Source organism: Polistes fuscatus, unplaced genomic scaffold (assembly GCF_010416935.1).
Source record: "Polistes fuscatus isolate 324 unplaced genomic scaffold, CU_Pfus_HIC Scaffold4, whole genome shotgun sequence".
Taxonomy (NCBI): domain Eukaryota; kingdom Metazoa; phylum Arthropoda; class Insecta; order Hymenoptera; family Vespidae; genus Polistes; species Polistes fuscatus.
In genome coordinates, this window is record NW_025113118.1 from 3,410,232 (window position 1) to 3,465,824 (window position 55,593).

Genomic DNA, 55,593 nt, shown 5'->3' on the forward strand with positions numbered 1-55,593 from the left:
AGATCTAATTTCTAAACGTTCGAAGGTTGCATTTACAACGAGAATTCATTGCCAATGGCAACGAAGCAACGAGGACATTCTTATCTAGCAAAAATTATTCAGACGACTAATCTAATTGCTTTAGAAATTTCTTCTTATTTTCTTTTCTTTTTTCTTTTTCTTTTTTTTTTTCCTTTAATGTTTTCCCATCATGTAATGAACGTTTCGTTCTTTCGTATCATCTTCTTCTTCTTTGATCGCGGTTGTGTTCGTTTATTTTTTAATTTTTTAATCGATCGTTCAATCATTTAATGAATCGTTTATTGAAAATATTGAAAGATCAAATCTGCGACAGATATTTTTATTTAATAAATTGATTATCACGAGTGATAATAATTATCGAAAAAACAGTGAGAATGTATATTATAAAATAATTTAAAAAAATTATAATTTTTATTTGCTTACGATCATATTCTTTCTTTATATTAAATATGATTAATAATTTTTACTTGAAAAATTTACTTTTAATGTTAATATAAATTGTACGTCGTAGAACAGTCGTCGTTAATGTTTCTTTTTTTATCAAAATTCTATTTCACGTTTCATTTTTGTTATATTAGAAACAAAGAAATTGGATATAAAAGGGTGACAGAGTGTTAGGTCTTCAAAATCAACAACTAAAAACCTATTGTTAAATTCTATATATGCCGTATCTACATACATGCCCGTATTTGTCGCATGTCCCGCAATCGAATGACGGTATATAAAAATAATTATTTTTACGTGTCCTGAAAACAATATCTTTAATTATGTACTCAACACCATCGTGGTATCAATTGACTATACAACAACGTACAAGTAACAATTAATCATTATTTTGATCCATTAAGTGGGTAGGTTGAAAAAACAATTTTTTAAGCTTCAACAAGAAATAACTTATTTTTTTTTCTTTTTTTTCTTTTTTGTAAATAAAATTAATTACTTCTAAGTTGGACGCTAAAAACTTTTCGATCGACACTCATGTATTTGAGAAAAAAAAATTCATTAACAGTATATTTATTAAATTTTTCCTTCGAACATTTATCATTATTCCGATAATATTTGATTTCCGTCGAGAATATACTTAAGTTGAAAAACAAAAAATTGAGCTAAATTTAAATATATATATGAGTTTATAAATCCCCATGCTTTATAACTTTCCCCGGATATATTCATGAGATCATAGTGTTTGTAAAGTCGATTACTTTCGCTGAACGCATATACATGCACCTGCAATTATGATAATGGTGTAACTTAACAAAAAAAAAATATTACAAAATTTATATTATTAATATTATTATGTTATATTATTGATATTATTGATATTATATAAACAACAATAAAAATGAATAAATTTTTCTTAAATTTTTCCATTTTCGTTAATCAGTTGTCGTAATTTTTGGAAAGAAAAAAGAAATTCATGGGGCGTCTATAGTACTCGAAAATAGGATTAAATATTTCTCGATATAACGTCAAACCCAAAGAGCTATGACGTCAATAACACTAAATTATGTATAAAATTCTTATAATTAATATTTTCTCTAAGATAACGTTTTCTGTTTCTTTTTCTTTTTTTTTTATTTCTTGTTATATTCTCAACAAAATATATTTTTCATTTTCCTTCAACAACGTCTCGATGGGATTTCGGAATTTTTGAAATCTCGAATATGAGAATTAAAATGAATTCGATTAAATCGTGCCTCGTTTGGTAAACACGAAAATGACATCATCTCATTCGCGTTTCATCGATTAAATTCCAGTTTTAATATTTAATCTGAAATCTATTATTACGAATAATTTGTGCAAAATAATTTACCATCGTGATTCGTCATTAGAAATATTATTATTATTTTTATTATTATGATTATAATTATTATAATTATTATAATTATTATAATTATTATTATTATTATTATTATCGTTAATGTTGATCGATCCTGACATGCACGCAAAAGGGAAACATTCGATCCAACGTGCGTAACGATCGAACGTGATCTTTTTCAATAAGGAAATGTAAAACGCGTTTCGTGACGTGTCACAAACAACAGTTCGTACTAGTAATATTAAGAGAAAAGTTCCATGAAATAGTACCTCATTTCCTTTCCTTTCCTTTTCCTTTTCTTTTCTTTTTTTTCCTTATTTTTTTTCTTTTTTTCCTTACACCTACATCTTGTTTTGTACGATTAATCGATTCCCAGAAAATGTCGTGCATAAATTGAAATTGTGAAATTCGAATTTGTTGAAAAAGAAAAAAAATAAAAATGATAGGTTTGAGGTTTGAAAAGTTCTGAGCCAGTAACAAACAAATCAACACTTTTTTGATTATTAAAAAATATACAATTTGTTTCTACGTTAGGTGTTGTGCAAAATAAACAAAAATACTTTTCACATACGCATTCTGTTTGCTAGTATGTGATAAATTTGGATTAAAACTATATGAAACTACGGTGTTAATTATTTTCTTTTTTTTTTTTTTTGTAATAATAATTAATTTTATATTCGATTGTGAACAATTGATTTTAAAAAGTATCGTATTTGTTAATGGCGTTTTATTTTCTCGTCTTGGCAAATTTGAAAATACGCCGGGGGGTACTACGTATGATCCTCTTTTTCAACTTTCTTCTCGACCGTATATAATAATGCACATTCATTAACAAGAAAAAAAAAAGTTAAAAGAAAAAGAGAAGGAGAAGAAGAAGGAAAGATAATCTCGAATATTACGTAAGATAATGTTCAACGGAATAATTCACGTGATTTAGGTATGTACATAACTTCACTATTTCGTAATAGTGTTATCCACAACGATGACTATCAGAATGGTCGTTGTCTATTTATTAGCACAATTACAATTTTTCACCTTTCAATTGTAATATTTGGAAATCTATTATTTTCTAATGATATATTATTAGATAATTTTTTTGTAAATTTTATTAACACTTTTAATATCCTTTTCTTTTTTTCTTTACAATCCACACAAAATTTATATATTTTAATTATTCTTATTATTAAACAGAAGAACAAGAAGAAGAAGAAAAAAAGAAGAAACAAATGCTATCGATCGTGCGTTAAAATGGTCGTGTTCGTTGCTTGACACGAGGTCGTTAACGTTCAACACACAAAGCGAAAAATTTATCCTCAACGAGAAAATATTTCTTGCTTTTTGATCTTTAGACTTTGCCTACTTTTGACACGTGGAACCTGTCTTTTTAATCATCGTAAAATAGCATACAGTATACATAAATCGTATAATCAAAACAATCCAATCATCTAATGAGTGACCTGGTTAAAATTATTCCTGGTTTTTCTCTTTTTTTTTCTTTACTTTTTTTTGTTATTGTAAATATATTCTTCCTTACATCACCTTCTTCTTTTTTTATTTTTGTTTTTCTCTTCTTTTTTCTTTTTAATTGCTATTCCCATTGCATTATATATATTCCTTTTAATTTGATTTATTTTAAATACGAATTGAGATCATTCTATCGGTGGAAATTCGTTTTACTAATGATTGACCAGGTTAAAATTATTTCTTTTTTTTTGTTATAAATATAATTTACCTTGCATCTTTTTTTTTTAAATTGTTATTCGTATTACATTTTATATATTCCTTTTAATTTGAATTATTTTAAATATGAATTGAGATCATTCTATCGGTGGAAATTCGTTCTACGAATGATTGACCTGTTAAAATTATTTCTCTTTTTTTTTCTTTCTTTTTATTATTATTATAAATATAATTTTTCTTATCAACAACTTGTTTTTATTTTCTTTTTTTAAATTGCTATTCTCCTTGTATTTTTATTACCCTCTCTCTATCCTTCTCTTTATTTTCCTCGTTTCATTTTTATTACATTGATTTATTTTTAATTCAAATTGTGAGATCAATCTCTATAGGGTGTACGTTCTTAATTAGATCGAACGAGATGTAATGGTTGGGATATTCGTTCGGAGAGAGAAGCCGCGAAACTCTCGACGGTCCACAAATTCAAGGATTCGTGCCAGGGTCTGCTTCGAGTAGTATAATATGATGGTTTAAAAGCACGCAAACGGCTTTATCGACGTGATTTATCGTTTCCATCACGGGGGGAAAAAAAGATTGAAAATCTTCGCAACAAGATTTCGAGAGTGGATCGAACTCCATAAATTTTTCTCTTTCTTTCTCTCTCTCTCTCTCTCTCGTATAGCAATCATTTTCTTTTTGTTTATTAATCTCTTTATTTAATCGCAAATATTTTAGAGATTTTTAAAGATCGTTTTCGTAATATAGTAAAGAATGAAATATGTTAATAGCTTGTATTTTTATTCTTATAAAAACGATTTAATATATTTATAATATATATATATATATATATATATATATATATCGGTGGTGATATATTTAATATCATGCTATCGTAGATTATCGTCTAATGAAATCGAAAGATTATGTTAGTTGGATGATAAATCATTCATCGAGATAGATTGGGATCGATCTAGCGTAATTTCCAAAGTCATTTTTCAATTATCCGCGAGTGATCTCATCGTTTATTAATAAAATACCTTAATCGCAAAATGATCTTTTCAAATTTTAAGGGGCGAACGAAAATAGTAATATCTTACGCAACGATAATAATATATTAACGTTATTGATGATTTTACGATTCGAACGCCGTTTATTTTATTTTTTTACTTTATTTAATTTCTTTGATGTGTCGCGGGGAGGGGAAAGAGGGGATTTTCTTTCGAAAATTCAAGTAGAAAAATACTATTTTTCGATAATTTCCCTCTCAAAGATATCGTTCGATATCTTGTAGGAATCCTCGAAAGTTAGATTTTATCTACTTGTAGAAACGTATTTTCGACATAATATTACACGCATATCTACTTTGTTCTTTTTTTTTTTTTTTTTTTTTTTAAAGAGATCACACTTATCGTCCACTCGAACCTTTTTTTTTTCTCTATTGGAATTAGAAGCAAACACTTAAGAAGATAATTGTGCACGATCGGAATTCTTTAAAAAGTAGCCCACGATAAATACCGCGATGTATTTTTTACGTGACGATGATTATTACGTGACGATCTTTTTTTTTCTTTTTAATTCTTCTTTCTTCGTTACGTTTTAATTTAACTAAAACGATCACGTCGATGAAAATATCTTTCTCGAGGTTAAAAAAACAAAAAAGTGAATTTTGTTTCGTGATACAGTTTGACCAATGGACGCCATTTTGACGTACGGATTTGAAATGGAGAAAATGGCGGACGCGAGTCGTCGTTTTTGTTGTTGTTTTTTTTTTCTGGTCATTTTTTTAAAATTGTGATATTATATAAAATTTAAATAATAATATATAATGATAATAATAATAATTTATATTTTATAATAAAATATTATAAAATAAAATATATCAAAATATAAATATATATTCAAAATGTAGTAAGGTCACGGTGTTTTAACATTTACCATATCTTTCTCATTTTATTTCTCAAGGTCTTTCAAAGGCAGGAAGTGAAATCAACAGCCAACGAATTGGCGACGACGACGACGACGACGACAACTTTGAAGTTACGAACGAGGAATCAACAGGAAGATGTCTCGTGTTCATCACTGTTTACTCTGGATCGTTAATGCTTATCATAAAGCCTAATTCTTTCGCACACACGGTGAGTAATGTAACAACGACAAATTCTTTTATCAATTTTATTTAATCCAACAATGGTTTCCAAAAGGTATTCCAAACGAGCGTGATATATAATAATCCAAAATCTTCGCGTTATTTCGATATAATAATTTTTTATCAAACATTTTTTTCACATTTTTTCTCGTTTCATTCTTTTTCTGTTTTTTTTTTTTCGTCTTTATTCGACAAATGAATCATAATTTGAAATAAAACGTCCACGAAAACGCTTCGTTCATCGATTTCTCTCTTTTTATCGTAATCAAATATTTTACGGGAATAATAATTTCTTTCATTATTATTATTTTTTTTTTCTTATAATCTTTTCTTGTGTTTCTGTAATTAATTTGGGGGATAGAACGAACAATATGATTTTTTTTTATTCTGTAATAAAACATCGATCGTAATAATTGTTAGATTCATGTATTCTTCGAAAGACATCAACGCGATTCTTTAAATTAATATAAAAATTCAATAGATAGATAGATAGATAGATAGATAGATAGATAGATAAATAAATAGATCATCGTGTATACCGGAAGAGATAAAAGCAAAGTAAAGAAAAGAAAAAAGAAAAAAGGGTATTTGTAATTTCGTGCGCGCACGGAAGCCCGCATGAAAAGAAGCCGATACGATTTGAAAGTTTTCTGTTCACGTGTTGTTATACTAGATAAAGAAATGAGGAAGGAAAGTAAAGTAAAATACTTATTGATTCTTCCTAGGTAAGGAAAGAAAAACAAAAAAACAAAAAATTAATACCAATAAAAATTCTTCCTTGCGTAAAACAAATCAATCTATATCGATTTTCAATAATTATTATATCGAATGATTGAAAAAAAGAAAAAAAAAACTCGTTGCTAATCATTGTCTCGCAAAATTAGAAAGGAAAAAAACAACGTTTGGTATTTATTTCCATATTTTATTTATCGAAATTTTATTCATTTATTTTGCCGAAAAATTGTGGGAGGGGGGAGTGGTGTTAGAAAGGAAGAAAAATAAAACAATAAACCGTACGTATATTTATCCTTTATATCTCTTGACGAAATAATTTTTTTTACAAATATTGATTCTTTTTTCTTTTTCCAAAAATTCTTGAAATGCCATAAATTTTCGGTTCATCTCTCTCTCGACCATCCTCCTCTTGGCAACCGGTTAATAAACTATGCAAATTTGATTATCCTTTTTCCGTTTACTAAGAATAACGATTCTAAGGATTTAACCATTCAGCAGAACTATCATCCCCCTCCGATAAGTTTAAACAATTCGAATAAAATGAAATACTATCGGAAACGAATGGGGCGGGGGGAGGATGGGGGTATGGGGAAATATATCTCTCGAAAATCAAAACCCTTGTCTCCGGTTATGGTTAGTGCATTGGCCTTGACACGTGCGTCATCTTTTTTACAAAGAGACTTCAACGCCCAACATTTCATACACATCTGCTTTAAATTTGTCCGTTTGACGTTATTCTTACGTCTTACTTACTATACACACGCGTGTGTAGTTGTAAAAGAACAACAATATAGATACGTATATGTGTATAAGTAAGTCGATATGTAAAGATAGAATATTCTTATATATATATGTGTGTGTGTATATATGTGTGTATATATGTATGTATGTATTTACATTACGCATATACGTATGGTTTGCTTGAGCACACTTGATTAGCGAGCTTGGTTCGATATTTTTAGAATAGCCGTTTTGTTCGTAACGCTATGCGAATCGTGCCTAACTCTTTCGCTAACATTTATCGATATGCTCTTAATAGAAAATCGTTTATTACGTTTACTATTAATAATTATTGATATAACCATTTGTTAACGACCTACGGGCATATATATGCCGAATCATTTGCTTCGTTGATTAATTAATTTATAATATTGATTTGATTAATTAATTTATAATATTGATTTGAGAAGAAGAAGAAGAAGATTTAATTGTGATTTATTTTACTATTAAATTATTTTTATATTTTATTTTACTATTAAATTATTATTTAAGAATAAATAATAGTGGTGGTGGTTTTATTGTTGGATTATGAAAATTAAATTGGAATTCATAATGACATTACATATTTGCTGGGCAAATAAATGAAATATGAATGAAATTATAATAAAAGTAATAATATTTTGTATATTATCTAATTAATTTAAAATGATAATGTGTGAAATAGTCTCTTTAAAATATGCCGACAATTTGGTTCTTCTATTATTTTTCGAGAGACATGTTAAATAAAGTAAATTTATTTATAGATTAACACGCGTGTTAGAAATAAAAGGATGAACAAAAAAAAAATAGTCGAAGACGTTGAGGTATTTACGACACCACCATTTATGGTTTAACAAATCGCTTATAAAAAGGTATGTTTTGTTCGTTAGTAGACATCGCGAAAAAAAAAATATTTATTGTTAAAAACATACCACCAGATGTTTATGCGTTTGATTTTCTCTTTCACGCAATTTCCGCGCACCGATTTTAATTCGAGCGCAGCTTGACACTCCTTATTTTCTTAATACTATTTGTTCTTGAAATAAGACGATTAGTTATGTTCCCCAAGGTGGAAACGGATTACGCGTTTACCATTAAAATTGATAAGACGAATAAAATTAATAATAAAATAAATCATAACGCGCGCGCGGGAGACGATAAGGCGTGTACAAACAATGACGATAAAAATAATATTACACGGTGTATCATAATAATTGATCGTAATATGAATATAAAATATTTGCTCGTTCTCTAAAAGTTTTTTTTTACCTTTTTTGTTTTTGTTTTTTTCTTTCTTTTTATCAGTTTTACGTACACGATATTATTATTTTTTTATTTTACTTCATTTTTATTGTTATTTATACTGCTCAAGAAAGATACTTTTGGAACAACTTGATTTAATGATATTTAAACAAAAAAAAAATAAAGAAAAATAAAATAAAATGAAGTTTACCTAGTAAAATGTAAAGTTTCAAAAATAAGGAAAAAATGTAAATGAGTTCTTATAAATGTCAATGTTGATAATAATTAATAACTATTATTACTTTAGGTTTTTAAATGTGACTCATCAGGATGATAATTTTACGTATTTTTGTATATACTTTGTTTCTTCGGAAAATTGATAATTGACCATAATTATTTGTTATCTTTTTCTCGATAATTGGTTCTATTTCATTCTTTATGTACAGGCCATGAACACATTCTCCTCGTGTCACTATTCTTTCAATTTGAAAATTTGATGCGCTGCCAAATGGAGTGAAGCAACCATGTGGGGGAACGGGGGGGGAAGGTCGACATTGTGCATGCGGCATAATAGAGAAGAGAGAAGAACATGATATACTTAAAATAAAAAATTAAAATTAAATTAAATTAAATTTTAAATTAAAAAAAAAGAAAAGAAAAAGAAATTAATAAAAGGATTAATAATTTTTCTTCGCAATAAAATAATTTTGTTCTCTACGATTCGAATTTTGTCAATAATTGTTATAATGGTTTAATATTAAAAAAAGGAGAAACATTTTTTCTTTTTTTTTTTTGTAAAATTCATTTTATCGTTTAATATTTAATACGAATAATTTTTAACTATCGAATAATGTCAACTAAATTGTTTCATTTAGGTTATTTGCTTCGTTAACTTGATCTCATTGTCAGTCGTTGTAATTTAAACAGATAATTTTGTTATTTTTTGTTTTTTTTTAGATTATTTTTTATTTTTCGTTGATTTCGACAAATTTCTGTTTGAATTTTCATTCGTTTATTATTATTTTTTGTTTGTTTGTTTTTGGTCCTGATTTTAATATCGTTTTTCTTCTTCTTTATTTTTATACTTTTTGTTTGTTCAATTAAAGAGAAGAAGAAGAGATGAAAAGAGAGTTGACAGGTCGAAACGAACACGTTCGTCTTCATAAAAACACACACACACATATATTACATATACTTAAATATATATATTTATATTCAGGTCTCGGAATAAGTTAGTTATATTTTGGGAATGACTTTTTAGCATATCCAAACAATAATAAAAAGAAGAAAAAAAAAGAAATGTTCGTACGAACATGTGTCTCCTATTTGACCTTTGTTTTCGAAATTATTATTGTGAATTTTGTATTGCAATTATTTAGTTTAGTTATAAATTTATGAAATTCAATGAAACATTTGGATATGAAAAAAGATGTACGGAATTTTGAAAATTATTTGTAATATTTTTTTATCTTTTTTGTTTTCATAAAAATTGGATATCATATCCGCCATAATTAGGAATATTTAGTCAAATGAAATACGCGTTAATAATAATTTCTTTTTTTTTTTGTTTCTTTCCTTATTGTTTCCACCTTGTGCCAAAGTTCCGTCGTAAAATATTTTCCGTTTGTTTTGGGGCACCCTGTACACGTTACGTTACCCGCATCTTCGTTTTGTGAATTAAATCTTCCTCACGGGAAAGATCACACATAAACGCGGACGTAATTTGTACAACAGGGGTGACAGAAATTGGACGTAAGTGTAAAACTTTTCTCATGCAATTTCAAACTTCGTTTATTATTTAATAAATTACAAATTTTTAATTATTTCATTTATTTTAGTTAGATTTTTATATGTAATTAATTAATTAGACAAATTAATTATTATATGTTTTGATTTTAACTCTGTTTTTTTTTTTCAACGAGTGTAGAAAACAAATAATTCATATTGGATATTATGAAAAATGTGTTTCTTTTTCTTTTTTACAAACAAATAAACAAAACACAACGTTTGGTAAAATTTTCCATCGTTAAAGTAATAACCAAAGACGATCGTGTGTGTGAGTAATATATAGAGTTACAAAACAAATAAACATTAAAAGCTTTTATTTGACTTTATCAATTCGAAGCTACTTCGAAAAGAAAAAAGAAAGAAGAAGAAAAAGGAAGAAAAAAAACTAAAGATAAATATTTTTACCCCAAGCGAAGTCACGAGACTCGAGAAAAACATTTCAAATTATCTTAACACATATGTATATGTGTATGTGTATATGCGTGTCTTTCGATATTAATAATACATATTATTGCAATCAACGATTGGTCAATCCAGATAAGAATAAGAATAAGATCAATGCTAAAACTCTGACATATATTATTATTATTATTATTATTATTATTTATTCGTAACAGATAGAAAGTGATGAATAAAAAACATAGAAAGAGAGAGAAAGAGAGAGAAAAAAATTCGTTCGAATGAATGAACGAACGAACGAATGAATGAACGAACGAACGAACGAACGAATGAATCAACGGTGGTTGCGCAACGAAAAAAAGTATTAGGTTCGTTTTCGAATCGATTTAAAAAATAAAAAAATAATTAACAAAATATGTGTGTTAAAGGTGTTAAAAATCATTGACGAATCATACTTAAGATAATACAACTCATATTCTTGTTCGACTTGTGTTTCTTGCATAGCAAGAGGTAGGTATTTTTATGATAGGTGCGCGTTCACGGGGGAAACCCGTTGGAAGCCTAAATATAAAGCCCGTCGAGGGATTTCAACTTTGGTGCCACGTTACGTATCGAGGTCGTGTCATTTTTTTCTTCTTCTTTTCTTTTTTTTTTGCTTTTTCTTTTTCATCTTTACTCCCTTCCCCCTCCACGACCACCTTCTTCTCCCACTCCTTCTACTCTCTTCAGACATCTTGAAATTAACCTATTTTCCAAGCGTTATCGAAACCCTGCATGACGATATTTTTGCGAGATGATATTTCAAATACTTCAAACGTTAAACGATAATGCGAATCTTATGGCAGTCCTTTGATACATCGAATCTTTGCGAAATATTCATAAACAAAATAATAATAATAATTTTATATACGATGAATATATAATAATTATGATTAATAAATTACGGATATACGATTAATAAATGATTTTGTAATTAGATGGTATTTTATTTGGGATTAAAAATATTATGAATTGAGAGTGAAAATAAATAAAAAATATTATATTTATATTTTAATAAATAATTTGAAATTATCTATTTAATATATATGGAATATTGTTGTAATACTTATACTAGAAAATGTTTAATCAACACTTGATAATAATTTTCTTATTTAATTATTTTTTCCGACACAATTACGACTACAGTCAAAAAAAAGAAAAAAGTAGTTATCGTTTAAAAATGTAACATTAAATTTATCATTTTATTATAGCTCTCGTCATAGATTGAGTAAATAATTTAACTATAGAATATTTGTTTAAATGTTTCTTTATTTTTCTTTTTTGTATACATTGTTAAAAATATTTAACCTTCCATCGTTAAATATCAAAAAAAAAAGAAATTGTTTATTCGATTTTAATTCTACAATGAGGGGAAGGGAAGAGAAAGGAAAAAAGATTTACCATCACTGACCTAGAACGATGCAATAAATTTACTTTTTATGTTTTATTATACCTGACTCGCGATAAAGATTTCTCGAAGGTTACTATCGACTTTGAAATGTCTTTGCGTAACAGTTGAAACTAATGCGAAGTTTGAACTTTAACCTGGAGAGTGAAAGCGTCAGCTAGAAAATATGCATGCTGAAACGTGACTTGGGATAAATGTGCTTTGTTGTAAATTGTGCACACTTAGAATGAAAGAGCAAATTTCCTTAATCGCGTTATTACATTTGTCGAATATCAACGTTAAGTATTTATTTTAATAATTAATTAATAATTTTTGTGAGAAAAAATGTATTTAAAAATTTTCTTCGAGTAAATTTTGAGAATAGATAGTCCCAGCCCCCTTCCCCCCGACTAAACACGAGATTTCTACGAGATTTATTTAAATAAATAAATAAAATTAAAAAAAAATTAATTCGTAATATATTAAATGGAATAAATATCTTTTATAATTTTTTCTTTTTCTTCTTTGTTTTCTTTCGAGTATGAAGTAAAAAATCATTCAATTTAATTTCAAATTTACCCCGAGAGGGAGAGAGAGAGAGAGTGTGAGTTACAAAAGTTTTGAATTCTAATCTCAAAAGCATATCTTTTTATATTAGAAAAATGTTTTCTTTTAGTTTATGATTGAAAACCTTCTGTTTTTTTATTTTAACTCTCGTATACCATTGTTCATAATAATTAAATTATATTATTTCGATATTATTATTATAGAAATCTTCAAATGTTGGGGTTATAAATTAATTTTGATAGTTATACAAATATTTACAAAAATGCAGATTATGCAATTTTACGGCATATAATATAAAGAATTATAATCAGATAATACGATTATGTTGTTTACTTTATAATTTTAATTTAGTATGATATAAAAAGAATTAATAATAAAAAATGATTGAAATTGTTTCAGACAAACTCGGCGGCCATTGGCTACCATTTATGAATGGATCTTGGAGATTTAGAAAGATGGTGGCAGGATTCAGGAATCGCCATTTGGAGTTTTGTACTCTTTGGCTGTTTCCTTCTCAATGTGATCCTCTTCCTCGCCTTTCTTATACGACCCGGATTGAGAACGATTTCGAACAGGTTCGTGTTGTTGTCCTCTCACCGTATCTCAGTACCTTTTCCCTTTCGTTCTTTTCATTTTTTTTCTTTTTTCTTTTTTTTTTCGTATTACTTGTTATTTCGAAAACTCGTCGTAGTCGTCATCGTTGTCGTTGTTCTGCTTTTTATTTTATTTTCTTTTTTTTTCTCAACGAAAGATAAACACGAAAAATAATTATTTGCTCGGTCGAATTAATTTTAAATTCATATAAATTATTTACGTTTGTAACGTTCCTGTTTTTTCTTCTTTTTCTTTTTATTTTTTTGTGCAAGTTTTATATTAATTTGAAAAAAAGATGACAAAATGAATGGAAAAATATTTCATTATTGGTACAATTAAAATTGTTTCGATCAAATCGTTCGAATGAAAAGTTTATCTTTACGTGTTTAGTTTAAAAAAAAATAATTTAATATCTCGATGTAATATTTTGAACAACGTTATTGTTCTACTAACATAAAGTAAATTTTAATTCGTTATGAACGTTCGTAAGAGAATGATTATAAATAAATTTGAATATAAATCAAGCCCAAAAATAAATATTCTAAACGAAATAACGTTAGGTGTAGAGCCAACAAAGATGCAAAAGCAATGTCTTTTTGAACAACCCTCTTACGATCTTTGCCAAAATGTTCTCTTACGACAACATCGGATTTCTTTTAATAAATATTTTCTTATTCAACAAATTGATATACTTCTGCTACGCAGTAGTAGCAACTTGAGTTTTCGCATTGGAAAATTTTAATTCTCATGCTCGTGTTAACGAAAATTTTTCGAACAGGATTCGTTCGAACATTTTGATAGATTTTGATATAAACTTAAAAAAAAAGAAAAAAAACAAAAAACCTTCTAAATTTATCTCAGAATTAATCACAGTTTTGTCCTGATTATGATAAATCTTGAATATATTTTAGCAAAAACAGAATACTCGTAAAGAAAAATGATTATCTTAATGTCAGAGTTGTATAAAAATTTATGAGATAATTATTTCACAAGAATAGTTAGGAAATTTCTATTATAGTCACACTAGTGACTAACGTTATTATGCAAACGGGAAATAATACAAAACAAAACTGTATCTCAACGAATGTTCAAATGTGTGCATTAATAATGTCAGTTTTTCTTTTTTCTTTCTTTCTTATTATCGATGATGATCGTTTGTAAAATTAGGCAAGCAGAAAACACCTGTACACTCTATCTGATACACTTTCCTTATGTTTCTTTCGAGACTGTTATTTGTATTGAATAAAATCAATTGATTTAGTATTTTGAGAGATAAATCGTTAATTTTCATGACTCAATCAAATCATCGTCGTAATATTATTTCCCTATTACGTTGAATAAGAAGTTGAGAAAGCCTTCAACAAATTAATCTAATTTTTACCAATATTTCTATTTTTTCAGATTCGTGATGAATTTGACTGTCTCGAACCTGTTAATTTGCGGGCTGTTGAATCTACTTCTGATCATGGATGCATCGCCAACGTCGGAACCGGACTCGTCAGTGTTCTCAGCAGAAAAAATATGCGCGATCTCGGAAGGTGCAACAGCATTGATGACAACGTCATCGGTGTTATCGGTTTTCCTGATAGCAATAGACCAATATTTCGCGGTGGTGGATCCTTTGAGGTATCGGGCAAAAGTCGACAAAGTGAAATCCGAGATTCTGATATGTTCAGTTTGGTTAATCTCATCGATGTTTGCAATTATGGCGTTCCTAAATCCAAATCCCCGTAGTCTTTGGTTATCTTGCAATTTGCGATCTATGCCAGCTACTACCGATTTAACGTTTAACAATTCGTCCACGGATGTGCAAAGCAATTTAAGCGTTGCCATAATCGAAAACAATACCACCTCCACCACCACCACCATTACCGATATCGAAATGGAATGGATCGAATACGGGGACGATAATATTTCAAACGAAATGCCAATGACTTATGGTATGATTTATGCAATTCTGCACAGTTTAACTGCATACCTATTACCGTTTGCGTGTGTCTGTTGGATATACGTGAAAATTTATTCGGCTGCGCATAGAAATTCGGAAAGAACGAGAAGGACTGGTTCTAGACCTATACTATCATCGGCTAGTTTTTGCGAAGATTCAAAATCCCAGCAGCACTTACAACAACAACAACAACAACAACTACAGCAGCAGCAGCTACAACAACAACAGCATCAGCAAATGGATAATTTATTGGATGATTTTAGAAGGATACCAAAAATTTCGAGTCTCTCGTCGATCGACGAAACCAGTGAGACGACTCAACCGGCGGCAGGAAGTCAAATACCTCGTGGACGTTCTTTTTCATCGGTTTCAGAAATTCATTCGTTACATGTTTCTCCATCACCACCAACCAACAACAATAACAACGAGGATTCCTCGTCTGGCGGTGATGGTAGTGTTGTCTTTACCGTGGGTGGTATGGATGCCGATGAATGTTCGCATATTGAAGAAAACGAGACAAATAAATCCAACGGACATATCAATTCTATTACTCCTGCTATATCGATAGAAAAAATTGATCTTACGGATAATGAAGAACCAAGACTGTATTCCGATCATACCAAGTATGATCATCTCGTTAAGAATCATTATTTGGATCGACCAGAAGATATAAGACAAAAATCCCCGCATAATCTCATGTACGATCAAATGTTAATTCGCGAAAGTAAGAGAGGTTCTTGGTTGAACAACGACAATGTAATAACCGATTTGAGAAATTCCGATACCGAAGAGGACGAAACTTCAGAATGTTTTCGTTCGACCAATTCGGTTTTTAACGAACAAAAATCTACGTATCTTTCACCGTATTCCGCCTACGAGACTATTGTTAATCGTAACGAACAAAATGACGACGCAGAAATAAATGACATTTATGTTGCACCAAGTTCGAGAATAAACGATAGATTAATTCGTACCAAAGAACGTAGAAATGTCGTTGGGGAGTCCAAAGTAAATGAATTCGAACGGTTGAAAAATGAAAAACATTACAATGAAGGAGGAGGAAGAGGAGTAGGAGGAGTAACATCGGATTGTGATTTAACCGAAGTGATAGTAGATGGTAACTGTGAAGTATACAATGTAGAGAATACTGGAAGGTCTAGAGAAATAGTAGTTAACGGTACCAACAATAATGAAACGTCAGCTTGTCTTTTGACACCTATCGTCACAATTACTCCAGCACCTAACAAGAATACTTTGCATCGTGTTTCCAGTGTTAGAAGTACTTCCAGTTATATAAATTCACTCAAATACAGGATAAGTAATGGTTCGTTGTTCAGGTATAGAGAGGAGACCAGAGCTGCTAGGATAAGCGCATTAGTTATAGTCATGGGTTTGATTTGTTGGTCCCCGTATGAAATATTATTGCTTTTAAAAAATCTTCCACCTTACAATAATTATAAAATCGCTCACGAGTACGACGTTACCGTATTGTGTTTTCTTGTATTGGCCGCTTACGTCAGCCCATTGTTGTTTGGTTATCGTTCGAAACGTGTCAAAAGAGAATTGAGGAAATTCTTCTGTTTCAAGAAAGAACTTTCTTATAAAAATAATAGAAGCCTAATGGCTAAAAAGGTTCTCAAGAGACGTCACAGTAACACTTTTAGTCATCTTGAATTGGACAATCGTTACAACATATTCAATTGCGTTTACGGTAGAAATCGTTGGCCTAAAGAAAAGGTCCAATTCGTTCAGGTGCCGGATACCGCATTAGCGGTGGAAACTTGTAGAAGTAGTTTTTCTAGTGGCGCGAGTACGCAAATTTCCACCACATCCACCGACGATTGTTGATAAGAAAATATATCTATCGTTCAAATCGTCTCGATCGTGTTCGATTGATTCATTGTGTTCCTTGGGAAAGCTCGTTTTAATTGATCAATCTTCCTCAGATCGATTCGAGTTTCAATTTCCTTTTTCGAATACGATCGAGTATTATAGATTGTGCGCATGTGTGTGTGTGCGCGTGGTATGTCGAGTTAACTAAATGTATGAATTACAAATATAGCGGAAATATACGAATTGTCGTCATGATCCATAGGAGGTAATCTTTGTTTACCAATGTTCAGATAAGTTGAGTCATTTTAATGGAAATTTTACATATATTTCTTCTTCTTCTTCGCGGGAGAGAAATAACATGAAGAAAAAAAGAATAATATTAAAATTATCACTTTTTATCGTCACATGTTTTACTTAATAAACGATTAAAATATCCTAAAGTATTCCATTTAAAATGGCTTATCTTATATACGTATATACACATACATATATATACTTACTCGTTCTGGTCAAAATGTATTTATTATTCATTTGTCTTCATCTTCTTCCATAAAACCTCAACTTAAAACTTAAGTCCAAAATGAATGATCGTGTGTCCTATGGTATATTTATATGTATGCGGTCTGTCTGTCTGTCTGTCTGTCTGTCTGCCTATAATCTGTCTCTTTATAAGTCTTATTACAAGTACAACAAATAAAAGTCTCGTTGCGTATTATTGACCAATGGTCAGTTATCATAAAAATATGGACGACTTAGAAAAAAAAAAGAATATAATACATTTAATCGAATACATGCGTATAAATTGTTCACATTATGAAGCCAAGCTTTGTATAAACGTTATATTATTAATTAATATAACTATTATTTAATATAAACACTGGTATTTTACAAACCAGAGATAGGTGGATGCAATCTTCGAAGGGGTCCGAGACCACCAAATTTAATTTCTTATTATTTTTAAACCTGGCAGCTTATAAAGATGATGAATTTTTATCATTATCTTTATAGTAGCATTCATTTTGTTTGATGGCGTCCAAAAATATTGACAAATTCATTCTCGCCGAGTTTGTTCGTCTGATTTTCGTTCGACAATGCGCACTTGACTAATAATCTCATGTATAATCTTCTATTTTTTTCCTTTTTTTTTTTTCTTAAGAAGTTAAGAGAAGACGAGACGAAACAAAACTTTATCAGAAAAGTATTCTGCGTAACGACGACAGTCGTACCGCTAGTATTACAATTTCTTTCTCGTGTTGCATAGCTGCTATAATACAATCGTAATTGTAATTGCAACTCGAGAAACGAACGTGGCTTATATTTTTTTTCTTTATTATCTTACGCTTATTCACGAAAATGTTTATATGAAACGTTTATGCGGATTAACTAATCTATCTATTACTATTATTTTATTATAATTATTTAATAATATAGATACGCATTTTTTTTTTTTCTATACGTGTATGCGTTGTGTAATGTTAAAATTGCAAATATTTGTTGGTTATGCGCGTGTACGACCATTTGTTTTTTTTTTTCGAAAAATAGAAAATGGCAACGTTGATTGACGCGTCAAAAATGCGCCATTTTAAAATCAAAACATTTGGGAAACTTTATAATTCGATATATAACGTTGATAATTTTGGAAACAATTCGTTTTATTTAATTTTTAAAATAACTTTAGTGTTTTATTTTTTTTATTTATTTTTCAATTCATATTTTGTTTCATTAATATTAATTTAATTGTATAATTTAATTTAACGTTTAATCGTACGCGGCTCAACAAAATATTTTCCGCACGACGAACAGAATTTCTCTACAATTTTACTTGTTGGGGAAATCATATTTACAATAAAAAGCAACCACCTATATATATATATATATATATTTATATATGTTTTGGATGTTCATCTTTTTCGGTGTACCTCTTTCAATTAAACTATAATAGTTATAATATTACTATATATATGTCCGTAAGTTAGTGTATATTCATGTAGAAGAAAAATATTTGCGAAGAGATATTTTTTACAAAAGCGTACGCGCGCGCGCGCTCGCGCACGCTGACCAATACTTTTATTATGTAAATATGTATGTACGTATACACAACCAGCATTTCATGACAAATCACGATAATTTAATTCCTTGGTTCAATGCGTCGAGGATTTTGAAACTTCTACGAATGTGTTATATTTTATTTTGTACATTACAAATATATATATATCTCTTTTATTTATATTAAATAATCGCTGTAAATAATATTATTACGATCGAATACAACATACAGCTATTTACTTTTCTTCGTTCCGATCCTAAACGTTTTATGATTCGTTAGATCGATCTTTAACGTTGATTATATATAGTAGCTTTTTTTTTTATTTTTTTATTTCTTCTTCTATAATCGTCGAGATCATAATAATCTCTTCAATTTCCTATAACGATTAATTCCATTTAATCGCGTTAATTATTTTTTAACATGTTTGCTTCGTGCTACTTTCTTTTTTTTTATGTTTTCCTCATTTTTATGTACCCCGAAATTCAATTTTCGGACGTTGTTATTATCGTCTTAACAATGTGATAATAAAATAAGAACAATAATAATAATTAATAATAATAATAATGATAATATATAGAAAATTTATCGACGCTCGATGTGAAACTAATTTATGTGACTTTGTCAATAAAAAAAAAAAGAAAGAAAAAAGAGAGCCTACAACGTTCAAAGTGAGATCCGTCTGTTCCTCAACAACAACAAAAAGCAACAATCTTCCTTTATTTTTTGTTATTAGATACATCACGATTCCGATTATTTTCTAAAACATACATTTTTCCTCAATCCACGTTGTCGAGTTGATATTAGTTTTAATATTTGACATCTAAAAAATACGTTCTTAAAATGTTAAGTTTACTTTTTCCGATATTTTAGAATTCGAATTTTAAATAAACAAATGCAAAATTAATCGCCAATTGTACTTTCGTTTTTCTTACAAACGAAGTGTTTTTTCACAAACCTCTTGGAAATGCCATTCTTTCGCGCTGTAGTAAATTTGTAACGAAAAAAGAAAACAAAAAAGAAAATTATAATCCAAACAAATATAACACGCGCAATGTGATCATAATTTGCATAATTTTATAGATTGGGGTGAGCAATAATGATGGCGGATTGTCTAAAAAAAATATTTGTGAAAGCCATTACTATAATGGCGTGTATCGTTTAACAAAATGATTTTCGCGAAATTCAGTATAATGGCGTACAATACCTAAGAGGTTAGTATTTTGTTTGACTACGATCATAAATGTGAATTTTCGTAAAATGGCGGTCGAACGGATGCCAATCTCGGAAGTTCCATCGTCGTATTAACGCGTTGGTCTTCGTCATTGGTGAACGTACGATTATCGTAGCCATTTTGGTCCTCGACGTTCTTCACTTGTTTTACCGGTCCGTCCATCATAAACGTCGTTAGAAGAAACATGATGGAACCTACAAAAAATATTCACTTTAAAGATATGATGTTAATAATGAGATGTTTTCTTTTTTCTTTTTATTTTCCTTCTATCGAAATTATCGAAATAAAAATCACATCGATCACGTAAATACATACTTATGCCGTAAAAACCAGCGTAGAAAATGTAAAGAGCTTCCCGGTAACCGATAGCCATTCTGGTTGGTTCAACGAGTATCGGTAAATTACCACCGATATTGTTCATTACGAAAAGAAATACTCCTATCGTTGTAGATCTCAAATTCAACGGAACAATTTCCACGACTATTGCGAAAACAATACCAAACCACATCTCAGCTGAAAGAAATAAATTAATGTTAACGTTTAAACGTATTATTTATAATTGATTATTACTCAAAGTAATACGTTAATTGCAACGCCATATTTGCTTGATACTCTCAACAAGAGAACAATAGTTTACATCGTATTTAATATTTTTCTAATAAGATATAAAATATTGTAATTAACATTTGTAATTTTTATATAATGCATTATTTAATTCACAGTATGCTGTAATTAGTTTTGATGTTGAATATGTTTTTAATTATCAGTATTCGTTATATTTGAGTAATTCCGGTTAACTGTTGATCAATATGGCGGAGAATGTGTTAAGATTGCTGAACAATAAGAGTGAATGATTATAAGTAAACGATTTTACCGAAGAAATAAGAAATCCCGAGGGACAGCATAGCCCAACGTGGTTCGAAGTAAACCGATCCAAATGCTGGCGGGGTTGCTATTAATTGGCTTATTGCCAAAACCGCAACACGCGATCTGATTCCCATTTTTGCGACGAATTTATCGCTGACCACACCACCAACTACGACGCCGATGCTGCCAATTACAATTGTCACTGCAAAGAGCCACCAACCAAGATCGTGATCCGGGAAATAGTCACGATAATAAAGATCACAATTGTAAGCAAAACACATGCCACCTAAAACAAAATCATATCCACCCTTTTTTTTTATCATCATTTTTTCTTTAGAATATATTCATAGGATTGTATAAGAAAAAAATAAGCAAACAAAACTCATAATGTTCATATTATTTTACCGCAATGTCTGATACTAGCCGCAAGACATAGAAGTATAATTCGTGGTTGGGAAATAACTTTCCAAACAGAAATTTGTTTATCTTTGGTTTTATCGCTTTCTTCGCCAATAGTTTTTCTTTCTGGTTCAGTTAATGTCAAACCGGTAAGAATTGCTATAATTATACCGACAATTCCGGCACCGTAATAACATACTCTCCATCCCTGATAAAAAATATGTGATCAATTATTAAGTGTTAATATTTAATGGTTTATTTCATTTAAATGCTTACCAGATCCCAAGCATTTAAAGATGGAACGTATCGACCAACCGGAAAGGCAATACCGTAACCACCGTAAATACCCCAATTAAAAATAGACATGACCAGACCACGTTGTTCTTCAGGAAACCAATCGGAAATGAGACCGGTTGACAATGGATTGCAACCTGCTTCCCTGTTTATTCATTTAAATATTTGTTTATGAATATATTTGATTTCTATATGGGACGTTCAATTAACGCGAATTCTTAATACTATTATTAATAAATAAAGCACGTTTTAATTACAAATACTATAAATTATGAATATGTGATGCAACGTTTAAAAGTAAGGTTATCTCGTATGATAAAACATCTCACGATTGAACAACTTGGATAATTTGCTTACGAATTTCAATGTGCAATATCGTGGGGACGAGATTAAACGAATTTGTAATTAAAAATATGTAAGATAGATCACAATGATTTTTAATGATATTTAGAAAATAAATCGATCCAACTTACCCAGCAGCAAGGACCATTCGAAGGACAACTAAATGCCAATATTCTTTCACAGCTCCCATTAAAACGATCGCCAAACTAAATACTAAAGTGCAAATTGCTAACAATCTGACCCTGCCAAAATAAATAATATTATTTTTATTATTTATTTATAAACACGCACAAATATTGTTTTGTAATTTTACGATAAAAAATAATGTAATTACCTATTGAATCGATCAGCAGCTATGCCCAAAAGGACTCCTACCACTGTATAAACGGCAATGAAACTTGGTCCTGCCAAGATTTGATAATCCAAACCGAGGCCATTGTAATTCCATTCGCAATACGAGGAACCGTTCAATTCTAAGGATTGACAACTGCGAAACATTTATTGAAATATTGTATATAATATAATAATTTTTCAAAATTCCGCATCGTATATTTCGAATTGATGTATTCTAAATTTTTCTTATCGCAAACACTATGATCAAAAATTGCTTACTTATTGAATCTTTGATTTGCAACAATAACACAAATACAATATAATATTGAATATATCGTCGTAAAAATTTGTATCGAAAAATTTTCTAATTCTTTGGTAATTACGTAAAAATGTATAGCTCATTTTATCAAGCGCTACGAATTAAATTCAATAATCATGAAATTTGTTCTTCCATTAAAAATAAACGTTTACGTTTCCAGTTTAAAGTGACTCACTTGGTGGCGTAATTTACTATCTTATAAACGTATGTTTAATCATGTGTGACTATAAAGTTCAATGTAAGTAATGTTGCAGATTAAATTGTATATTACACGGAACACCTAATTTCAAAAGTCTTGCTAAAAGTAAACGAAAAAGAAAATAATTAATGGTATTTCAAATATCTTTTTTGTCGATTGACCCAACTTACTAGGTTTCATTGTGTGCCTTTTCGCATCTAACCGGAAGTTCTATGAGCGAGAGAGTTGTGGAATTCAATTGACAGGAAATATCGCCATAATGCAAATCTTCAGCTGTTGCCTTGCTCGTAACCCCTTTTTAAAGGAATAACAAAAGTAATCATAAATTACTATAATGAAAAATGTATTAAATATTTTATCATTGGATTGATCTCGAAAGCAATTAATTTTGTTTTTTGTTTTGTTTGAAAAAAAAATAGATACAAAATAGAAAAAATATTTACCGATCACATAATGACCTAATTCACCGAGAACGTATCCAACCGAGACTACGGCCAAGGCGTAAGGTTTGTATAAAAATTTCAACTTTTGTAATGCCGTGCTGAACATTCTTACCCTGAAAATATAAACACATCTTAAAGATAATTAATTTATCAATTATGTATGATTTTATATCTAACAACATTAATAACTATACGATTATCTATCACGTAAATTATCTTAACCATTGAAATTCGTGTGTCTCGTGTGATTTCAGATAACTTAAATAATACGAAAATATAAATCAGTAAATCAGTCTTTTCAAATTGTTAAATAAATAAATATACATATACAGTCCTCCTAATTTAAATTCTAACACGTTAGGCTGAAAACTTTTCAACCCACCAAATAATTACTTATTTTCACGAAGTTAACTGTAAAATAATTTATTTTTCCATAAAATAAACATGAAACGAATCGATATACGAAATTCTTTTGTGATTCATTGTACATTAAAAAAAAAAAGGATACATATTACGATACGATAATTTGACGATATTATATTACTCGTTAACGAAGTTGTAATAAGCAGCTTGTAAGGTTTTTTTCTTATTGAGTATCCATATAAAGATAAATTATTATTATTATTATTATTATTATTACTACAAGTTGTTTTTATATTTCGTAATTGTTTTGACATAATGGAAAATCTCGTATGCGAGATGGAAAGGTTGTAGCGAGATACGATGATAATTTGACGATATTATATTTGTTAACGAACTAGTAATGATCAGGTTTGTAAAATGACAGTAATAGTAGGGGTCATTTTCTGAAACGACACGTGGAACCTTCGTTAGGTCGATTGTTATATTATTAGTTTAACCGATATTTTTCTAAGATACTTGTGTAAATTCTTTAAGGAAACGAAAATATGTAACGTAACACCGATGGTATTGTTTACTAATATAAGATTTTACCAATTGTCATTGATAATCGATTCTTTGACGAATGAGTTTTTAAACAAAATGTTATGATTAAATAAACTGAATGAAAGGATTAACCAAATAGGAACGTTAAGATGTTTGCTTTAAAAAAACACTTACAATTAGATCTAAATCGAAGTTTTCAAAGTTAATACAAAAGATTTTGCTTATTGTTATTTTCATTATTTTTCATGTAACATTTATAAGATAATAAAAGACACGTGTTGTAATGAATCGTCTAATATTAAGAAAGATGATCGAAACGGATAAGAAATATAAGTGGATAAAGAATATCACATACAATAAATGCAAATAACAATAGTGATTTATCTTATCAAGTAATTTGATAAATATTGCTGTTGCGTTATTACGAAGAACAATATTTCAAATTATTTCATATTTAATACCTATCGTGTATTTTGCTGTGCAATTCGTATATCGTGAGTGAGTTGAAAAGTTTTCAATCCAATTTAGAAACAATTTTTTTCTTCTCACTTTTTGACATAACCTCAAAAATTTGGAAAATAATGGACTCAACGTCCTCGCAAAATTCTATGACTTACATTTTTCAATTATTAATTATCAAAACATCTTGTAATAATAATAATCTATTTATGGTACTCAATAGGAACCACAAAATTCACAGTGTAATGAACATTCCTAATGATAAAGTAATTATCAGTCCCATTCGGGAAAATAATTAAATTCTTTTCAAACATGGACAAGAAAGAGAAAATCAAATTTATTATCAAACGATTCATTAACGTGGAATAAAAAGAAAGACAATGATAGATAGAATTATCATTATGTTCTCAACAATAAAAATTGTTGGGAATCACCGTTTACGGTCTTTTTCTTTTTTTTTTTTAACAAAGATGGGCGTTCATCGTTATAAGATTTGTTTCTTTATGGTTTTTAATTTACGATGATTCCTTTTTTCAATTTAACGATCATTTTTTTCTTTTTCTTCTTTGGTCTCCTATATTTAGACTTATGTTAATGATTTACAAATTTTCTGAGAAAATGATAAACATATTTTTCTTAGATGGAAAATCGAAATGACCTCCGTAATGTATGTAGGTTAATGCGGTAACATCAGAAAAATCCAATATTACAAGTAGGAGGACACGCTCGTATAATTATCTTTACTAACATTGTCTCGAATAACAATTTTCGTTCTCGCAAATTAATCGACTAATGTTCCCATTATTGTTATTATTATTATTATTATTATTATTATTATTATTATTATTATTATTATTATTATTATTATTATTATTATTAATATTCTCGAGTATTAAATGAAAGGAAAGAGAAAAACAGAGAACCCTAAATAATCGATACAGGATATTCGTAACCTAAAGAAGTATTTGAGTGCAATCAGTTTAAAGATGACCGGACACTCGGAGACACGTTTATGCTGACCTTGAACCAAAATCGGTGAAACGAAACGGAAATGATAATCTTTTTTTTTCTCTTTCTTTTTTTCTAAGTCAGCTTGATTTTAATATTTTCTTTAGTATGTTGTAAAATGTTTTTTTTTACATGGATATAAATTTTCTTACGGATTTAACGGAGGAAAATGTTTGAGAAAATGAATTACATTATAATCAACTATTGTTGGGACTTTAGTTATTCGAAATAAATTACATAGAGACACCTGAATGAAATTTAAATAAATTGTAAATCAATTGGTCAGAGTCTTACGTAGTAATTATATGACAATGCCAATTTGTGTATTATCTTTGATCAATCGAAAAAGGAGATACCTTTACTTGTAAAGATTCCTAACTACGAAAATCTTCGAATAAAGATTTTTATCGAAGGATTTATGTAAATTGTGTGTGAATAATGAAACATGTTCTATACGGTCGGTGGAACATGCGTTGTTTGTTAGTCGTTATAACGTTATTAAAGTATCAATACTAAACCGTTAATAATGCTCACTCACTTGCTTTTTTTTCTTATTTATTTATGTGCATTTTTAGTATTCAACAATTGTGAGTCGAACACGGTACGAAATATAGCAGCTTCATTTAAATGCATATTTTAAATAATTTCGTAACCATTTAACCAATTGTTTCCGTTCTTTTTATCCGAGTCGTCAAGAAAAATCAACAAGAAAATAGAATTATAATTAAATTAAATATGCACAGTCGAAAAATATAATCTAACGTTGAGCCAAGTATCACGTACGTGTTTATGTTCTAGCTTTTATTCATTCGCACGTGTTTAATTAAACACCTCTAATTTAACATTTGCAATCGAAAACTTTATACGCCAGGCAAATTTAAAAATTATTTCGATATTTTTTTAACCGAAAACATTAATTCGAGTTATCGTAAAATCAACGAAAATAAAATAATCATAATTAAATAAAATATACATAGTCAAAAAATAATCGTTAGGCCAAGTACCACGCGTTTATGGTATCTACCTTTCACGTGTTCGCACGTGCTCGATTAAACGCGAATCATTTTTCTTTATTTTATTATTTTCTTCTCGTTTTATTTTCGTCTTCTTCTCTTTCTTTTTTTTCTCATCGTTTGCAACTATTAAGAAACGTTATGCACCTTATTAATCTTCATTGTGCAAACTAACCAAGCATTCGCGTGCTCGTTACGTGACGTCGATTATTCGAGCACGCTTCTTTTTTTCTTTTTCTTCTTCTTCTTCTTTTTCTTTTTCTTTTAATTTCTAACTCTTTCGAGGAAAAAACTTTAAAGTGACTCGGATCGTTAAATAAAGTGGGCGACTCGTAAGAAATTATTATGACGCCTAAGACGTAACGGATAATAAAACATTTTCTTTTATTTTTTTTTTTTTGCATTGTCTAATTATACGATCATTTAACGAATAAAAATACCGAATTTAATTGTTTTTACAAGAGAAATAATATTATTTCAAACGATGCGCGACATTGGTATTGGAATTTCTTCGAATATCATTCAACAAAAATTCAATGACAATTTAAAAACTATAAATAAATAGCTCCGAGTAAAAAGAAAAAAAAAAGCTATTTCACAATGTAAAACTGTAAACTATATTGAAATGATCGAATAGTTTTCATTTAGATTTGAAAATATCAACGTGTGTCAATTAAAATGGCGCAAACGCATTGATGCGTTTCGAATGAAAAAATTAAGGATAAATATTTTTTATATAACGTATATTTTTATATAACGTTACGTTATACATATATATACTATATCGTGCATTTATAATTAATTGTATGCAATCGATTGAATAAAATGCTAATAAATTATTTATTCACTTTTAAAAACATTTGATAAATAAATTTATTCTATAATATAAACGTGTGCGTCTTATATTTTATTATTCAAATTTCCAACGACGACGACGACGACGACGACGAGATTTATCAATGCGTTTGAAATATTTTTATCGGACGGAAGTGGGGGAGGGGTGATGGGGGACGGGGGAATAAAATAAAAATGTTCGAAGGTAATAAAAATAGAGGAAAAGAAAAAAAAAGGAAGTAATATAAATTCGTATTTACTAACGCGACGTTTCTTGTTTTTTTTTTTTTCATGACAATTTATTATAATCATCAATATTATTATTATTTTTATCATAGTTCATGCCCGATTTTTTCGTTATACGTTAACGTAAAAAGTCAAGGCAAGTAGGAGAACGTATCCTGCATGAACGACTGTGCATAGATAGGTGGTAGAAAGAGAGAAAAAAAAAGAAAAAAAAATTGCTTAGAGTACGTAGGAGTACACACGATGCACATCGAAGGAATCTCGTTCGAATAAATAATAATTTAATTGTTCATTGACAATTAATACGTACGATGTGAAAACAAATCTTCGAATTAAATTTGGGAAACGAAAGTTCGATCAAATTTCTTTTTCTTTTTTTTTTTGGGTTTCTTCTTCGGACAAACTCAATGCAATTTTCGCATTGAGCATTGAAACAGATATGTAAAAATAATCTCGATTAAAATACGTCATTATTTTTCAGATTTTATATTTCTTCGATATCGAAATAACGTGGTTTCTTCTATGTTGGGCCTCAAAACTTTTCAATTTTACCAAAATTACTTTTATCGTACTGTTTTGCTAAAAACATTTTCGTTTGTCTAGAAAAAAAAAAAAAAAAGAAAAAATATTGCACAAATCTTACAGAATATTATCTTCATTATTTTGTGTCATAATTTTGCGAGACATGAGTAATGAGTTTTTGGCCAAAAAACTCATCATCATAATTAATTTTAAACGTTGCAAAACGTTGCAAACATTTTCAACTTTAATCCAAATATTTTCTTAACCATAATAGATAAACGATTATCAGTATATAAAATATATAGTTATATATATATATATATTATATATATAATACATCCGAGGTGTTTGATAAATCGTTTTAAATGGTAATGTAAATTGCATCTTATTGCGGGAGGTCAATCTCGTATGCATTGCATTGGCAATGAGCAATACTAGAGTCTTACAAGTATTACGAGTCAATACGAGTAAAGCAAGGAACGTTTGCGTGTCTCTTTACGTGCCGTTACGTGTCGCCTACTATTATCAAGATGAAATAAAAAAAAAAAGAAAAAAGAAGAAGAATAAGAAAAAAAAGAAGAAGAAGAAGTTGGAGTTGAAGTTGAATTTTTAATCGAATAACGAATTAAGAAAACCCATAATTTAAAATGAATATTCCAATTTTATAAAATAATAATAATAATAATAATAATATTTAATTAAAATTCACACACACATTATTTTCTTAGGAGGTTAATTTATCAATAGGAAATTACACGATACGCAATATGGAACCTCCTGAGTGACCTTGTTAATACTTTCACGAGTCTCGGTGCCACTCACAAATAGTGCGGAACAAAGTTGGCGGATATACGTTAGTACACACCCACGTTACGTTTTACGAACTTCCAATCAGTATCGCCGTTTGATCTATGTGAGATCGTTTTTTACGCGGAACAATTAACCGGTTGCCTAGAGTTGTTTCTTTTTTTTTTTTTTCGTTTTTTATTTATGCAAATACGCGAAATATGTGTCTATGTCAAATTAATTTTCCTTTTTTTTTTTTCTCTTTTTTTTTCCATTACGAAAATTACATTTAGAGAAAATAAAAATTAATCAACTTAATTATATAATATATATTACATATTAAATATTATTATTTAAAATAGTAGTCAATATATAATAATGTAATATAATATATAATATATACAAAAAATATAATATATTAATAATATAATAAATATAATATAAATCAAACGCTAACACTGAGATATTAATTAATATCAAATATAAAATAAAGCAAATAAATTTACTAACTATATTCTATATAAATCGTAAATTTGTACATCCTTTTAAATAATTAGGCTGACAAACGGTACAATTCTCGTATTTTTTTTTCTTTTTTCTAATTAAAGAATACCGCAAAAATTGTACGAACTTATATAGATCCACCCGATAATAATAATAATAATAATTACGTTGATGAATATTTTCAACAAGAAAATTTAATAAGAAAAACTTCGAGCTTCCATAGTTTTTTCTTTTTTCTTTTACTTCTCAAGTGGAATAACAATTGCAACGTTTGAATCCATAGTAGTTACCGTTGAACAAAAAGCAAACCGGTAAAGAGGTTTATTCGTAATCCTCGAGAAAACTCGCAAGGAATCGATATGCCTATAAAGGATGACTAACGTGCGTATATATTACAACAACTGCAATTTCATATGACGTATTTTACCGAACGTGGAATGTTAGTGCAATTAAACTCGGATTTCAGTCAGTAGATTATCAGATTGTCTTCAGAAAAAAGAAAAAAGACAAAGCGTCCTGTCACTAATCATCTCGTTTCTTTCGATACGATCAATTGAAAAAAATTAAAAAAAATAAAAATAGGAATAGAGTATATATATAATCAAATTCAACATTTGATTATTCAAATTGTTTAATTGGATCCTTTCGCGTATAATCTTGAAAGCTCACATTTATAAATCCGTTATACGATACAAAGCATGTAGAAAGATCGGTTTGCGGTTTAACTCTCTAATATGGTTTAAATCTAAAGCAAAGGTATGCCATCGTACGGTGTTACGTTGATAGAAAAATTCTACAATACTAATGCAATTTATACATTTATACCGTCTTCATTAATGATCTCACAAATGTAAGATCATTAAAAAAAAAAACACTTTTGGAATTTAACACCTTTCGTTCCATGTAGGAATCCGTAACAATAAATAACATTCAATTAAAGATTCTATCGTTGATTAATATTTTTATCGGTAATATTTTTGATGAAAAAAAGAAAAGAAGAAAAAATATATTACACATAGAAATACGAAACAATCGATCTTAATCAAATTTAATCACGTTAATATTAATATTAATTATATCGATTTTATATTTTAAATATATCATAAAATATAATCTAAATTAATTGAACAATCCCATATAGAAAATCAAATGCGGTAAACATAATTAATCTCATTGTTATTAATAATATTAATTTAATAAATAATATCATACTCGATCTCGAAAATTAAAAAAACTTCGTTGAAACGTTATTGAATTATTGCGAAAAAATTATTTCGTTAAAAATAATATTAAATGAAAAATATATATAAAATATCATATCGATAAAAGACTCACGTTTTTATCCGTAGAGACGAGAGCGGTAGAATAAAAAGGGGGAGATGAATAACAATGAAAATGAATACCGAGTGATCAATTTTCTTATCCTCTCGCGTAATTTACGTTAGGGGATATAAACATACGAGTATAATAACAAAAATAAAAATTCAACGACGAACGGTAACACTTTATGTCGCACTAATAAAAATCACACACCCTGATGATTTTCGACAAAATAATAATAATAATAATAATAATAATAATAATAACAACAATAATACTTCGATGATCAATAAATGTAATTAGGAGGGAAAAAACAAAATGAAAGAAAGAAACAGAGGGTGGGGTGGGGGATTAAAAGATAAGTAGAAAGAAAGAAAGAAAAAAAGTAAGAAATTATTGCCAAAAGGTTCACGAGGGATGGTGAGTTTAAATGAGGACCGAACGAATAGGGAACCTTCATTTATAAGAAAGTAAGCAAGTATCTATCACGGTCCTCCAATGATTTTCATCGAAAAGGAAGGGGACCCGTTCGTTCGTTCCTTCGTTGTCGTCGTCGTCGTCGAACTCCCCGTGCATCCACACAACTAAAACTACTTTCGATGTATCGTTTACAAGTCCCCCGTAGTAGAGACACAATTACACGCACACACACACGCACACTCACACATACACACACACACACATTAAATCCTATATACACATAGGATACATTTATGAACTGTAAGTAAGGTACAGTACGAGGATATGTCGTTACAATACACGCATGTATTTCTCTCGATCACCACGGTGGGAGTAAAATACACTCTCGATCTTTGATTTTCAAGGTCGTTCCTCGTATCGACCAATCGCAACACCGTTCCTCACGTCGGTGTGACAAAAATGTTGTACATCTCGTTCACGATGAGCCACCATCACCACCACCACCACCACAATGTACATCATCGAATTAAACATTCGCGTTTATTTATCGCGAATATACGTTATATATTTATTTATTTGAAATAACTATAATCGATTATTGTCATGTGCGATAAAATTATGTTCAATCAAAAAATACAACAAAGAAACCTAACGCCCCCCCACCCCCACCCCCTTTCTAATCGTATTACGTTTCCTTATTTTTATTTCTACACATTTTGATTTACTTCCGTTAATTATATCAATCGTTGATAAAATAAAAAGAACTTTGACGAATATTATTATATGAAAATAATTGTATAATAATTCTTGAACGAATGGGTATTGTAAGTTAGTATGATATCGTGCAACTTCTCGCGATATACTACACAACACTTGCTTATTGTTCCGAGTAAAAAGTCCTTGAAGGACGAGCTCACTCTCTCTCTCTTTCTCTCTTTTTCTTTCTATATGTGTGTGAACCTTGGGTAGTTAGTTGTTGGTTGTTAGAAGGTAAATGTAAAGGAAGTTAATACGAGTGACACCCAACGCGAATGAGATATATCTGAGAGAGGTGATTAACCCTCCTGTCTTGCCGATAGATAGAAAGACGCAACAAACAATCTACCTGTCATGCGACGAACGTCGTAACATTGACATACTTTTCATACCAATAACGATCATTCATTTTTCTTCCTGATAAATCACCATCTTTTTTACTAATCAATTCTACTCGTAAGAGATTTCTTATTAGAAAATTAACGTATGATGATTATTATTATAATATATTATGTCGAAATATATTCATCTTCGGGGAGAAATTATCGAAATTTCCTATAGTGAGAGAGGTCGAATGATCGGTAAAAAAAAAAAAGAAGAGATAAAAATAAAAAGTATATCTTAATATAGAATGAGATTTTTACGCAATTTGGATTAACGGACTATATCGTAAATACATTTTTAAAATTATTTTTGTTGTTGTTGTTGGTGATGACCGTAATAAAATTTACACAATTGGAAATTAATTGTTATAAACAAAATTAAATAATATGGATTTAGGTCATTATCGAAATAAACGGATAGTATTTTTTTTTTTTAATTAAAAAAGAATATAAAAATTTACATTTTTATAGAATTTATATTTATTTACAAAATGCGATGGTAGGTTTAGGGTTGAACAAATTTTTGTTGAAATTGTTCGATTCGTCTTTTTTTATTTTTTCTAACATAAAAAGAAAATTTTGCTTCGCCAGGAATCTTCCATCGGAAGTTAAACAAAATGTTTTTTGTTGATTGAAAAAGAAAAAAACAGAATTAGGTGTATATATTTTCCAATAATTTGTAACACATGAATACTTAAACTTTCGATAAAGGGAAACAAAAAAAGGATTAAAAAAGTGATGTCAATCTTTGACTGCATAAATCATACGCTTTTTGGTTTATTTTCATACTTGAAAACGTGTTTACTTAAAACGATAATCGAAGGTCAATGACAGCCTCCACATATCCGGATCCGGTTTTTTTTGTAAAAAAAAACATTCATTTAAATATCAAAGATTATAATGTATCGGCATTGAAAAAATTAATCCTCATATTGAACGTTTTTCTAATTGTTTCGTTAGATAGAATTCATTCCATCAAAGAAAAATTGTTTATTCTTTAGAAGAAACTGTTCGTTGAATGAATTTTATTATGAAGTTCCTATAGCTTAAGAATAAACAGAAAAGAAAAGAAAACAAAAAATAACGTTGGCAGGTTCATTAAACCGTAAAACCTTAACAAAACCCATTCACGTAACTCTGAGACCTTATGTTCATTCAATCGGCTGCGAAGGTTTTTAAGGTCTCCTCTGACCGTAATTAAAAAAAAAAACACAAAAAAAAAATAAAATCAAACAGGAAAGACATTATTTATAAAGGTCGTGCTTGACGTCGAATTAGAAAAAAAAATATAAAAAGAAAAAACATCAAACGTCCAATTAATAACATTTTTCCGTTTCCCACTAATCGCGAAAGATCATTGGCGTTAAAATAATCGCAAATCATTTCGTGCGTTTTATTGACAAAAAAACAAAAAAAAAACAAAAAAAAAACAAAATAAAATTACTTCTTTTCTTATTGTTCTCTCGAAAACTCATGGGTGCGTGTTTTTATTTTTTACTTTTATATATTTTATTATATAATTTTCTAATAAAATTTTCTCTAAAAATTTCGAATAAAATAATTTCCTAAATAATAATATATACATATATATTATTTTACATATGCATATAATTTTCTTTATATATATACTATAAAGAATCCTTCGTAAAATAAAAAAAAAGGAAGAAACCTTCGAAAGAGAATATTTGGAGGACGTTTAGTCGATTCCTCAAATCTTTCAACATTTCTTTCACTTCTTCTTCTTCTTCTTCTTCCTCGTCGAATTTGACCTTCTTCTTCTCTGTTCGAGCCCTTGGATTAAAAGAAAAAAAAATAATAAGAAGAAGGAGGAGGAGGTGGAGAAGAAAAAAAAAACGAAAAGGTCGGACGCGACGACGCAACAGATGCGAAGACACAACCAACGCGCGAGGATAAAAAAAGGTTTTCCCTTTTTCGAGGAAAAGGTAAAAAGAATCGAAGATAAATAAGAGAGAGAAAGAGAGAGAGAAAATTTGGGAGTAAAAGTGTACGTATGTACGTATGTATGTGTATGTGTATTAAAAAAAAAGAAACTTAGGTTTCAGTACGCACTCTCGCCGTTATCGACCATCGAAACGAGTTTAACCGAGTTGACACGAATATAACCGAACTGTTAACCAATGCCGAAGTGAGGAGGTGGTGTGTATATGTATGTATAAAAAGTCCAAGAGGATAGAAGAGAGACCCGATCCCGATCCCGATTCCTCGAGAGTCCTTAGAAAACGAAAACAACACAACACAACCAACGATTGAACCAACTTGCAAAACCCCCAAATTGTCGTCTTCTTTCCCCCCTTTGTTTTTTACCCTCCAATCGTTTTGAAATATTTATTCCATTCTAATTGAAATTTCGTTGAAATCATTTCTAATCGGTACAGTGACAACAACAAAAAAGTCAAAAAAGGGAAATACGATTTTCCCCGATACAATTATAATAAATCGGTTCGTTGTTATTTTTTTCTCGAGATTAATTTTCCACGTAATTTTTTGTTAGTTAGTTTGGTGTTTACATTCCAATGAATTGTTAACGAAACGATCGGATTCTTCTCACCTTCTTAATATTTTTCCGAACATTTTTTTACGTTTGTTACCAGGGGGAAGGAAGGAATACGTCCAAACACGTATTTACGTATCTAAATACATATGGTACGTGTGCGTGTGCGTGTACGTGTGTGCGTCTATCCTGTGTGAAAGCATAAATTTAATAATGCACGCGTGCTGCTGCAACACTTGTCGTGTTTCTTACGTGCATTTGAATTCTCATGTGTCAAAATTTGTTCTGCGTTAATCGAAAGAAATTTGTCGGTTCGTTTATCGTGAAGTGTTGATTGTCATAAAGAAACAAGAAATGATTCTTTATCTTCGATGAATTACAAGAAACATTTGTTTTAAACGCTGAACTAATTGTAAGAAGAAAGCATTTTTTTAGTGTTTCGTTGATAGAAGAAAAAACATAAAAGAAACCCAGTGGAAAATGTTATGTGACGTTTAATGGATCTTAGTAGAAAATATTACGAACGCATAATTGTTGTTGTTGTTTTTTTCTGATTTCTTAATTTCGTCCTAAATGTGCGTATTATAATAAAAAGAAAAAAAAAAGAAGAAAAAGAAATAATGAAACTGTTCGGTTAAAAAATTATTGTTGTGCGTTATGGGAAATTAATCATGATGGTGATCGATTGGAATTGGAAGAGGATCGTTTCGATGATGCTCTTCGTCAATGTTTTTTTTTTGAAGAACCTGTCATCTCCATCATCACGAATAAATGTAAGTGTTTTTTTTCAATTCCTTTCTTTTTATTGCCTCTTCGTCACTTCGATTGAATTTGTTTCTTTTTTTTTTTTTGGTGTGTGAAATATTTTCTTTTAAAACCTTCGAACGGTAAACTAATTTACCAAAAGCCTGAAATATTTATTTTATTAACGATAAATACGTAAAATATTGGTCAATAAATTCATGCGATTTTTATCGTTAATTTATTCGAAAAAATCTGCACGAATTTATTGGTCGATCTTATCTTTAATTACAAAAGAAAACAAAATCAAATGATTCATGAGATTTCAATTGAAATAATTAATAAAATATCCTTACGTTGTCTTCGAACTACCAGAACACGAATTAGATCATCATCCCTAAATCGAAAGATTTAAAATAACTAGTTTTAACATTTAATCAACCATAAATGCGTGGAAACAGTAAGAATTTTAATTGTTTGCGCAATTATTAAAATAAAATTAGAATTCCTCCCATATATATAAATATATAACAGATTAGTCGCAATAAATACACGCGGTTTCTTTTTTTTTTTCTTTTTTCAATTATTTAATTAGGAAATCCGTACGAATTTATCTGTCTCGTCTTATCTTTAATTACAAAAAACAAAAACAAAAAAAAAACAAAAAGAAAGTAACCTAACGATTTATCAGATTTAAATTAAAATTAATGATTAATAAATTTTCCTTGCGTTATCTTAAGAAAAAAAATAATTGAATTCAAATTAGCTCGTAATAACTTGATTGAAAATTTGGTATCCTATCCTGTTCCATTTCTATTATTATACACGATAGCGTTTACAATTTATTCGTATTAAATAACGAATCGTGTAAGTGCCGTGAGTGCTGGGCGAGGGGGTAGAAATATCGTTTTTCAATACGTTACTAGTTTACCTTCAAGTATTATAACGCCTACACCATTTTTTCCCTCCTTTGAATGCGTGTGTTTCCCTTACGACGTCGAATAACGCAGCACGTGTGCGCAGCAACAGTTTCCCTTTGTTTTAGATTTTTCTTTTCTATTCTATTCTATTTTATTTTCCTATTTTTCTTTTATATTTTTTTTCGAAAGTGTGACTATAATCAATCAACTCTCAGGAGAAGGAAAAAAGAAAAAAGAAAAAACAATATTCGTACAATTATAATTCGAAGAATATTCAAGTAAATTGAATGAAAATAAACAGGGAGGGCGGGTTGGGGGGAGGGGAGAGAGGTTGTCGTAAAATATTAGGGACTTGCACGGGAAACAAATGTAAACGATCGGCACGAAGTAATAAAATAAAATTTGAAAAAAAACCAACCTAAACCGAGAGAAAAACCGGGATAGAAAGTATTCGAGGGTTGTTTTTTTTTTCCCGGAAAAGTTCGAAAGGTCGCGGTGATATTTTTTAACGTAAATAGGATTTCTTTTTTCCGTCCTCCCCTTAAGGGGTTATACGCAGTTGCGAGGCTCGAAAAAGGCGTATTTTCATGAATTTTTTCTAGAAACAGTTTTTATTTCTCAAAAAAAATTGTTGGTAATTCAAATAGAGTGAACTTTTGAGAATACAATAGCGCGTCGATTCTGTAAAAATATTAATCTGCACTGCTCCTGTAGATGATTTCCTGAACGTCCTCTAAAAAAAGACGTTTGGCGGTGATCTCCATTTTGGCGGTTTGGATTATCCAAAATTAAAAAATATGGTGGATTCTTTTAAAGGATAGATTAATGTAGGTATTAAAACCAAGGAATAATAAAAATTTTGATTTTTGACAAAATGGCGTCTATTTGAAAAAAAGTTGTTGTTTTTGACTAAAATTTTCGCTCTAAATTGTTACAAAAAAATAGTAATAAATTTTTTAAAAATTATTCCTTATACTTAATACCTGAGGAATATATCTAAGAAGATTGTGTAAAAATTTGAAACCGATCGGTTAAGCCGTTTTTGAAAAATCGAGATCACCGACTTTGAAAATACGTTTTGAGAAAAACGCGTTTAAAGTTTCCAAGAGACGTTTACACATAGTTAAAAATTTTTGTTTGCAGCTTACATGAAGTGAAGAATATTTGTCGGATCGATTTGAAATTTTCAGAGAATATACTTAAATATATGTACATTCCGAAAATGTAAAAAAAAAAAATCGATTTTTTGAAAATCCTAACTGCGTATAACCCCTTAAATCGATTAAAATAAAAATTTTTCCGAGTAAAATTTTTAACTCGTACGACAAATTTTTAATTGATTCTGGGAAAGATCGTAATTCGCATTAAAACAAAAAAAGAAATATCAATCTATTCAAACTTTTCAGGTAAACCTAATCTTATACAAAATCCTCCCCCTTACCACCCCCTCAAAAAAAAGGGCATAGCTCTAATTCGAGCTATAATTAACAAAAAAATAAATAAAATATTTATAATTATATTTATAAATCATGAAATACACAAAATCGAATCAATCGAAACGAATGATATACTTCGTCGTATTTCGTTTAATTATATTTCGTTTAACTGATACGTGATATCAATATCAGAAAAGATACGTATAAATGAACAAATAATGCGATATTATTTATGCAATAATTCTTACAAAATTATTTCACCTTGAATTTTTTGTTGTAATTTATATAAAATTTTTAATTTATTCGACGAAATCGTACGCTTTATACGATTTCCTTCTTTTGTATTTTTTCTTTTGCCTCCCCCCCCCCCGACCTTTTCTATCTCTCCTACCGTCGAACCCGTCCCCTCCCCAACCGTTACCCCTTTTTCAATCGTCCATGAATTAATTATTCTTTGTTTCGAATTATTCGCTCTATTACCGCAATTAATTGCCGATCGAGCGTGCCTTACCAAGAGACTAACACAACAAACGCGTGCCCATATATTAATAGATCCTTGTACACACAGTTCACGTTCCGGCTTTACGAATCTCATTGCATATTATTAATGGTTATATTGATGTGATATTGATCACGGAAAACTCACTCACTCACTTCTATCAACCCCTCCTCTGACCGCCCGCCCACCAGCCACCTACTCCCCCCTCAACACCCCCAACCGCTTCATTGATTATCCTCATTACGAATGTCAATTATTTCTTCTCGGCAATCATTTTGAAACTTATTAGGGTGAACCAAAAGTTCGTGAGTTTTTTTGAATATTTTTAATATTTCTCGCTTACGTGTAAAGTAATTTTATTTGGTGTCAAAAAAATTTGTAGCGTTATGATTAAACGACAGAATAATAAATTCACGAACACTTTTTGGTTTAGCCTGATATTTAAAAAAAGAAACAAACAAACGTAATTTCGCAAATGACGATTACTTATATATAAGCGCCCGAAAATCACGTTAAAACGTTCGTTTTGTATTCTCTCTCTCTCGATCGTAAGATAATAAATAAAATTTTCGATGAAATAATAATTATAATAATGAATAATGAATAATTCTTAAAGATAAAATCTTTAAATAGCTTAAAAGATTTCCTCTTTCGTCGTTGGAGCAGCGTAGTTATCATGAAAAAAAAAAAAAAAAAAAAAAAAAAAAACAAAATTTAAATGCGAATCCGTTTGGTTGATTTGCGATAACTGTAAAGAAAAAAAAAAGAACGGGAAAAGGAAAGAAAAAACGGGAAAGAAACGAATAATAAATTTGTATTATAAAAACCGGTTGTTTTTTTTTTTGCTAAGGTAAGGCGAAGAGAGAGAGAAAGATACACTGCCTTTTTTTTCTGTTTTTTTTTTTTTTACGATGCACAATCACCAACCAATCGCGCTTATGTCATCGAGACGTCATCGAGCTCTACTCTATGAACAGAAACTATTTTCCACAAGGTCCTGCAATATCCTTACGATCATATTAGAAAACAACCTAACTCCGATTCTTTTGATAATAATTCTTTTTTTATTCCTTATTATTATTCTTCTTATTCTTATTCTTCCTACTCTTCTTCTTCTTCTTATCTCCTTTCTTTTTTTTCTTCTTTTTTTTCTTTTTTTTTATTTATATAAACGCGCACGTGCGTATAACGATAAAAGCAAAATGTCTTATCGTTGTTTTTTTTTTTATTTAACGTAAGACGGAAATATAAAAGAAGAAAATATATATATATATAACGGAAAAGAGAGGAAAAAATAAGAAAAGAAAAAAAACTTAACGCAAGATCTTATAATAGCGTTCACAGGATACCGCGAGATATTGCGAAGATATTATTTTAAAATCAATAACAAAATCGTAAGAGAAAAAAAAAATAAAATGGCGTGCGTGTGCGCAAGTTAGATCTAGTTTCATTTAAAACGAGTTTCATTAGAACGCATTGTAGAATTATGTAAATCTCTGACTAATTGGCAAGACGATCGAGTTTTACGCTAGTCATCTGTTACTTTTTGCTCGACCTTTTATGTAGGAGGAGAAGGAGGAGGAGAAGGATGAAGGGGTAGGGGGAAGAGGGGGAGGAGGAGGTGTTTTCACGTTTCTTACCGATCTCGTTAGCCCAGTCAACGCGGGCCAAACCCGGAACTTTTCTTGTTTATGCTTCAAAATTTGACCTAAGGGTAAGTTGACGACGCTGAATCGAATGGTGCTAATTATAATAAAATCAGCAACCGGCATCTTGGGGAAAAAGGGTAAAAAAGGGTAAAATATAGCCTTATCTTAGAATCTAGGCATTTAATCGAAAAAAGTTTCAAACAAAAGTTGTAGAGAATTAAAATATACATAAAAATGTTCTATGAGTTATCTTCGTATTTTCAAAAATAAGCGCATAAAATTGGATTGAAGATGGGAACAAAATTTTAAGAGTGGGAGAAGGCAAGCTTATCCCTCCGTCGCGTTTTACACGCGAGCGAGCTAGTATGCGTGCGAGCGTCCGTGTGCACTAATACACAAACGAAGGATCTTCGGCAATCTTCGGGACTCTCGGTCTTGAATGAAAGTGCGAGTGAGAGAACAAACCAATATTCTCTCTTTTTATTTATCATGCGATAACGAGTATTATTGTCCTTGGCCATCGATTGTTGAGCTTTCTGATATTTCTCTTTTTATTTTTTCTTTCGGTAGCGAGAATTTTACGTCTTGGCCATCGAGCGTCGAGCGTTTTGTATACGAGTGCGAGTGAGAAAGAAAACCGATATTTCTCTCTTTCTATTTTTTCTTTCGGTAGCGAGAATTTTTCGTTTTGGCCATCGTGCGTCGAGCGTTTTGTATATCTATATATATCGGCGTATAAGCGCGGCATTTTTAAATCGAATCTTGATGCTTATGGCACGCCGTTTCTTTATTTATTGTCAAAAATAATGAACCTTGAGTAAAAAAAAAATAATTCATTTTAACAGAAACTATTATTATTTAGTTGAGAGTAAAAATAATGAATTAATTTTGTGTCTCGCCATAAAATTAATTAGAATAATTAATTGATGTAAATTCTTTGTCTCACAAAAATTTATTTGTATATCAAATTGAATACGTATTCTTTTTAAGACGAAATTTAAAATTTAAATATTTTTCCTATTAAATTATTTATTTTATAAAATTCTAAATTACTGACTTTTTGTCTCGTAAAAATTTATTAGTGTATCAAATTAAATACATATTTGAAAAAGAAGAATTTTATATCCACACATAAAATTAATTCAAGATATATATGAAAGGATATTCTAAAAACGTGGAATTTATTTTTTGTCTATACATATTTTTAATTCATTTTTATTATGTTATAAGAAAATAGTAATGCATTCTGATTTATCTTCGAAGTCTTAAGAATTGTATGAAATAAATTGAGCTATTATCAAGTGGTGCGTTAGCGTAAGTAGTAACGTCTTCGCTTCTCGCGCTGGGTATTTAACGTTCGATTCTTCGTGGGGGAATTATTTTTTTTATAAGTTTTTCTATCCTTAGGTTATATAAATTGTTTTTACGTTTCCTAATTTCTAATTATATATAGAAAAAAATTAAAATTATTACAAAAAAATTAAAAGCAATAAATTTTTTTACATCTTGCACAAATAAAGGAAGATTTATTACTTAAATTACAAATTCATCCTGTAAATATCATCCTAAAAAATGTCTCGCTTCGGCACGTTAAAAATTAATTTTTGTTATTTATTGGATATTATTTAATTTATAATTAGTAACTTTATTACTCACGTAATAATGTTGATTTCTTAATAAATTTTTTATCGTTAGTGCAAAATTTGAAAAAAATCTGAGGTGGGACTCACTGACCGTCTCCTTGTTAAGGATAGAAAAACTTAGAAAAAAAATAATTCCCCCACAAAGAATCGAACGTTAAATACCCAGCGCGAGAAGCGAAGACGTTACTCCTTACGCTAACGCACCACTTGATAATTGTTCAATTTATTTCGTACAATTCTTAAGACTTCGAAGATGAATCGGAATGCATTACTGTTTTCTTATAACATAATAAAAATGAATTAAAATTATGTATAGACTAAAAATAAATTCCACGTTTTTAGAATATCCTTTCATATATATCTTGAATTAATTTTATGTGTGGATATAAAATTCTTCTTTTTCAAATATGTATTTAATTTGATACACTAATAAATTTTTACGAGACAAAAAGTCAGTAATTTAGAATTTTATAAAATAAATAATTTAATAGGAAAAATATTTAAATTTTAAATTTCGTCTTAAAAAGAATACGTATTCAATTTGATATACAAATAAATTTTTGTGAGACAAAGAATTTACATCAATTAATTATTCTAATTAATTTTATGGCGAGACACAAAATTAATTCATTATTTTTACTCTCAACTAAATAATAATAGTTTCTGTTAAAATGAATTATTTTTTTTTTTACTCAAGGTTCATTATTTTTGACAATAAATAAAGAAACGGCGTGCCATAAGCATCAAGATTCGATTTAAAAATGCCGCGCTTATACGCCGATATATATAGATATACAAAACGCTCGACGCACGATGGCCAAGACGTAAAATTCTTGCTACCGAAAGAAAAAATATAAAAAGAGAAATATCAGAACGCTCAACAATCGATGGCCAAGGACAATAATACTCGTTATCGCATGATAAATAAAAAGAGAGAAATATTGGTTTGTTCTCTCACTCGCACTTTCATTGAAGACCGAGAGTCCCGAAGATTGCCGAAGATCCTTCGTTTGTGTATTAGTGCACACGGACGCTCGCACGCATACTAGCTCGCTCGCGTGTAAAACGCGACGGAGGGATAAGCTTGCCTTCTCCCACTCTTAAAATTTTGTTCCCATCTTCAATCCAATTTTATGCGCTTATTTTTGAAAATACGAAGATAACTCATAGAACATTTTTTATGTATATTTTAATTCTCTACAACTTTTGTTTGAAACTTTTTTCGATTAAATGCCTAGATTCTAAGATAAGGCTATATTTTACCCTTTTTTACCCTTTTTCCCCAAGATGCCGGTTGCTGATTTTATTATAATTAGCACCATTCGATTCAGCGTCGTCAACTTACCCTTAGGTCAAATTTTGAAGCATAAACAAGAAAAGTTCCGGGTTTGGCCCGCGTTGACTGGGCTACGTTACTCATTTGCGATTTCCATGTATCGGGATCTCTGCGTTAACAACGATAGGCTATCGTCTATGGTAACGATCGACCAATCGATTTACACCTAACGTTATTTCAAGGCCATAGGTAAATAACGTTTAATACAATTAACGGCTCTTTCGTCGCAAGTTCTTGTTCAAGGTGTTCGTTTGTTTTTTTTCTTTCTTTTTCTTTTTCTTATTGTTTTTCCTCTTTAAAGACGAAACGATCGAGACGAGATGGAACGATCGATTGGTCGATCGATCGATTTTTATCGTAATTTTTTTTTTTATACATTCATTTGTTATTCCGATTGCATATTTTTCCTTCTTGCAATTAGCCGTCTTGGTTGTTTTCAATATAACGTTTTTGTTTGTTTCTTTTTCTTTTTCTTCTTCTTCTTACAACTGACTGACTGGTCGGATTTTTTTTTCCACAGTTCTATACGAGACAGTTTAAAAAAAAAATTGTCAGATACTTATCGAAATGCGTATTAATCAGATCGGAAGTTGGAAACGTTATGTCTTATGCATTTACGTTCGATATCTCGTTAAAAGATATTTCTCGAACACGCTTGATGATGAAATTTATTTCAGAAGAAGGTTTTTCGTCCCATTCGCGATTGCTTGCTTGCTTTTTTTCATTTCAGCATTATTCAAGGACGACGTAACTTTTTTTGTTCTGTCTCGAACGAAACCAGAGCGAACAATATACGTCAATTTATAAATGTTAACGCGACAAACATTTGTTAAAAAAACAAATCTAATGGATCACAATCAATCGATGATACGAAAATTTTTTCTTAACGATCGACGATATTTTTTTGTTCTAATTGAAACAAACGAATTTGTTCTCTGTAAAACAATGTTCGACTTAATTAACGTTTACACTTCTCTAATTTCTATCCTTTGATGATTTTTCGAGAGATTGGAATAGTAATTATTTAATGAAAATAATTATATTCCTATACGTAGCTGGGTTGAAAAATCTTGAACCTAACATGAGAATAAAAACAAATTTAAAACTTTTATTTTAAAAAAATAAAAAACGTAGAAACAATTTTTATATGTATATATTTTTTTTTCTTATGTTTAGACTCGAAGGGTTGAAATTTTTCAACACCTACCTCTGTATTATTTTTACGTAAAATTTAATAAAAATAAAAATACAAATAATTAAGCTTTCTCAATTTCATGAACAAATTCACGACAGTGATGATAAAATTAATATTAACTTTTCGTTTAAGGTAACTCGTCGTCGAGGATGAGATAGGAGAGAAGATGACTGAAAAAATGACGACGTGAGAAAGGAGAAGAGCTTTTGAAACAAAAACAAACATTTAATTTAGGAAAAGTATTAAAGCGGCTAGGGTAGGAAGAAGAGAGGAAGTTGAAGAAAAAAAAAGATGGGGTCTTTGCCGAATTTGCACGAGTTATCGAAGGAGAAACTCGAAAGTCCTGTTTATAGACCAGTTCCAATCGGTGGATTAGGTCCAATGAGATTACCCGCTCAAGCACCACCATTGGCACATACTCATCGTCGTGCTAGAAGCAGCGGAAATCATAATACCACTACTTTGTGGGACAACGACGCCATGTTGGAGGTCGGTTAAATATTATTTATCATAAAAATTTAAATCAAATAATTTCTCGCGTCATATTTGACGATTTTAACTTAAAACTTTTGCGATTTGCAATACTGAAACGAGATCCTTAAATTTTTACGCACTTTATCGATTAATAAATACGTACAAATGATAAAAATCAAAAACAAAATAACTCGAGCTACAGAAAAATTTTTGAGGTTAGATTTGATAAAAATAGATCATAAGTGAACATTATCAACCATAAAATACACGTCAACAGATAGAAAAGTAAAATTTTGTAAACTAGTGTAAAGGGAAACATTGTTGAATCGTTTATTGGAATGTTAAATATTTTTAATTGGCATAGAATTAAGTCAACTTATATCAATTGCAAAAGTGTGGACATAAGTTTAAATCAGAAATGAGATTTAGAGGATAATAAAATAAATAGATGTTTTCAACGCACAGCATATGGCAGCGTATTCACCGATCTCTTGTCGCTCGGCGAGGACATCCGCAGCGTTGTCTTGGAGACGACGAGATTCGATGAATTCTTCGGCAGGTGCGTCGTCGGTTCGTCGTTTGATAGCAGCTGTTAGAACAGCTCCATCCGGACCGCGTCCAGCGAAGAAAACAATTTTGAGGCATTGCGCAGCCCTGTTGTTGGGACACGCGACCTGTTCAGCCGCCATCTTGCCAATTTTTCCACTCCAAGCTGGTCTCGGAGCATTCAATCCTCACCTCGGTCCAATATTATTGGCACTGTTGTATTTGACCGCGGCTATCACCGCTTGTTTCGCGCCGATTCTTCTACAAAAGATCGGCACGAATCTGGCCATCATTGTTAACCATTTAGTAACAACAATTTTCGTCGGTGTCCACTTGTATCCAAAGTGGTACGTTTTATTACCAAGCTACGCCATTTTGGGTGCCTGCGTCAGTCCAAGTTTTTTGGCAAGGACCTCGCACGTCAACATATCGGCCACCAGTTTAGCTTTGGTCAGTGCCGATCCTGAAGATTCGGACGAGACCAGACGCGATTGTCTATTGAGAAGACTCAACAGATACATCAAACTCGCCGAAGATGCCGGTCTTGCGATAGGTAAATACAATTTCTATATATATTCCCTAATTTTATTATTATTTTATTTATCCTCAGAAAGAAATCTTACATACGTTTATCAGTTAAACTTAATTTATACATTACATTTATTTCATTATATTTTTTTTCTCAATCAATTCGTTTTTCTTAATCAATACTATAAACTTGTCTACAATTGTTGCTGTAACCAGGTTGTCTGATCGCGGCACTATTGGTCAAATTTACGGACTCGGTGTTACCTAACATATCGCAAAGCGAGATTGAGGATGTTTGCGGAGCCGAGTATTGTCCCGAGGAGACCTATTTCCACAACGAAAGTCTCTATTTACCAACTATCTCGGATAACACTTCGAAAATGTTGATAAGTATATGGTTCGGCTTTGCCGTATTAGGAATGAGCATATCTTGTGCTTTCCTTGATTCGAGGATGAAGGAACCCCAAAGTACAAACGACAGAATTAGCGCACGTCACATATTCAAATTCGTCAAGTGCGCCTTTCAAGATCCGAAGTTGCAATTAGCGGCGCCATTGACACTGTTCATCGGCCTCGAGCAAGGTTTCATTTATGCCGACTTCACTGAAGTAAGTTTACCAACCAAAAAGAAAAAAACAAAAACCAGATATTAAACATCACCGAGTATTGGACTGAAAGATGAAAAAAGCAACAAAAAATTTTGTTTATTTATTAACAGGCATACGTGGCTTGTGCCCTTGGCGGAGCTGGCACCGTAACCGTCAGTTTTCTCAGCTTAGCTGTCCTGCAGGCACTTGCTGGAGCAACCCTTTCCATGTTACTTAGGCACATCAAGAGATATTTTGTCGTAGGTAAGCACGATGCTTCTTTCTCCTTTCGTTAATAATTTAAACAATTATATCGGACAACTATATATATATTACAATTATATAACCTATCTGGTTGAATTTTAGTCGTGGGTTTCGCCTTTCATGCCTGTTTGTTACTCGTTTTGGTCGTTTGGAGACCAGCTGGCGACGATCCAGCACTTTTCCATGTTATATCAGCCGCCTGGGGAGTATGCAACTCCATCTGGGAAACTTTAATATATAGTAAGTTTAATCGAATATTAATATATTATTTTTTTACAATCAAAACAAAAACCAAAAAAAAACAAACAATCAATCCACAAACAACAAAATCGATGACAATATATCGTATTAATTTTATTTTGCAGCATTAGTATTAGGTCTCTATCCAAATTCTTGGCAAGGTCCGTTATCAACGTCGTTATTTTGGAGATGGTTAGGACTATCATTAGCGTTGGGTCTTCATGGTTTGGTTTGCACCCGATTCCGTGTGCTAGGATTGGCGTGTATGTTGTTGCTATCGGTCGTGCCTTACGCTTGGTTAGAAATTAGATTATCTAAACGTGGCAAAAGTTTGGCACCGTTGTGACCAATCGAATCAACGGCCAGCGATCGTGGATCAACGATCGAGGTCGAAGGAAGGCACAGATCGGACTGAGGTAGAATCGTTCCATCCAGTTTAAAACCAATCAGAAGAAGAAGGAGCAGCAGTGGCAGACGTAAAAGCAGCCCGGTTACGGAATACGCGACTTTTACCACGAAAGGAGGAAAATCTTCGAGAAAAAGAGCAAACAGTGTTGCGTTCGCTTGTCAAACTACTACAATGAAAACAACTACGATTATTAATACGACCAACGAGGACACGATTCTTCCCAATCCAATTAAAATTGAACAAGAACGTAGGAGTAGTAGTAACGATATAGAAATCGTTAACGACGAACCAAAATGCACCATTTTCTCATTATCCTGAGATAACCTCAAAATCTTTCACACCACGACGACAATTTATTCTTCAAATATTTCTAACAAAATTCTGCTGGTCCTCGTTTTTCTCGAGTAAATGATATATATTATCCTCGTTCACATGGAGACGAATCCTCGTTCGATTACCTCTAACCCCCACTCCCACCCTCTTGTCACCCTGTTTCCTCATTCGATTTCTCTAGCGTTCTTAAACACGTCTAACATACTCGAACAAATTTTTATTTTCTCGAATGAGTATTAAGAAGAATGGTTGATTCTATATTACATACTACAAATTTGTAATATAAGCAGAAAAAGAAAACAAAATTCAACATAGGGTTTCTTTCCCTCCTCTTCCAGATACTTATTCTATTCTTTTCAACTTTGCGTTTTCTTTTTTTTTGTTTTTTTTCTTTTTTTGCCTACAAAGAAGATACAAAAAGATATATTGTAATAGTATACGAGAAAATAAGATAAGATAAATAATTTAAGACATTATACAATTTTGATTTCAACAATTTGATTTCATTGACAATCGTGATTTTATTTTATTTTTTAAGTACAAAAACGCACATGGCGATATTATGTCAGACGTGATTGGTCATTGATGTTACTTGCTAATAAAACAGAAAAAAAGGACAAAAAAAAACAAAACGAAAATCGTGGGACAAAAAGAACATTTAAGGATCAAACGACGAAGTAAGAATAATTCGGATAGAAGAATTCAGAAATAATCTTCACAGCCCCTACCCCCACCCCTATTTCCTTTGTAATATCGTAAAATGATGAATTAAAATATTTTTGAGACGAACGAGCACTCGACTCCTCCTCCTCCTCCTCAAGGTCGACCTACGAGTGCAACGAAAAGACTCCCCCCACACCGCGTCATCGCGTAATATTTAATAAATGCTGGATGGAACGAAAGATTAATTAATTAGGATTGAATTCCGAGCCGAAATAACAAACACAATTTTTCCCGCACCGACAACCAACCCCACCTCCCCTCACCCCCGTGTTTTTCTCTCTCATTGTCAGCTTATAATCGAACTAACCGAATTAACAAGCTCACGTAAGATTTTATTATATTTTAATAGAATACGTGGGGAAAATAATAGTCAAGGAATAATATACGTTTTCACGCTCCCAATTTTTTTCCTTCTGCCCCCTCTCCGTACCCCGTACCCCTGTACCATTCGCCACGGCTCCTGAGAAGAAAAAAAAAATAAAAACACATTCATAGGCTGGTTAGCTAGCTAGTTGTATATATAAAACAAAAAAAATTATTTCTAATCCATTTTCACGGATATAAATATTTTCACGGAAAACACGTGCCCTATGTGCACGATTTAAAAATGCTATCCGTACCCTGACGTCTTTCAAATCTATTAAATCGACTTGTATAAAAAAAAAAAGGAGAAAAAAATTAACGGACGGAACAAATTAAACCGTTTTCATTACAATCTCTACAAAACTCGCTCATTATGATCTATATATATACACATATATAAGTATAAGGTGGTATGAAAAATTTGTTTGCAGCTGAATTTCATTGGTTGGAAGATTTAAAAAGCAATGCAAGAAGATTACTCGTCTTTTATTTTTTGTTCAAAAATATTAATGTTTTTATTTTCGTCTTTCGCGTTTAACTTTTGATCAACTAATTGTAAGCCAATAGATGAATCCAAAAGAAAAAAAGAACAGAAGGTTAAGAAAATATTGACAGGTACTATTTTGTTTTTATTCACGATTGATCAAGAAATATAAAAATGCATCAAACGTAGATCATAATCGAAGATAGGTGATAAAAACTCGTTCATACGCGTCTTCCCAAACTGCAAACAAATTTTTCAAAACAACCAATAACTTACCTTCATACAATTTGTCACGAATCGTATCTCTTAATTCATTGATAATATATATATATATAGAAGAAAAATGAAAAAAAAAAAAACAAAAACAACCAATAACAAAATGATAGAATAACAAATGTAATTTTCGATATTACGAATTTTATATTTTTAACGTTCTTTCGTTTGTGTTTCCTATAAAAGTGGGAATAATAATATATGCATGGGAAAAGGAAAAAAAAAAGAATCCATACGATATCAGATATAAAATGACTTCTTATTTAATAACCACTTTCTATTCAAAAAACGACTAATCATCGTTGCTGCTATCGCGATTAAATTATGATGATAATGTAAAAGTAAAACGTACGTATACTTCTTAATGTTTCGTCTGCTGTAATGAGAAATACGACACATATATCGAAAGAATGATGATGATGATGATGATGATGATGATGATGATAATGATGAAAAAAAAAACAAAAAAGAAAATAAATCAATAAATTACGAACGATGTGGAATGAAATCTGTTATAAAAAAAAAAAAAAAAAAAAGCCAAAAACAAAAAATATCTTAAGAATCATTCGTAATCGGAGTAACGTCTCGAGTAACGTCCAATAAAAACAACAGGCTTATGCAATAGGTACGTTAACAATCAAACAAACCAATGTCCATTTACGATCGTTCCAAAATTCATTCGATTGGTTAATACTTACAAGATGGAGGACGAACGCTTTTAAATACGACTCTCATATGAAATTGTTATTTTCAACTTGTCGGATAAACGAAAATGAAAAAGCAAAGAAAAGAATTATTTTATTTGATAAATAATTTCAAGGAATATTATACTACCAGTCATAAAAGAATCGATCGAATTTTAAACGCATCTGCAGAAATTATCGTATCGATCAAAAAAAGAAAAGAAAACGTTTGTCGAATTGTGAAAAATAAAAAAGAAGGTAGGAAAAAAATATAATATATATATTAGGATAAGAATTTTATCTCGTTATCCGATCTTTCCAAATTGTGTACGATGAAATGTTTTAATAGAAAAATACGCGTGTGGAAGTATTTGCGCGACAAAACGAAGTTGGTACGAAAATAAAAAGAAAAAGGAAAAAAAAGGAGAAGATAATTAAAACGCGCCGCATTCATAATTAATTATAATAATTGCGAAAACGAAAAAAAAAAAAAAGAAAAAAAAATTATATAAATGCACCGTGTGCCTCTGATTATATTCCTAATATACATATATGCGTACATAAAATATTCTTAAAAAAAACGTATAAACTCGTTTCCGGAATGTATTTTATCCATCGCCGTATCCAATTATCACCGCATAATAAAAAACTTTTCTAAATTCTAAACTGTCGTGAAAAATTTTAAGCGCACGTATAAATAGATACACGACGTATTAGAAGATGAAAAAAAAAAAATAACACCCGATATAAATTTCTAACAACCACGAAAGATCGCGTAGTAGTACGTTACTTCGAAGAAGGTTTGAAAAGTTGAAAACAATTAAAAAAAAGTAAGAGAAGAGAGAGAGATTATAGAAATGATTAGAAAAATAAAAAAAAAATCAACTAAGGAAAGAAAATAAATGTTATCAGAAAGTTTACTGCGTGTTGCAAAATAATAATCTAATAAATCCACTCAAAATGGGGGATAAAGGACGACACTTTATCCAAGTGTCGTCGAGTGGTAAAAATCGACACCCTAATCGCGTAAATACTATAATACTATCACGCGTATGAATATTCAGTAGTCTTTTTATAAGAACTGCGAATAAAATTCAAATAGAAACGAAATCGTTAAAGAATGGATCGTAAAATTTTTATAAAAAAAGAACAAAAAAAAAGAAAGAGAAAAAAATTAAAACTACGTTAAATAGGAATAAATTAATTGCGAAAAAATTGTCGTCGTTTTCGTTGTCGTCGTCGTCGTCGTTGTCGTCTGATTTTCGTGGCCAATTTAGCCGACAATATTTCAAATTGTGAATGAATTCATTCAAATTACAAAATAACGCACGAATCTCTCTATAAAAAAAAAAAAAAAAAAAAGCAGGGGATTATGAAACGGCATTGGAAAAAAGGCATGTATAATTATTGTGTATTTCATGAAATAATAAATAATTATTCTTATTTTATATCGAACGACATTTTTAATTTAAACTTTCATTGGTTTTCTTTGTCGCGCGCATTTACCAACCAACACTTCGCGCGGAAGGATTAATTATTTCAATATTTGTTTTCTAAACCAAAAATGCTTTTTCTTCTCATTCTTCTTTTCTTTTAACTTGTATCTTTCCTTTCTTTTGTTGAGAAAAAGCAAACATTAAACACGTTTATCTTTGAATATTCTCTTCAAGTTTTTTTTTTTAAATATATATACATATATATGTATATTTTTTTTTGTTCTTTTCTATATAAGCGACACTTCTAACTCAACTTCCTCGTTCAATTAAATTCCCAAAGCATGTGTGTATAACGTTAACTATAGGTATGTATGTATGATGTAAATCGTCTTTACCGTAGCAAATGTGATAGACGAATTAGTCAAATCTAAGATTTATTATAATAATAATAATAATAATAATAATAATAATAATAATAATAATAATAATAATAATAACCCGATCGTTGGCAGTAAACGAGCGAAGGAAATTATTTTTTGCGTGTCGCGTTAGTTTTTTTTTTCTTTCTATTCGATGATCAGATTCGAACAAATTTGTTGGATAACACGCGAAATACACGAATCATCTGTTTTTTTTTTGTTTATTTTTTTTTCCTTTTTCTTTTCTTGTTTGCTCGTTCTCAATGATTAATTATCATCGATTCTTGTTAAATCATTTTCTTTCTTCACATCATCCATGCCGATCAACCGCGGTGACAGACAAATACACAATCTATAAAACTCATACGCTACACGTTAATAATAATAATAACATTATCTTTATCTAAATTATTGTCACCATCACACATATGAGACGTGAGTTAATAGTAGTCTTTATCCTTTATTTTTTTTTTGTTCTTTTTCTTATTTTTTTCCTTTTTTCTTCCTTCTTTCTTTCTTTTCTTTCTTTCATATTGACGTACTAGGCGAATAATAAATATAACAAATAGAATTGTATATATGTATCTAATACACTCACATTCATCATACCGCTAAACGCCATGGAGACACTTTGCTATAGTTTTGTATAACTTTAACAATGCCCCCCCACCCCACCCCACCCCAACTTTCCCCACCCTTTTTTTCTCAATTTAATTCTTTTATTTATTACTTCATCGATCAAGTTCCTTTCTTATTTATTCCCAAAAAGAAAAATTCTTTCTTACTTTTTTTTAAAAAACATAATAAACTTTGTAATTAATTTTCCGTCTTTTCTTTTTTCTTTTTTTTTTGTCTCACTGTTCGTTGGTTTCTATGAGAAAACAAAAATCACGCATACATACGTTTCGGGGAAGCAAGTATAAACTATTTTCGATAAATAATAGTTTACTTCGTCGGACTATCATCATCATCATCATCATCATCATCATCATCATCATCATCATCATCAGCATCACCGTTATAGACGTGGATTACTAACATACATACCTCAATATCAAAGTCAACATACACAATAGAGATCATAAGGAAAATATACTTGCGTCGTTTGAAATAAAAAATAAAATAAAATAAAATAAAATGAAATAAAATGAAATAAAAAGGAAAAAAAAGTAATTAAGGAAATAACCCGCTATAAGAATAAAAGTGAAACAGATTTGACGAATATACGATTACAAAAAACAAAAAGGAAACAACAAGAAAAATAAAAAGGAGACAAAAAGAACGCGCGTTAAGAAAGAGAAAGAAAGAAAGAAAGAAAGAAAAAAAATAAAATAAAATAAAATAAAATAAAATAAAACTTTAAAGAAAAAAAAAGTCTATCGTTTAGTAACTCTCGATTCATTTTATCACCTGTTCTTAAAAAGAAAATACTGTAAAAAAAAAAGGAGTAGTCGGAGTCGTAATTGAAAATATTTTGCTACAACGTTGTCACGGGCGTAAGTAAATTAATCAAAGTGTATATAGAAAATTGCTTAACAACAATCAATCTGCGTAGAATTTTCAGTATTTTTTTTTTCTTTTTTTTTTCTTTTTTTTTTTTAAATATATTCTTTAATGCAACGTAAGATTAACAATACTGAAAAGTTTCAACGTTTTAATCGCGAAGAAGATTATTTTTCTTTTTCCTTTTCTTTTTCTTCTTCATATGATCGCAAGGAAAAGATGATCTTCAAGAAAATAACAAGAGCAGGTATAACCTAACCGTATGACCTAACTTCTTTTGTCGTTTTTTTTTTCTTCTCACAAAATCTCAGTCATTCGTTTTTATTCTCTCACACTTATTTTTTTTATTCAAATGTGCAGCATACGACGCGTCTTTTTTAAACGTTCTCTTGTATTCTCTTTTTCTTCTTCTTCTTCTTCCTTTTTTTATCATCTTCATCTTCTTTTTCTTCTTTTTATTCTTCTTGTTTGATCTTGTCGACGATAACGCGGAACATTAGACCGAATATCCAGGCGAGCTCTAACAAAAAGCAGTTGGATATTATAGGAATAATTAAAAATCACGAGAAAACAGTCTATTTTTTTTTGTCTGGAAACTTTCGTGAAACTCACCTGTCACGGTCCAACGTAATTATAATACCTTAACATATAATATTATTATATCCCAACGCGTATAATTAAATATAAAGAAAAGAAAAAAGTTTCCACTCTCTCTCTCTCTCTCTCTCTCTTTTCTCTCTCTCTCTCTCTCTTTTTTCTCTCTCTCTCTCTCTTCTTTCTTTCTCTCTCTCTCTCTCTCTCTCTCTCTCTTCTCTCTCTCTCTCATTTCTATTTCGATCGATAAAAACTAAACATAAATCTTACGTGCCATTGTTATTATGTTAATATTTTTGTATCTTTTCTGTTAAACTTCGTCTCTCATACGCATCGCAACAAGCAAACGACGAACGACGACTGCAACGAAAGTAAATATAATCGATTTACTTACATATGACTCACGAAGCTTTGAATTATTATAGCCATCACACTTTCTCGAACTCTTTTCATTTTCTTTTCTTTTTTTTCTTTTTTTTCCTTGTATTGTTTTTATCGTGCCGTTAAGATCCTCCATCCCCCCCTTCTGCTTCTCTTCCATTTTCCTCCCATTTCCCTACCCCTTTTTATGTACATTACAATTTGTTTTAACGCTGAATACAGCCATAATATCTCTCAATCGCAGTAATAATATCTTTTATTCGGTTCTCTTTAAATTCGTAGAACGGAATCATCTTTCCTTGAATAACTTTTAGCAATAATCAATTAATTTAATTCCTTATTCACATTGTGTCATATTTGATAATAATATCGCATGATAACGAGGCTCTCTCCCTCTTATTTTCTTTTTTTCTATTTTTTTTTGCCTTTTTTTTTTTTCTTTTTTTGGTAACTACGCGCAAGCATGGAACATAACTATATTCGCGTCTGACCCGCAGTATTTAAACGCATCATCAGCTACCATTATACTATCCGTGCTATGTACACACTTCATTCATTGCGTTAAATTCAATATATCAAGGTAAAAATGCCAATAGAATTATTAATGAAATTTTGTTTCTTAAATGAAATGAAACTTCTTTACGTAACACAGGAACGGAACATTGACAAAAAATAATTACATGTATGTGTATATATATATATATATATATATATATATGTATATGTATGCACATATATATACATATATATATATACATATATATTCATAAATTAAACATAAATATAATAATACGTTCATATATAATATAATATATATATATATTTATATATGATATT

At 30.1% G+C, this 55,593-nt stretch overlaps 3 protein-coding genes across 10 annotated transcripts in view; 2 read left to right on the forward strand and 1 right to left on the reverse strand.

The window, feature by feature from the left end:
• The window catches only part of LOC122521356, a 24,760-nt gene extending 7,112 nt beyond the window's left edge, over positions 1-17,648 (forward strand). For 4 of the 5 annotated variants that reach the window (XM_043642012.1, XM_043642013.1, XM_043642015.1 and 1 more), the window contains exons 3-5: positions 5,480-5,652; positions 12,979-13,154; positions 14,575-17,648. In XM_043642012.1, the coding sequence (XP_043497947.1) occupies positions 13,012-13,154; positions 14,575-16,969 (2,538 nt within the window). In that variant the 5' untranslated portion in view covers positions 5,480-5,652; positions 12,979-13,011 and the 3' untranslated portion in view covers positions 16,970-17,648. Of the gene's footprint in view, positions 1-5,479; positions 5,653-8,845; positions 9,020-12,978; positions 13,155-14,574 lie in introns of those variants that run through there. The other variant, XR_006304747.1, reaches the window with a different exon arrangement.
• A 1,412-nt stretch (positions 17,649-19,060) lies between these two features.
• LOC122521359 (probable glucarate transporter) lies at positions 19,061-36,864 on the reverse strand. 3 transcript variants are annotated; one of them, XM_043642021.1, is made up of 10 exons: positions 36,770-36,864; positions 23,429-23,541; positions 23,156-23,279; positions 22,469-22,621; positions 22,266-22,376; positions 21,775-21,937; positions 21,505-21,706; positions 21,107-21,385; positions 20,548-20,745; positions 19,061-20,426 (listed from the first exon to the last, which is right to left on the reverse strand). In XM_043642021.1, exons 2-10 carry the CDS (start codon positions 23,532-23,534, stop codon positions 20,236-20,238), a joined length of 1,527 nt encoding a protein of 508 aa, XP_043497956.1. In that variant the 5' UTR covers positions 23,535-23,541; positions 36,770-36,864; the 3' UTR covers positions 19,061-20,235. The 3 variants fall into 3 exon arrangements, with proteins under 3 accessions (XP_043497956.1, XP_043497955.1, XP_043497954.1); XM_043642020.1 differs by lacking the exon at positions 36,770-36,864 and adding an exon at positions 31,481-31,632; XM_043642019.1 differs by lacking the exon at positions 36,770-36,864 and adding an exon at positions 31,042-31,315.
• On the forward strand, positions 34,759-47,675 carry LOC122521358 (protein unc-93 homolog A). Of its 2 annotated transcripts, XM_043642018.1 has the most exons (8): positions 34,759-35,045; positions 35,198-35,870; positions 44,649-45,005; positions 45,456-46,089; positions 46,281-46,672; positions 46,783-46,915; positions 47,018-47,155; positions 47,281-47,675. In XM_043642018.1, exons 3-8 carry the CDS (start codon positions 44,808-44,810, stop codon positions 47,499-47,501), a joined length of 1,716 nt encoding a protein of 571 aa, XP_043497953.1. In that variant the 5' UTR covers positions 34,759-35,045; positions 35,198-35,870; positions 44,649-44,807; the 3' UTR covers positions 47,502-47,675. The 2 variants fall into 2 exon arrangements, with proteins under 2 accessions (XP_043497953.1, XP_043497951.1); XM_043642016.1 differs by having other exon boundaries at positions 34,759-35,870.
• Positions 47,676-55,593: the final 7,918 nt, after the last annotated feature.

Excerpts from the sequence above, each read along its gene's own strand:
- LOC122521359 (XM_043642021.1), bottom strand. The coding sequence starts at position 23,534 with ATGTTCAGCACGGCATTACAAAAGTTGAAATTTTTATACAAACCTTAC. Across the intron at positions 22,377-22,468 it reads GCTGCTGATCGATTCAATAG|GGTCAGATTGTTAGCAATTT; the intron begins GTAATTACATTA and ends TTATTTTGGCAG. Across the intron at positions 20,746-21,106 it reads CGGGATTTCTTATTTCTTCG|CTGAGATGTGGTTTGGTATT; the intron begins GTAAAATCGTTT and ends TATTTCTTTCAG.
- LOC122521358 (XM_043642016.1), top strand. The coding sequence starts at position 44,808 with ATGGGGTCTTTGCCGAATTTGCACGAGTTATCGAAGGAGAAACTCGAA. Across the intron at positions 46,916-47,017 it reads CAAGAGATATTTTGTCGTAG|TCGTGGGTTTCGCCTTTCAT; the intron begins GTAAGCACGATG and ends GTTGAATTTTAG. Across the intron at positions 47,156-47,280 it reads CTGGGAAACTTTAATATATA|CATTAGTATTAGGTCTCTAT; the intron begins GTAAGTTTAATC and ends TTTATTTTGCAG.